The 71136-nt window shown below is 47.3% G+C and overlaps 2 protein-coding genes across 3 annotated transcripts in view; one reads left to right on the top strand and one right to left on the bottom strand.

The window, feature by feature from the left end:
* Nucleotides 1-18318: 18318 nt before the first annotated feature.
* Nucleotides 18319-53039, top strand: LOC144141075 (uncharacterized). Of its 2 annotated transcripts, none has more exons than XM_077672590.1 (6): nt 18319-18417; nt 19738-19821; nt 21900-21951; nt 27013-27125; nt 45774-47685; nt 51493-53039. In XM_077672590.1, the coding sequence occupies exons 2-6, from the start codon at nt 19806-19808 to the stop codon at nt 51908-51910; spliced, it is 2511 nt and encodes an 836-aa protein (XP_077528716.1). In that variant the 5' UTR covers nt 18319-18417; nt 19738-19805; the 3' UTR covers nt 51911-53039. The 2 variants fall into 2 exon arrangements, with proteins under 2 accessions (XP_077528716.1, XP_077528717.1); XM_077672591.1 differs by lacking the exon at nt 18319-18417 and adding an exon at nt 18440-18571.
* A 12166-nt stretch (nt 53040-65205) lies between these two features.
* LOC144141793 (uncharacterized) overlaps nt 65206-71136 on the bottom strand; it is an 8201-nt gene continuing 2270 nt past the window's right edge. The window contains exons 2-3 of the mRNA XM_077673286.1: nt 66845-67192; nt 65206-65769 (exon numbers count right to left, since the gene is read on the bottom strand). Of these exons, the coding sequence (XP_077529412.1) occupies nt 65245-65769; nt 66845-67192 (873 nt within the window). The 3' untranslated portion in view covers nt 65206-65244. The remainder of the gene's footprint in view (nt 65770-66844; nt 67193-71136) is intronic.

The raw sequence follows: 71136 nt of genomic DNA, 5'->3' as shown, positions 1-71136 counted from the left end.
CGAGCTTGGTTTAGAGAACCCCAGACGACGACTCTGGTGCAGATCTTGATACACAACACCGGCCTTTTCAGTGAATTAGGCATCCATAAAAATCCTAACAGTAAGGAGCATCATGGTATGTCACTCGTGAGCACGAAAACACCATTAGCAGCCAAGAAAGGAGTGGCCAAGAGCTACTTGCGGCAGCACAGGGTGTAATGCGCCAAACCAAAGTAGGGTAGGGGAAAAGTGAAGGCTGATATGAGGCAGTGTGAGAGTACCACATCTTACAGTCAATACCAAGCAAATGGATGCCTGCAAGAGCAATGAAGGTGTGAGAGAGTCTCGGGCCTCGTCAGAAAACGACACTATAAGGTGGTCGCCAGAGGCATTCGGAAAGCTTTGCAGCCCGCTGTGCCGACTAAATCATGCAGACGTCCCGCGGGCCTGGAGGAGGGTGGCCAGCAATGATAGGGTTGTTTAAAGGCAACACATGCAAGACAAATAGTCGCTTCATTCACATCAATTTTCCTGTGACTAGGAACACACCTTGAACAAATTATGCTTGAAGGACCACAGGCGGAGCCTGGTGAAAAAAGGCTGGGGGAGAAATAGAAGTTGTCCCAGCAAATAAACAACAGCCGGACTTAAAAAAAAAAGTACGTTTGAAATAGATACATTGTTGGGTCTCTCTATTTCTATGGTTATGTGATTACTGAGAATGGAAGCAGATAGAAAGGGAACATTTAGTGGAGAAAGAGACGACTGGCCGTACATGAGTCGTCTAAGCGGCCAGTGCACGGCTAGTCGTGTGGATGTTTGTCTGCGACAATGTTGTCGTTTCCTTTCGTACGTTGTAAAAAGATTCCACCACACATTTGCAAATAAGTTGACATTGGCGTCTTGGGAAAACGAACACAGTATAAAGTATAAAATGTGAGGTTCGGGCTTACCAGTGAAGCAGCCACCAGCCAATGGAGGAAATCTGAATCGAAGGAGGTTACGAAGCGATAAAGAAAGAACTCTTGAGTAAAATATCAGATTCATATGGGCCCGAGTGTATCAGCGCCACAGGCTGGCTCACAACCGTTCGGTCGCGCCCATCCCGATGTGTTGGTGACAACGATTTCATTGACGTTGTTGTACAGTCGACTAGCTCAAGACAGATCCTAGATGAAACAACCTTTTCCCAGTAGCTGAGGACATAATATCGCCCTCTCCAACCAAAAGTAATAACCAAGAACAAGACGTTTGGGACCCATCTCGAACAAGACGTTTGGGACCCATCTCGATTCCCTCTTCCTTCAGGACTGACTGGGGTCGCATTGTAGTGCTGGTCACTCACAAAGCGCCTCGCTGTGGAGTGCAGTGCCCGCATGTACACAAGTGGGAAAGTTTGGAGGGAAGGATTTATGTTCTTTGCATCTTTTCCTCCAGTTGGTCACGCTTCTGGAGCGCTTCACCGAAGTCTCTTTTGCGGTCTGATGTTTAGCAGTACTGGGCGACGGTTTTGCAGCCAGACGTCGTCGTTGTGCTGCCTGAGTCGTTCCAGTAGATTTTTCCTCCCCAATGCATGGGGAGGGGCACTCAGCTCAAAAATCTTGTATACGACACTGGGTGTCCTGTCCTGTGTAGCACGGTCTGCAACATTTTTTTTTCTAGTAATGTTCACAAAGCACTCAGAACGCTTTCACTAACACAGAAACTGCCCCTCACTCCCACCTCAATTATCGTGGGGTCTCCCGACCATATTCCAGGATGGGAGCACTCAGCGGATCGAATGCCTAATGATAGAAAGTGGGTGATGTACCTGGTGTTTATCTTTTTGTTATGCACTTAATTTCATTGTCCTGTCCTTTTTTTCTAACCCTCCACATTGAAAGATGAACCTACCAGAGCAAAATATTTAGGTCATCAGCTTCAAATATTTCTTCACTTAGAACTCCTTGGGATGGCCACACGAAACCATGACAAAATGAAAAAAAGATGAACATACGGCTATCCGCTTTATTTATGTGCGCAACGCAGATTCTCGTTTATATTGCTCTTAACTTACAGGAAATAAAAAAACGTAGATTGACCTGATTAAAAGTTAGGTAAATAAAATAAATGCCTACATAACTGTTCTATTTCTTGCATAATTTGTTCGACAAGCTACTCATCTGTTGTTCTTTTAGTTTAATTACACGGGGCCGCATGGGATACGCCCTTTCCATATAATGCCATCTTCGTACAATTGCCATGTGCTGGCTGCGTCATCACTGGGCACGATGAAGGAAAGTCAACGACATAAAAAATATGAGCTATCAACACCCGATATCAGATCTTTCGCGATTGCTTAAATCGCGAATTGGTTGGTTAGTGCAAGCACTGAAGGAATCTGGTGCAACCAAGGGGAAATCGCGACAACCCATTTGTCTCGCCTAATGTTGGACATTTGAGCTCCCACCCCTCCCCTTCCACTTGCGCCCCTCCTCCCAACACAGGCTTAATTTGTACAGTTAGCTCCCCCGCACCAACCTTCATTGCATGTTTCACACTTACTTTCGTTTCTTTTTAATTATCAGTCCCCGCTTCCTCAAGATTCAATCTTCCCTATATTTTTTTTTTTTCCCAGGTCATTTTCACCTTGGTTTCCTTCTGAAAATACGACAACCGGACCGGGGTACACGGTCTCCGACGCATCACTGTGAAGACTCCAGAAAATGCTAAACATTCACCATGACCCATACACAACATCTCATGTGCGTAAAAAAAGCCACATAAATAACCGCTGAGGACACATGACCAAAGTCTCGTAGGCTTGGATGCCTTCCCCTTCACTCCTCCCCACTACTGATCTCGCCCGCCGCCCCAACAGTGGTCCTGGACATGATGAAGGGGCTTTGTTAGGCCCCTGTCGTCCCATTGAAAAGCAAGCTCGCTCGCTACACCCCTCTGAGCGTCGCAGTCGTATACCGACGCACCCCCTCTCCAGGAATCGTTCCTTGTTCGCCTCCGCTCACCCTGCAGCCAATTAACTCTTCAAGCTGCACCCATCCTCGACTACCGCGACATTCCTGGATGCCGAAATTCTCCTCGCTTTCTTCCATTGTACCAGGAAACAAACTTGAATAGACTGGTGGGGACGTAAATTGAACAGGCCAAAGCTGTGGTCTCGTTACAGTTGTCTTCCAGTTTTCGATGTCAGCATTACACATTGTAGGGGCACAAGTGGCACTCCCCCCCCTTTACCGAGGGGCTGGTAGCCGGGGCCCAGGGACCCCCTGCCCCCCCTTAGCGACGCCACTGCAGCTAAGTGTTTTTTGTCACTACAAACGACAACTTACCTTTGGATATATATTCAGAGGTGTGTGATTATCAACTTTGCGTCTGTGAATTGAATACAAGTTAAACTTGGCTGTGAATTCAATAAAATATTTTTGAATACAAATAGTAAGAGCTGGCTACGAATTGAATATTTTCAAACCACACTATCTTTGTTTTGGTGTTTCTAGAGTGTACAAAACATAACTACACCAAAAAAGACAGTTTTTAGAACTAGACACATCTCTGTTCAGGTACTTGCGCTTGACATACAAAAAATTAAATGTAACAGAGAAAATGAAACATAGACATGCAAACCAGTGCAACAAGATTTTTGCATACATTGCCATAAATAAATATGGGTTCCTCAAAATACTGTGAACACAGTAAGCATATTAGGTATATTTAATATGATAGGCAGCAGTCCCCCCACTCTCCTCAATGATTGAAAGGAGGCTAGTTGGCGGTGGGACCTCACCAACAAGCTAGCAATAATGTTTTATTTCTCACTTCTGCTATTATATTTATATGAAACCTATTTTAGATTATAAATTTTGCTTTCGTAGTGTTGCACTTGACCTAACATACACCACAGTTAGCAAACACTTGCTTGGTGCAAGGCTTCTGCATTAGGCTTCTGGCACGGCTTCGGTGTCATGCAGAAAAACCAACCCGCAAGGTCTTACCATGTAGTGAAGCTTGAAAGTTTGCACATCTTCAGATAGAGCAAACATTCGTTCCTCTACTATTTGTAAATTTAAAATATTTGAAACAGAGCTGCAAATCGAATATCAAAAAGTACTCGCACAGTATTCTAAGTTGCGAATGTTCACACACCTTCAAATATACTGCCTGGTCACTTCAGTATAAGTGTATAATTTATACAAATAATTTCATGAATGAAAGTTAAAAATGCAGTAAGGTGTTTCATGCAAGTTTGACGCATTTATTTGAAATCACTGATAAGCATTGGGTGCAGTTGATTGGATGGTTAAAGGAACCATTAAGAGAAAATCCAACTTCGTTTAATTTGAAAGAACGAGGATTCAGTATCTCACTCAGCTCCATTACAGCTGCAAAAGATGTTTTTTTAACGAAAAAAAAGCAAGAAGTATTTAAATACTTTCAAATTTTGCGCCACAGTGACGTGTTATGAGCAAGAATGACGTCATACGGGCCAACAATAAAACATAATTTTCAGTGCGTTAACTGCACGTTAGCATTGAAGTGATGCGGTGAAATGGAACTAGAGGCCCCATTACAGACGTCCAGTTTTGTGTTGTCACAACAGGTCAGTTAGGCGGCCGCCAATCGCACAAACAAGGTTCCGCGACGTCATAGAAAAGTTGCGGGAAATTGGCTAAGGGTTCGCGACTGCTTCACACGTTTTCTTTAATATCTCCGGCATTTTTTCGAAGATTGCGATGATATTGGTATCATTGTTATCGGGACTAAGCAGTCTTTCTAATAAACCCAACTTGTATTTTGTCTTCATGTCTCCTTTAACCTCTCTGTCTTCCCCGTACTATCTCCTACATCTCCTCAAACTCAACAGGCATGGCTTCATTTCTCGAACTCCCTTCTTTAGACACTGCTATGCTTTCCTTTCTTGCTCCACTGGATTCGACCTCCCTCGAAGAATACACCATTGCCCTTGCAATAGAGCTCGCTACTCTTAATGTTCCTACCATCACGCCAGTATATATCTTCTCCGACTGTCAGTCAGCCCTTTGTAATTTCGCTAACCATGAGACCCACCCACACACCACTGATTTCGTCACTCCGATACTTGCATCGAATCCTCGGCCACGCTTCACACTGGTTTGGGTTCCTGGCCACGCTGGCATGTGCGGAAACGCCTTGGCAGAGGCGCTCACCCGAGTACCTTTCCCGGGTTCGCCCATGTCCTGGCCAACCTTGTACCACCCGCCGACGGTTCGTACTCAACACCGTGCTTCCCGCCATTACCAATTACACGCCCAACGCCTATCACGCACCCTGTACCCTCCCAGCAGTTCCCGTCTAACTCGTGAGGCTGCGTGCCTCATTCGACAGGCTCAAACCGCTTCACTCCCCTCCCATCACATTCTTCACTGCATCTATCGGCGCCCTGGCCATCCTTCCTGCCCCAGGTGTTCTTCCTGATAAAGGGACATTCTTACTGGGAAGCACGGTGGAATCTGTCATGGCTGTGCTTGCATCTGTTTTTTGCAAAGTTGTGTAGGTGGTAGTGGTGAGTGTGGCAGGCATCAAGGGTTTCTTATGAGTGATTAATGGCAGATGTCCCAGGGTTTTGTGCTTAAATATGCATCAAAACAGTGAACTGAATGAAGGTGGCTACGCAGGCTAGTTGAGACTTCATCGTGGAAATTTTGGTCAAATGTCAGGCATGACTCAAGGAAAGGATAGAGACAGGAATGAGCTTCATCAACGAAGCTTCATTTCCCTCTGAGAGTGATCTGAGAGTGATTACAAAGTAAACAAAACCCTCATGTGACACTGCTTTAACACCACATGTAAAAAGCAATTGCAGCTGCTACACACTTCACACTAATTATTCAGTATTCTATAGTGCATCTGTCTCCCACCTTTATCACATAGGCCTCAAAGGTTCCTCGTTCCTGTTTTGTGCCATACAACTTCAGCACTCTCGTCGTATCAAATTCTGGCATGCAGCCACCTGGCGTGCATTGAGTCTTGGAGTGGAGCACCAAATCGGTTTCTGTTCCAGTCGTCAGCAATGCAGCATGCTCCCACCACTGCCTGTTAGGGCCTTGCCTGCCCTATGTACCATCAAGATACATTGAAATAGGAACAACAAAGCACGTGACTTTCAGTACATGCTGTGCATCATGGTTACGGCCTCTGTAGCCACAGGAGGAACAAAGTTACAAGAATTCCTGTCCAACAGTGTTATGGAAATAGCATTTGAGAATGTTAATTTGGCCCACTGCCACATGTCGTGCGGGGTCCCGCTACGGTTATCAAACTTTGTCACTGTGTAGGATCAAGCAGAACACGACGAAGGCTGATAGCAGAAGCACAAACGGGCACCAAATATGGTGGTGGGCGAAATAAATATTTTCACAGACCGAACAGTGCCCTCTCGACACCCACGTGCAAGTTGGTCGAACTGGAAGTACATAATACCTTAGATAAACTGCACGAAGCTTACCATCACTCCCAAACCTCCCGCCTCAACCACCTACCAGACGAGACACCCTTGAACTCCTCGTATATCCAGCGCCCCAAGAACAGCTACAAAGTGTGCCCCTCCACATCCACCAACACATTTGTACAGCTCCCATACCGCGATATACGCATCAATACGCTCGTCAGGAAAGCAACCCTCTGGAGACCAACGAAACTAACGTGGATAATTACAAACTTTTCATTTCTGCGCACCAAGAGTCTTCTGCAATGATTTTACAAGAATATGCAGCAGGACCATGACCTCCTGAATATAATGTCCCGGAGAGATTACAAGACACGGGATTCGACGAACAAAAGCGACGCGCAGGAATCACCTTTGTAGGTCGCAATAGTCTTGTCTTGTTATTTCTTAGTCAACGACCGTGTGGTGAGCGACAAGAGTTTCGTGCGAACGATCGTTCGTGGCTGGCCGGTCGCAATAGTCTTGTCTTGATATATCTTAGTCAATGACCGTGTGGTGAGCGACAAGAGTTTCGTGCGAACGATCGTTCGCGGCTGGCCATGATAGCACCGCCGTTTGAAGTTGAAGGCATACGCGCACTCGCACGTAAGGAGACGAAACGCCCAGCGGCCTCAACACGGTGCTCTAATGAAATGCAGCGCAGAAGCTTGTCGCGAGCGCACTCATCACTCTCGCAAATCGAGGCGGCACAACTAATGCAGAACGCCCGTGTTCACCGTCGCAACGCACTACGCGCAAATAAGGCGGCCGCACACACTGAGCGTCTCAATCACACGCTGCACACCACCGTGAGTGCTCTCCAGAAGTTCTTCGAGAGCGCCCTTTATCACAATCGCAAGCCGAACACCTATGCACCGCTGCAACGGCAGACAAAAATCACGGCGAGAAAATCGCAGCGAGGTAACCGTACAACAGCTGCCATTTTTTTAAAACCATGACGTCACATCCGGCAAAAAAAAAATGTCGCTTTCTTTGTTTTTTTATGTCCAGTTGGCGCATGCGCAGTAGGGCTCGTCCACCGTTCCTGAACGTCAGGTTCCCACTGCTCCACTGTTGTAGTGAACTAGACAAGTATTCTAGTTCACTATACCACTGTTAGTTTGGTAGGGGGTTAATAATGGTGATTGTCGGCACTCCCAGACCATTGGGTGTGGGGCAGTGATGACAAGTCAGAGTGTATGTTGTTAGGTAGATGGCATGGAGTAGTGTTCCGTGGGGGTAGGTGTTAGTTTGCAGCTGTCTGAGGTAATGGCGTCCTCTTTGGTCATGTTGGAGTGGGGTAGGGGGTAAATGCGGCGCTGCAATCGGTAATGGTCGAGGGCATCCGTGTATCTTCTTTGAATGTCATCGAGATAATTTATTATAACCACATATCACGGCACAGCGACTAGTGGTAATAGCGCTGCCCTAATAGAAAATTGTCCAATCAGTTTTCATGTAAGATGGTCATTCTGCACACCGCACAAACATACATGAACGCTGTGAACTTGTTTTGCGTGTTTCGTTAGCGGTTTTCAATTATATATCCTCCGCCAACGAGATCATCGTTGGAGTTGGTGAGGTGCCTCAAAAAAGTAAAAAAAATTGGCTTAATTTTAGAAATATGCGGACTAAACTTGCAATATACAATTAAGGGTGCTGATGGGCAAAATATTTTTGAATGAAAAGCAAAGTTGCTTTTTTCGTTTTTGCTTTTATGTTCAATTTAAGCCATGATTTGATGTTTCGTAGTTACTTTGTACGCCGGTTCACAGATGTCGTTGGGACTTGTACGTCCGTTTGTGGATGTCCACTGCACGTCCGAAAATGTACAGGTCCGCGCAGAAGTAAACGGAGCAAGGGAGCGGTGGCCGAACTGCATCGCTGAGCCGCGTATGGGCACCGAGGGGAACTAAGGAGCGCCGGTCCAATGGTGTGTTCGCACTGCTCCCGACACCCTATATGATATGTTTAATCGCCGCTCTGCTGGCATGTCATGCTGGACGCGACGTTTTTCTATAGGCAGCGATATAGAGGGGCGCTGGATGCATTGCGCTCGCAGGCATCAGCAGCTACCGAATCCGCCGCTGTTGAGTTGGACGAAGCTGCGGGCGCCCGGAAACGTGCATAAAATTGTCGGCTGCTGCGGTTTGGCATAGCATGTCATTGCGATGTAATTTATTGTGAGCCGACAACAAAATTGCCCTGGACAATATAGAAAGCATATTCACAGAAATTTTTGTTATTGGAAAAAAAAATCCTGCTTCCAACATTGCTTTTCTTTAAATTTTGGGTTTCTCCGAAGTTACTGCTGCCACTCAATTGAGGTCTGTTCTGAAAAAAACGGAATATACAAAATGCCCATGTGGTGGATATTTTGTGTTAAAGAACGTCGTAAAAAAGAAATACAATCATTGTCTTTTATTGCAGCGGTACTCATAGGGCGCATATTTTGTGGTCGCATTAAAACCGACGTTATTTTTAACGATAGCTTATATTAGTTAAGAAAGTATTGCAGCTTTAAATTAAGCCCTGCATTGAAGTAAAAGATGGCTTCACCGCATGACCTCAATGGCTTGCAAAAAATTGCCCACAGCGCTCCAAAGTGACCGATGAGTATACTCGTCTTGACCGTTGACGACCATACTCGTCATCGGTCATTTTGGTACAAAATCGTCAACGGGAGCGAAGGGGTTAATGCGACAACAAATATGAGGCCCGCTGTAATAGAAGGCAGTGATGAGTATTTATTCTTTACGTCATCCTTAAACACACAAATTACCCACCGCAGGGGCATTTTATATATTCTTTTCTTCAGAACAGACCTGGACTGAGTGGCAGCAGTAGCTTGGGAGAAACCCAAAATCTAAAAAAGAAGCATTGTTGGACGAGGAGGAAGTATATTGTGTCCAGAGGAAAGGCCTAGTTATGGCCGGTGTGCTCCAGACGACGGCCAGGATGCCTTGGCGCCTAGCGGCGTCTTCGGCCCTCTGGACTGCCCAACGCTGGATGGCAGGGTCCTGCTAAGCAGCACGGTCTCCCACTGCTCTTTGGTGTTTATAATAAGTGCTCTCTCTGTATTGCTGAAGTCTTTTCTTTTTATAGCAGGGCATTCCCAGAGCATGTGTGCCAAAGTTGCAAGCTGGGGGCAGTGCTTACATTTACCGTCACGGATTTCTGGGTGGAAGTGCCTGTAGAGGCCTGGGTTGGGATACATGTATTAGTCTGAAGACGCCTCCGTGCAACTTCTTGTTTTGGTCAGCGAGGGGTTGGCTGCAGGGCACTTCCGTCTTTCGCCTCTGTACTGGTCGAGCACGTCAGTAGGTGCACAGGCGATCGATCCTTGGTGTCGTTGGCAGGGCGTAGGGCGTATTGCAGGGGCTCTCGGTAGGTGAATGTTCAAGCAGCCTCGTTGGCCCGTTCGTTGCCCTCCACCCCGCGTGTGTGGGCGTCCATATTAAAGTGGTTCGGGTGCCTACGTTCTTGTCCTGCTGGGCAAGGACTCACAGTGCCGCACTGGAGGTTCTCCCCTTTGTGAAGTTGCGGATTGCAGGTTGTGAGTCGCTGACAATTTTCCTCGCATGGGTTGTGGCTAGGGCTATCGCTATGGCTAGTTCTTCACCTTCTTCGAGGTGTCGTGTTCGGATGGAGCAGGCGGTGAGAACCTTTCCTTCCTGGCCGGTGACAACTGAGACCACAGCCCTTCGTTGTTCGTAAGAGGCAGTGTCCGTGTAGACGACTTGAGGTTCTCCTTGGAGCTGTCTCCCTACCGCTAGGGCTCGCATATCTCTTCGATTTTCGTTGTAGACTGGAAGCATGTTCTTGGGGAGGAGAGAAATGTTGGGAACGAGATTTTTTGGAAACAAAAATTTCGGTGAATATGCTTCCTATATTGTCCAGGGCAATTTTGTAGTCGGCTTACAATAAATTGCATCGCAATGACATGCTGTGCCAAACCGCAGCGGCCGACAATTTTATGCCGCCATTTACAGCGCGCAACAATGGACGTTTCCTGGCGCCCGCCATAGAGTTTCTTAGTAAGTATACTGTGACAAACTCTATGGCGCCCGCAGCTTCGTCCAGCTCAAGAGCGGCAGATGCAGTGTCCGCTGATGCCTGCGAGCGCAATGCAACCAGCGCCCCTCTATAGACCAGCGCTGCCTTTAGAAAACCGTCGCGCCCAGCATGACACGCCAGCAGAGCGGCGATTAAACATATCAGGTAGGGTTGCGGGGGCAGTGTAAATACACACTTAGACCGGCGCTCCTTGGTTCCCGTGTTCGCCCATACGCGGCGCAGCGATGCAGTTGGGCCTAGAGTTGGGCCTTCAGGGACCTTAGTTGGGCCACCGCTCCCGTGCTCCGTTTACTTCTGCGCGGACCTGTACATCCAAATATGAACGTACAGCGGCTGTCCAAACTGGGCGTTGAATGTTCAGCTCCATTTCGGACATCACACGGACATCCATGGTTGGGCATGATACAGAAGCACAAACGAAAAGGTGTTACTCTTCTGTTTTCCGACTAGCGCCGAGCTTCGAGAGATGTGGGAAAGGGTATACCGGCGCTGGAAGCGGGGTGTTTTAGCTTTGACAGTAAGAATACATAAGTATGCGTGTTTCCGAAAGCATTTCGACGGTCCGGGTACCGGCGGCTCGCTCAGCGCAACCATTGCGCGCGCCACGCATGCACAATGGTGCTTCGGCTTGCTGTCGGAGCGGAGCGGACTGTGAAAAACAGTCTGCTAAAACCACTGTTCTTACACCGTGGCTTCAAGGAACGAGCCAAGGAGACGCGGCCAGTCCACCGACTACCAAGCCTGGGCGGGAGCGGGCCGACCTCGCATCGTCTGCGGCATCCTAGGCGCACCACGAACCTGTCTTGGTGGCCCCACCGGCGGTTGTCGGGCACCTGCGGCCAACGTCGGCGCTCCGTCGACCTTCGCTTCGACGGCCCCGAAGGGCTACGTTCGTGCCGCGACCTACCTGGGACCTCCAACGGCGGCGGCAACCAGGGGCTAGCCACCGAGGAAACAAGCCAGGACGCGCGGAACACACAACTAAGGAGTTGTGGTGGGAAATGAATTTACTAGGACTTGATGGAATGAGTGGATTTTAACTAATTGTGTTGAACTTTATTGAGGATACTTTTGGGTTTTGATTCGAATTTATTTTGGTATTTTTTGTTAGGGGTTTGAGTGTTCATCGGATTCTTGAGTGCCTTGCGTTAGGGACCCTTTTTTTCGAGTTTGTATTAAATGTGTGTTTTGTTAGACCCGTCAACGGCTTTCCTGCGTCCATCTCACTGAGCTGCAGCCCAAGTAACCACGGACGTCCGTCGGACGTCCGAAATACAGCCGAACATCCAATTCCCAGCTTGGTCCACTGTACGTCCATGTTTGGATGTACAGTTTCTGACGTACAGCGGACATCCAGACACGGATGTACAAGTCCGAATCACATCCGCCAATGGACGTACAAAGTTAATACGAAGCATCAAATACCGGCTTAAGTTGAATAGAAAAGCCAAAACGAAAAAGCGACTTTGCTTTTCAAGTAAAAGATTTTGTACATCAACACCCGGCCTGACTTATATATTGAATGTTTTATCTGCATATTTCTGAAATTAAGACTAATTTTTTACTTTTTTGAAGCATCTCACCGTCTCCAACGGTTATCTGTTTGGAGAAGGACATGTAAGAATGGAGAACCGTTAACGAATCATGTTAAGCGAACTCACTGTGTTCATGTATGCCTGTCTGCCCGGTACGTGTTGGCCTTGTGCACTGCAGTATTCATTGCAGGAACTTCTCGTTATGCGATTCTGGAAATTTTTACTGACGTCCGACTGGACTTACGGAAGTGTTAAATCCGGACGTCCGTCGGCACTAAAACAGACGTCATACGTACGTCCGCTAGAGCCGGAATGGACGTACGGTGGTCGGCCGACAGACGTCCGGTGGTTGGTTGGGTGGTCAAGACAGCCTCACCACCCGTTCACGTGACAACTGATATTACTCGAAATAAAGTTTATTCTCTCTCTCCTGAGTGGAGAGCCCGGCCATGGTCCAGTGGGGTTCGGTTCGGTTCGGTGCAGGGGCATTCTGACGGTTGCCGAGGCCACGCGAGTGCACTGTAGTTGAGCCATTTATTGTGGCGTAAGCTACACTGGCCGAGGTTGAGCAGTTTCGCGTGTGTCCTGAAGGGCCGTGCTGCGCAAGCGCGAGAATTGGATTGTATTGGATTGGATTGTAAATCAAATCCAATCGGAGTACGGGTGTGTAGAGAATTGGGTCTGCACATATTCGCCGGTCTGCGCATCCCAGAGGAGTGACGTCATAGCCGCGGCAGACGCACTGGCGCCGGCGCGTGCCCAGCTGTACTCCTCCGTTGCGCAGTAGCCAAGTCTGACGCTGCGCAGGAGCCGCTTGCGTGTAGGAAGCAGACTCGGCTGGTGTGCTGATGTGACTTCCTACATTTATTCAGGTCGCGTAGGCCCGGCCAGCAGTGGAAACGGCGAAGACCAGCTACTGCCCAGGTGCGCAGTCGTGTTCCATCTCTTGGCGCGTGGCCCTGCTGACGCTGCCGAGCAAGTACCGCTGCTGCTGGTGGGATGATGCAGATGATGATAGTGGGGCCAAATGGAAATGGTGGTACCGCCACTACAGCCGTTTCACAAGGCTCCTTGAGAGCCATGCTGCGCGTGCGCGAGGAGCAGTGACTGGATTGGATTGGATTGGATTGCTGAACATTAGCTCACGCTACGTATATCCTGGCAAGCCGACCTAAGCCACTGCTAATTTTTTTGTTTGACGGTGACTCCAAGCCAGCGCGCCGACATCGCTGTGGTGCCAACAGCCGTTCTAGACAAAGCGACGCCGCGGAGCCGCGGGCCGCGCGCGTCTCCTCATGAAACATCAGACCGACTCCGGCGACGGATTCTGTTAACAGCCGCCGGCCTCCAAGCTACAGTGTACACTGTATCCAAGCTGTGTTTGTGTCGTTTTGTGAATGACCGCTGCGTCGGCCCCCCAGGAGACTCCCCAGTGGCCAGAACCCTGGCGGAAACCGGAAGCTGGCCCATCCAGCTGCTCGCCACGCAGACAGCGCTGCGGCATGCGGGGCTCCTGCACCGAGCAAATGGGGGTGACCACCTCCTGGCCAGGCTTCGCTAGAGAGGCCAATCCCGCATGGGCAGCATGGCCGCTCTATTTTAGAACTATGCTGAAGTCCCTCAGAGGGCGTGCCTTCTGCCTCCACCGCCACCTGCAGCCGTACCCCTAGACGTCACAATCACGCTGCCAGGAGTAAATTCCCGAGCGAGACTGCCAGAGGTCGGGATTTGCCAAGAAGCTGCTGCCCTCATAGACCTGGAACCGCCGGGACAACTCCTGGTATACACACATGGCTCGGTTCTTCCAAGTGAGGGCCGAGGTGCTGCTGCCTCCACTGCCCCGGCAAGAGGAGCCCACCGGCAATGCCAGCTGCTGTTCCACACCAGCTGCACAGCGGCCGAGATGGCAGGCCTACACTTGGCCGCGGACATGCTACTGGAAGATCCACCACCAGCGGCCACCATATTTTGCGACTCCCTGCCGGCGCTACTTCGCTCGAGGGAGGCATCTGTACCACGGGGGCGAGGTGGCCGCCTCGAGATGTCCCTAGTTGCCAATCTGCATGACCTGCAGGGACAAGGCTGTAATTCCCGACTGCAGTGGCTTCCTGCCCACGTTGGTATACCCGGGAACGTGGCTGCAGACGATTTAGCGAAAGCAGCCCACCACTCCCCAATGGCCCCAGTTTCCGCGTCCCTGGTGCGCTATGATGTTGCCAGGGACGTCATCAGGCGAGAGGTGGCCGCCCGCCACCCCTGCAAACGAGTGGCCACCGGTGAGGCCCCGCGGCTCCTTCCCACCAGAGGGATATCCCAAGCAGAGCGGTCCCTCCTCCTCCGGCTCTGCCCCGGCTGCTACAGCACATCAGCACGCCAAGCTCCACAGGCAGGGTCGCAAGGCCATACCCACCTGTGCCCACTGCCCTGACCACGAGACATTGGATCACGTCCTCTGCTCCTGCTCTGCGTACGCTGGTGCCCGGAACAAAGCAGTGTCTGGGTACCGGCGGCTTGGGCTACCCTCAAGCACAGCAGAGGACATCCTGCGTCATCGGGGACCCGTCATGCTGCACCGAGAGGCCTTCAGGCTGTTCTTCTCGTACCTCGACGAGTCGGGCCTCAACACCCGCCCATGAACTGTCGAAGCCAGACCCCACCCACTATCCACCCCCTGTTATCACTTTAGTGTTCGAGTTTGTGTGTGTCTGTGTGTGTGTGTGAGAGAGAGTGCGTGTGTATGTAAATATAGTCTGTATATAACCTGCGTGTGTATGTGTATTGTCGTACATAGTATTTTAATAACCTGTTTTCATATTTAATTTTCCATTGCCCTTTCACTGCCTTTTTTTCCCCTTCAATGTTCTTTTATCTCCTAGCGAGATCTGCAGTGTCCTCTGTCGAGAGGCAAAACTTCGCCTTGTAAATATTTTGTTTAATAAACACTCTCTCTCACTCCACTCGCAATAGGCGGCTGTAATTTGCTTTTCTGAGTCTCCACATTCTTCTGGAGGCCGCGGCGCTTCAACAGTGTTAATTAAGATCGGCGTGCGGTGTTGCAAAATGCGTCGTCGATATTCTCGGGTTCGACCACCCATGCCTTCCGTCGTTCGGGTGCCCACACTCATCGACGGGATACGACCATGACGCGACGGCACCCATGCTGCTGTGGACATAAGCCGCTTTCGGCGACTTTGCGGGCACCCAAGCGCCCGCCAAAGAAGGCTGCCGCGGAGGGGGTGACAAGGCGTCGCGCGGTGCGTCCCTATATATCAGCGGCAGGCTACGTGTTCCTGTCTTGGCGGTGTGCCGCTCATCGTGGGAACCTTTGCGGCGTGTCCGATACGCCGCTGCTGAACGAGCCGCCCAACGCCGGATGACCAGAGGGGGCTTCAGGCGTCCTCCTGACGCTTCAGTATCGGTGGTGCAAAGGGCTTCGACCTTAGGCAGATTTCCTGTCTGTAGCCAACATGACGTCCACGTGTGTAAAAGGGAAAGCTGCCCTATATCTGTGAGTGTGTGGGTGTCAATTTCAGCGCCATGGGTTTTTCTGATTGGTGCGTTTCTGAACACAGCGGGGGAAAAAGGGTGAAAAGCTTGGGACGCACCCAATTTTCTTATTTAATCTCTCGCCCGCAGGAGCGCACTGCTCTGTTCCCTCAATTTCAAACTATGTAACTTTCTGTACATAATGTCTGTTTCTACTCGGTTTCAATGTTTGCCCCAACTCAGGACAAACGGACGCACGCGCTAGCAAATCCGCAACACCGCGGTGCACACGACCTTATAGGGCAGTCACTATACCAAGCTTCCTTTGCAAAATGGCCAAATCGTTGGCGGAAAAGCAGCAAGCCACTCTGGCAACACTGTGCACCCGCTGCGCCGCCATTAGAAAGAAAGCGAAAAGGCTGCGAGCACAGAGTTTCTATGGAGTAGCTACCGTCCACCGTCCACGTAATACGCGTCGTGGGGCAACAGACTCGTGAAGCCGTGGGCGAAAACGTGCAACCGCAACGGCGTTGCTACGACCTGCTTCCTTTCTAATGGCGTCGTCGCGTTCACCACCAGTGTTACCACCGCTGAATTCTCAGTGTTGTCCGCCTTTTTGCAAAGGGTCTATAGTGACGATCACCTAGGTGATCGTAACACAGCCAGCGTTAGCCGTAGTGGTAACATGGCTGACGTGGAAGGCAAGAGAAAAATTCTCGATGTGTGGTTGCGGCGGGGCCCGGAGGCAAAGAAATCGGCTTTTGAACTGGAAGGCAGCTGCCGACAAGGAAAAGTTATCGGAAGTGTTGATCGAAAAGCAAAGCATCAGTGGATCACCCCGATCGAACTGGTGGGTGCAGAAAAACTACATGGATCCGGGAGGCATTTTGTCTTCATCTCTTTATACTCTTGGCGGAAGGGAAAAAAAAATTTATAATCTTCTGCCGCGTGCATTAATTGTAAACTGCCAGTCAGAACTATCATTTATTGTGTTCGCCGGTGAAAGCCGTCATTCCTTTGATTAATTTTCGTTTAAATAATGTTTCGTTGAATGATGGCTTGGTTTCGTGACCAAGCACACATGAGAGAGCCTACGTACGTGTAGTACGCAAAGTATAAATTCTGTCGCTTTGCTTCTTGACTAGCTTTTTTATTTCGTTCGACCACATAATCTAGCTGGTAGTATTTCTTTGTGAAATACTTGTTTTTCAATAACCGAAGTTTCCAACTTCGTAGGGTTTTGAACTTCGTCTAGGATGCCTCTGCGCAGAACTGTTCGTGCACATCATGTTCATGTTTTCGGGAGGAAATTGGTGTTAGTGAAAATAAATTATATGAGCGTTATGTACCCGGACGCTGCAGCCCCGTTCCTGCATATCGACTCTGCTCGCGTTCCACGGTCCCTCCGACGCAGCGATGCCATGTCTTGACGCGCATCTACGCCGCTGGCACGTTTGGGTCTTTGCCGGCTTTATGTTCCCCCTACACTCTCTCCTCTCGAGATCCACTCATCATCATCATCATCATCATCAACAACAACACTGCAGGACGAAGGCCTCCCCCGTTGACCTCCACCCGTTTCTATCCTGTGCTGCCCGTGTCCATTCCTTGTCTTCGAATTTTCTTATTTTATCTCTCCATCGAGTTAGTGGCCTTCCTCTTCTTCTATTCCCGTCTCGCGGTGCCCATTCTGTTGTCCTTGTAGTCCGTTCGTCGTACCACATATGGCCAGCCCAAGTTCATTTCTTGTTCTTAACCTGGACTATGATATCGACCATCCGAGTTTGTTCCCTAATCCAGGTATATCCACTCACTCACAAGCTATTCGCTCCAACAAAGTTTGCCTTGGACTCCGACTCGCAAGATGAGAATATTCCTGAGCATTTTTCGCTAGAGCAACTTTACTCAATCTGTGATGCAACTGCGTGTAATGGTTGTTTATTTCATAACGAGTACGTCGGTTCTTGGCAAAAATGATGCCATAATAATAAAAAAAAAGAATCATGTAGATATCGCGCCGTCGCCCGCGCAATATACGAATTAATGCTGTGCGCTCGCAATGCGACATCTTTTGTAGGCTGTAATAAGTGCAGTTTTCCATGCATTAAAAAAAAAAAGCTCAGTCGGAAAGGGCGGGGGAGTGAAGGGGGGTTGGGTGATGAGGGCACAAGTGGGAGTTCGCTCTGACCGGCTCTGCACCGGAGCAGCAACTCGCCCTTGTGAAACGAGCGCGGGCTCGCGGCCTCCCGGACATGGGAGGCTGACCCCTTCCCTTTCCCTTTTCTCTCAAGCTCAAATAATTAAATGTTTTTTACATCGCCTCCTGGTTTTTTTACCACCACCAATAGGAAAGGCGCCGGTTTCATAACGCGAGGGACCCGGGTTCGATTCCCACCACGGGAAGCCTTCTTTTTCTTTCCCCTCGGGCCTCTGGGATGTCCCAGTGGCCCACATCGTTAAAGGTGCCGGGTTCGATTCCCGGCACCTCCTAACCACATTTTTTTCTTGAGGCTTCGAGGTTTTTTGGTTTGCCGGACGGATTTTGGTCGGCCTAACCAGTTATACGGAGAAAACAGCCGCGAATTGAGTCTTTTTTGACGACGCAGCAGACGACAGCGATGTAGCAGACGTCATTACAATTATGCTATCAAAAGAAATAATGGGAAACTACAAAAAACAAAAAAAAAAAACACTTTTTAGAAAGTATATGTTCGAAATTTTGCGGATAGAACATAATATTTTGACTACGCAGATGCGGTTAGCTGCGGTTACAACAGTGTTGTTGTTTTGACAAAATGGCTAGGGCTAGGGCCGTTGAAAAAGCGCGGTTGGCGCGCACGTTGTGATTTCCTTTCATGCGCCGCGTATCCGAGGGAAAAGGTGAGTAAACCGCTGAGCCCATCGACCACACGTATTCTACTCTAGGGTATTACAACATTGCTCATTAACGGCGACACTTGTTCTTGGTAACGCCGTCCTCAAACTTTGTTCTGCGACCTGACAGCCAACGCTTTGTGCTTGCCTCGCTCACAAGGTACCGTAGCCACGTTTCCTGTTGTAGTCGCGCCGTCCGCGATGTAGGTAATTAAAAAAAAAACAGCCCAAAATGTGACCTGCTGCCTGGCACAAGCAACCAAAGAAAATGACATGACAGTTAGGTCTGGTAGCGAGAAAATATGCATTTTTTGGTGAGCGACGCGGGAATCATAACTGAACGGGTGCAGTAAACAGGTAGTGTGGGCGACAGGCGGAAAAATTAATACACCGTCGTCTGGGGCAACCACAGCGACGAGCTGTCGCTCGCATCTTGGCAGGCAAGAGCAGCCCACAGGCGAGCGGCAGCGACGGAAGCTCCCGGCCGCAGTTTGTTAATTTTTTCGCTTGTCGTTGTCGCCCTCGGTACCTGTTTACTACACCCTTTGAGCTACGTTTCCCGCGCCGCTCACCAGCATCGCTGCGTGTGGTTACCCCTTGAACGTTGCAGCTGTTATCAAGTTCGCAATACCAAAAATATAAAGAAGCATTGGTTGAGATCTCTGCTGTGTTAAACCCGAAGCTGGCCCTGCATATGTTTACATCGGTTCAGCTTCATATTTCTATTGTTAGGAAAGTCCGTAGCAAAGGAAAGTCCCGATGTAAAAAGGGTGAAAGTTGGACTAGTTGGATACTGTTCATAATAAAAACAAGAGCACACAAACTAGATTCAACATGTTTAATAAAACCACTTGCTAGTCGGCGCCTGGGTCTTTTTTATTGTTGTCGCACTGTCTAGTTTCTGCACTGTTGTCGCGGGTTCGATTCCCAGCCACGGCGGCCGCTTTTCTGATGGAGGCGAACAGCAAAAACGCCTGTGTGTACGAGATTTCGGTGCACTTTAAAGATACCCAGGTGGTCAAAATTAATCCGGAGCCCCCCACTACGGCGCGCCTCATCCCCGGCGTTGCATCGGCGCGTTAAACTCGACAATCAGAATTGTGCACTGTTGTATTTGTAATGAAGGTGCCTCTGAAATGAAACACTGGAGTTCACGTTTCAAATGTGGTCAATTTAATGTCGAGAAAGACGCACCAGCTGTAAAAATTTCAGAAGAAGATTGCAGGGAGCATTAAAAAAAAATTTAAACACTAACTTTCGTCCAGCCCTGTTGCATGCCTTGCAATCAAGTAGCAACTCATGGAACTCGACTTCTCTTCCTTTCAGGCCAAAAAGTTCCTGCTTCACTCAAAGCAATGAGTGCCTGAAAGCCGTCTACGAGTGTTGGAACTGCCATGGAGCCGTCGAAGCGTGAGCAGCATGTCATGTAGCATCCTCACCACATTACGCCTCCTTGCAGACTGAAGTGCTTTCTTCTTGTCTATCTGGTTTGCTTTCACAGAGCTTAGTTGTTTGTAAACAGCTGCGGGGCTCTTGAGGGAAACCCTCGTCCGATGTCTCAAGGCAGAACTTTTAAAGGGCCCATGAATAAAAAATAGAATGCTGGTTCATTGAAAATATTGTATCGTTTTAATGGTGGTTATACCCATTTTATCGCAAACTTTGAACAAATAACTGAGATATAAGGAAAGCATGTCAAGCGATGGTAAATCCTCGGCCTACGTTTTTAGGGCTAGCGCACAGACCATCACCCGTGGCTATTACGTCACTAAGGCACGAAATTTGAAAGCTTTTCGTTATTTTGTGCATACTTTTGTTAAAAAACCTTTCATGCTTGAAAAGAGCTAAGTGAGTTGCCAAAGGCTAATTCTTTCAAATTGAATACAGTCATTTTTTATTTTTCATGCCTCACACCAACTGTTTAGATGAAATACAATGGGGTGGCGAGACTTGCCAGGCATGTTAATATGGCTCCATTGTTACTGTAGGGCACTGGGGCAAAATATGGGAGCTCACATGGCTAGTGCTGGGTTGTATGCAGTCTATGTTACATTGTTTACACCTTTACAATTCAGAAAGAAATATTGAGGGATTAATTGTTACTCTATGGGAGTGCCTAGATTGGGGCAGGACCTGATTTTGAATGTGTCGAGCTGGGCATTATTGATGGAGTATTTTTTAAATGCTCTTTGCGCATTGATAATCTTAGTCCCGGTCTGCCGATCTAACATCTTTTCCGATGTGTTAGCTTGGCTCAAATATTTATTATTCAGCCATTAAGGCTCGTTACAGTATCAAGTCGTTACAATAAAATGCCCTACTCAAAATCTCTCTTTATTCTAAGTGTTTTACGGTGCATACTGCAGTGTATAGATAGAGAGGAAGTCTTCCCTGATTTTAATAAAGTGTAACTTATAACGAAGCCAATTTCTGATTCTGATACTTCACTATACCGAGTGTTTACTTTTACGAAATGAAAATCTGGTGGTAGTGTCCAAATGAGCGGCTTTTCAACTAGCACGTCGTCATTTACCGTGGAGATGCGTTCCATTTTAAGTGCAGAGCCCTTTAGGGGCTCGCCTTGTCATCGTAGCGTACTGTAACGGTTGATGCCAAATGACTGCTGTAATCAGGTGGTGCCGCGAGGTAACGGACCCAAGTAGAGCCCGGCGTTTTGTCGTAGGGCATCCTGCATAGGCTTGGAAAACCAAGTGGTTTATGTAGCCATAACCGTTCGAAACTCATGAAACGCTGGTGCTTGTCATACATCTCCCCATTGTTTAGCACATTTGACGCAAAATATGTGTAATTAACCGCCAGGACCCATGTTTATTTAGTTAGGAACACTCGTCGAGTTGGTTTTTATGATAGTAAGCGAAAAAAAAGTGGCAGTGCAACGCCGGCACGTGTGGGAGGAAAAGCAAGCACAAAAAGAACAGAACTCCCACTGGCTCTTTTTCAGGCAGGTGGCGTGCGAGCACTATGGAGGCGGGAAATTCGAATTGCTTCGGATAGTAGCAGTGAGCCGATAACGGTGCTACAGCCAATGATTACTTTCTCTGCACTTCCACCAGCTTTCATGAGCACGGATTTAATTTTTTACTTGGCATGGCTTATAGATGAGTTCAACAGTTATCTCTATCTATGAAAAGCCACGGTATTGTTGTTAAAAGACCGTTTAAGGTTGTTTTATCAATAGAAAACAGTTGTGCTTCAAAGACTCATTTGTCAGGGGTCATTAAAAGCTTCCTGCAAAGATCAACAAGGCAGAAAATGCTAGCCTTATGGATTCTGGTGTGAGGAGTGAAAAGTCGTCTTGCGAACCAGGCCAAATAAGAATGGGACGCGGCACGCACAGTCCTTGAGCAGGAAGGAATTTTCTCTCTAGTATTAGTATGAAACTCAATTTCAGCACCTGTTTGGGTCAGTGACAAATGAGATGGAAAGGTGCCTTCCTGCAGTGCATCTCTTTTCTCTTTGCCCAACAGCACGAAGCAGTGGTCGTAAGCGGCCCATGCGAGCTGACGAGCCTTCCGGCAGGTGGGAGCCCATTTTTTCCTTCTTCCTGCTTGTTGTGTGTAGGGTGCCTGAAACTACAGGGGGCAGAAAAGTCCAGAGACGCAGCTAGAGTGGAAAAACGTGAGGTCCCAGTTTTCGGGCTTTGCGGCTTGTATTGTCCAATCTCCCCCATTACGTATGTACTTTTGAAGCTACGTTAAGATTGTGGTCCAGTCGTGTTAACATTGTCCAATGGATCCCGATTGTGCAAGGCCGAAATTCCAGCCTGCTTTCCAAAGTATGGTGGGCTTGCATGCCTACACAGGCAATTTCGAATCTCTCACTCCTATGCTGCCATGACAGAAAGGGCAGGAAAACGATGCTGTTCATGCTGTGTTTGCGTGATGCAGTTGGCTCGAGTTTGCAGACGGGGGAAACTACTGGGTAGCAGAAAAAGATTTATGAAAACACATTGTGAGAATCGTAAAGACCCGTGACACCTGATGAGGTGACGTGAGACGGCGCCGCTAGTTCAGCAGTGCCCCAAGATATGGCACCGCGTGCCCGCACGCTAGCTGGAAATTCGTGATTGTGGGTCCACGGGGTGACACTGCGAGATCAGAGGTCTGGTCTGGAGTAGAGAGATCGGCAAAACATTGCGAAGAGCGCAGCCATGGCGGAACATGCATCCCAGGGGGTCTTTTGTCACGTGTCGTGTGTACCTCCCATTCACGATTGCGACTGGATAATGTGATTCGGGAATGCCGTCACGCTTTGGGCTGACAGGCTTTGGGAGATCCCAAAAAAACGGCTGTACTTCAGCATTACTCTCTACAATGTTCTCGTATCGATGAACTTTGCTGGGCTGCTGTGTACGCGACAGCTCACGTGGTTTATTCTCCGGGAGCTAGCTTGGTGGCCTACACCGGAGAGCCAGCTAGGTCACCCCCAAGAACTCCAAATATTCCACATGGCGTCCGCATGTGGGTCTCGGCTTCAGATGAATTGAGGTCGCTAGCTCCCCGAGAATGCCAAGCTTTTGGTGTTGATGGTGCCTGCAGACATTTGCATCACGTAAGGAAGGGGGATCTCAATCTTTATTGCGTCTCCTACATTGGCCGCGGATGTTGCTGAGGGTACTTACTTGGCAGTGTATGTGTTGCTGCGGATGCAGCCCGCTACGCTTGGGCCGGACGATTTCTCAGACGAAACGCCTTGCGCCAGTTTGTTGAGGGGCAGACCCGATACAGCCGTGACGGCAAATTTGTAAACCTTCTTACATGTACCGGATGGTACGTCCAAAGGATACCCATTCTGTATTCGCCGAGCAGCGGCAGTCGTGGCTCGCTTGCGAGACTGGAGGTACGTAGACTTTGTTCCAACATGCGGCGGGTCGTCTCCCTTGTAACGCCGTCCCCTTGCAAATGCACCGGCGGCACCAGTTGAAGTGTCCCACATGCATCGGATAATGCGGCGGGCTCTACCTAACGAGGGTGCGGTGTTCAGGAGTTCGCAAATTCGTACGATGAGCCTGCTTCTACTGCGCTTCGAGTTTGGGGCGGAGCGATTGTTGACCCCATTCAATGTAGTAACCCCCTAAGTCTGAGGTGCGCACTGCTGCGCTACGCTCATGACGAACCATTGGCCGGTCGTTTAGGCGGCTCCAAAGATTTTGGTAAACTGAGTCGCTCGGTGACCTGGCCCGGGACGAAGCGAGACATTTTTGCTGTTGCCGATCTTGCCACGTCTGTCAAACGGTAGAGGCGCGAGGTGGAAATCCGCCTGGAATGACGCCTTGCAAGGAGCGAAGGGGATGATGAAAGTCAGTCTTTCGCTGTGGGGGCGGCGCATACAATGAGATCGTTGTCCCTGCATTTCCAGAGTGCGTGCGTCTTGGATGTTGTGAAGACCCAACTCGAGATTGCATTTACGCAGTAAGAGCTTCGTGGAGCTCAGCAGGGGGCTGGCTCTTTGGTCACCAGGAATCACCAGTCTTTGTAGGAGACTGACTCCGAGGTGCCCTACACTGGTGATGTGCGCCTGTAGCTGCTTGCAGTTGCGCTGTCTCTACGGCAGCTTCTATTGCTGCGAGCGAGTTGCAGGAGCCCCACCTGCTTGATGTTGACACAGCTTTTCGAAACAACACGCCAAGCTGAAATAACTCAGATGGGTCTTTTAAAGCGACATCCTGCAATAGCCAGGTGAGCTGCCCCTAAATTGGGGTGGCTGGTAGAGCTCAGTGGCTGGACTCGTGATTTTGCGAGCAAGGGAATCTGCAGGGTGGGCACCCTTGGGCATGCAGCTTTGTCACCCGATTCAGTGGGATCACCAATGAAGTTTTTGGCCTGTAACAGGAGATAGCGGTGACCTGCTGCTCCCCACTTTGAGGTTGGGAATTGTTTGCACCTTACAGTGAGTGAGACGCCCTGCAAACGGATACCACCGGGAACCTTGCCAGTCACCCGCGGACAGCGAGGATGGCCTTTCACCCCGCCGTGCCACACTCCCTGCACACAATCTTCTTTGTCAACAGGAGTGCAGTCTTTGCAAGATGGTCACCGGCAGAGTACAAACAGCAGCCACTCTCCGAGTTGCATCGTAAAGCAACGTGTCCCTATTGTCCAACAGTGACTGCATGCTGCCACGTACAGCTTTTTTTAATAGGACAGGGCGTCCAGCCGATCAATAAGCGATCTTTCGTTTTGAACATGTGGCAGACGGACGATGCTGGGATCCACACCACTGATCTTAAACTGTGGCAAATGGCATGGAGGACGGATGACTGATGGCTGTTCTTAGCTGAGTTTTTTCTTCGGTGGCTTTTTCGAGATTGTCCATTGACACTCGGTCCACAGAAGCTACCGTAATCTTAGTACAGTTGAAAATGAGTTTAAGGGGGGACACTGCTCTTAAAACTATTTCTTTTAATTTTTGAGTAAACTCTGTGAAACTTGTCAGCCTTGCTGCTTTTTTCCCACCAATTTCAAATATGCCATTATTTTTTGAGTCAGTCAAATAATTACCAAGATAATTAAAGATAATTGTTCAGTTTTGAAAGAAGAAAACAGTGCTAGTCATAAAATCGTAAGCTTTATATTTTCCAATACTATGAACCCTGGTGAGTGCAATAAAGAATCGGTTTTTTGACGCAGCGCTTGGAACTAATTTTACAGCTCAGTAAACCTTGGCGGCACCAGGGGCAAGGAACCATTTCGGATTTCCATTTCAAACACCAAAGTTTAATGAGCTGTAAAATTAGTTCCAAGCGGTGCGTCAAAAAACCGATTCTCTTATTGCACTCACCAGGGTTCATAGTATTGGAAAATATAAAGCTTACAATTTTATGACTAGCACTGTTTTGTCTATTGTTTCTCCAAAAATGTCTAATTATCTCTAATTATCTTGGTAACTAATTGACTGACAAAAATAATGGCATATTTGAAATCGGTGGGAAAGCAGCAGCAAGACTGACAAGTTTCACAGAGTTTACTTCAAGATTAAAAGAAATTGTTTTAAGAGCCATGTCCCCCTTAAACTTGTTTCTCTCTGATTCTGGTTGGATCATTACCGAAAGTTGATTTGAGCAGGGTAATAGTTTCGGGTCCTGGACGAAGATGCGGAAGAAGAGGCGTGATGTGCAGAATGTGGTTTGAATCGGCTGCGAAAAACCCATGTTTATTGTTTAGGCGGTGCTGCACAGGCTACAGAGGAGGAGAGTGACGGTTTGGGGATGGTTGTGTTGCATGAAGAGTCACGGTGGTTATGCACGGCATCCACGAAGGACTGCCGGGGAACAGAAGGTGGATTAGTGGCATGACATCACCACAATGGCACTCGGCTAACTGTGATTGTAGCTTGTTGATCATACCTTCAGTGCATAACTTTGTGCAGAGGGACATGAACATTGCAAGTTGAAAATGTCCTTAATTGTTTCGTGTGCTGGGCTTAATGCTTTGTTCCTACTGTCGCTCAGAACATTCAGTAGCCGCTTCCCTTTGTCGCAGAGGAGGAAGGTATCTTCCCTTTCGATTGTCAATGCCTCAAATGGGTGTGTGTTCAGTGCTACAGAGCTGGAAGCATGGGGCTGTCACTTTTGGCATGATTCCGTGCAAGATTGTCCCTGTTTGCATGATGATGATTACCTTGGGGACTGCCAGCTAGTAATGGCTTTTGAATCTCTTGAACGTCTTTGTTCGAATTGTCATCGCAGTCTACAAGTGGTCCACGGAATGTTGGGCAGAGCATGATGGGTGGCTGATCTTCCGTTGTGTCGCTGATGCAAGATCGCGCCACGTACTTTAATGCAGGTTACTCGGGGGTGGTACACGATGGCCCGCGACCCACACTAAGCCTAACCAGCTAACTGAGCCCATTTAATCAAAACCTTGGGAGAAACATGTAGGATCACAAGCGCTGCTCGAGACGCTCAGACAAACAAACCAGCCACTGGTTGATCACCGAAAGGTCTGTGAAGTGGGAAAACATGCCGCAAACACAGACCACAAAAAATCGCACCTATGTATTCCTCTGCCTCAGAGTGGCCTACACCGGAGAGTGCGCTAAGTTGCCCCAGGAATTCGGAATGTTCCACAAACGTTACTAGTTCTGGTTGACGGACTGTGGGGTTAATACACTGGAGCTACACCTGGGCTGTGAGGTGTGCCATAGTGGAGGGCCCCAGATTAATTTTGACCACCTGGAGATTTTTAACAAGTGCCGAAAGCAACACGCAGGCAGTTTCAATATTTGTCTCCATCTGTAGCCAGGATCGAACCCGCATCCTTGAGCTCAGCAGCACATGTTAGCCACTGTGGTGGGTTAGGTCGTGTCTAGGCCTAACGTTTCCAGAACATCTCTCTGTAGTCATGACATCATTTTCAAAGCAGGCAAAACAAATGTTTATCAGCGTATAGTATTGTAAGAGTTTCGACGAAACTTAACGCCAGTTGGTGGTTTTCAGGTTTCTTCCGGTCTGAATGCAGAGGATACACTGTCCTCGGCTTTTATTGTGTTTGACTACGGAAAATGCATGTTGCATTACGCTACAATTGTTGCAGAAAACTGTGGCTGTGCCATGACTAACCCTTGTGATCTTATGTGCAGTGGAAATACAATCCCCTTGGCATCCGAAGCGGGACCATCTGCGCCACCGTGCCGGAAAAAACAGAATCCAGCGGCTGACCCTGCCCACCTAAAGACAGCCCCAAATTTTGCACGTGAGTCCTGTTGTGCAGTTAAAGGGGTGTTGAAGAGAACGTGCATTTGCCCGTGCTTCATTTCGTCTGCTTGAACATAAATCCCAAATATTTTCACAATTCATTGCTTCTGGAATTTAGGAGGTGCCTTTGAAATTCTCCTTTTGAGGCGCATCGCACGTGACCGTGTGCGCATTTTCAGTCGGCAGTGCAACTAGCAGTGATGTCACATTAAGAGCATTCGAGAGCTAAACGCTCTTTGTGTATGTTGTCCCATACAGTTTCAAATTCCATGTCTTAAAAATAATGCATCCTTTATTCATTGCCATAAGCAGTTTTCTACCAACTGGACTGGTGTCGCAACCACTTTAGTTGTCTGGCAACCATTGTAGCAGAACTCAAACCTACTGGCAGTTTGTACGGTTTGTAGCCAGTTTCCCTGCCTGAAGTTCACGTTGTTTTCCGAATTCTCTTCTGAATCTTACCTTTGCTGTATCAAATGGCACAAAACCGCTCAACCAAAAAGAAAAGTGCCCCTGTACGATTCGCAGTTGCGGCCGCCGGGCCAGCCCATCAATATGGCTAGCCTGTATTGAACTCAAACGCTTTACCCACTACACTATCAACGCGGAAAGCGCGCGCGGGGCACAAAACTGCGGCATAAAAGCCGCTTCGCATTTGTAACCCAGCACTCTGGTGTGTTTTCATAAATTCTACTCAGCACAGAGGTTTAACCGCCAACTTGCTGTTGAAGGCGTCTGCAGTAAGCCGAAAGGGAGCATATCCAGTCAACGAAACAACGTTAACAGCATTGTTTATTGGAGGAGACAGGAAAGCAATCGAACTCCATGATGGTGGGACTTGGTGACTCGGCACTGTATGACTGCTTGTCAGTGCCCGCTAGTTATTTTTGTGCTTGATGAGTAAATGACGGGTTGGATTAAGTTCTGACTACTTGAAGTTCCTTCGGTAAATGTGGTTATGTAGCAAAATCCTAATTTTTTAGCTTTCGGTCATTTAAGTCGTCAGGTCAGGAGTTTCATGCTCGCGCAACATACATTAAGGGAAATTCACACAATTGAAAAATTTGCCGTGCGGCTCCTAGGAGTGCGCACCACATGACCCCTAGGTCACAGTTTCTTTCCTGCTCGCCGCTACGATCGAGGTCAGAGCTTTTGCTCTCAAGCTCCAAACGATTCGATCCTTGGCGGCAGAGACGGCGGGATTTTGTTGGATCATCAGGCAGCTAGCGATGACTAAAGTTCTAGAGCGGTTCCAGGCACTCTATATTTATTGTTTTCTATTGCACTGGACGCAAAAACATGCTGTGTGGGCAGCGGCCGTGGCCGCGAAGTGGCGCAGGCAGGTGCAGGTAGCTCGAACGATAGCTTGTTACTGCTGCCCTAAATGGAAATCAAGGCCCAAACAAAGCTGCACATACGAGAAAAGAGATAATGATGTGATGGCAAATTGCATTGAAAATCATCAACTGCACCGTTTACAAGAGCGGCAATCGAATATTCCCTGCAGTGTTAAGCCTTTCATCTGCAGGCAGACCTGTAAGCAGGTCTGCCTGTAAGCAGGCTGCTCCCAGCGTGCGTCTCCCCACCCAGTGTGTCACGTGTTGTTTCCCTAGCCGCGGCAGCAGTGAGCACTCGCAGAGCCTGCATCACGTCCACGGTCGCTTTTTGGGCGGCTGACGAGATCAGTACGTAGGCGCTTTATAGTTGATGACAGGGTAAGAGTGCAGCTCCGCCCACAAGCGTTGTTTGGCTGCTAGCTGACTCTCCGCGGTTAGAAAAAATAGTTCGTTATATTGCAGCTGTTTATACCCATGATTACTAATATGAGCGGCTGACAGTATAGCCATCTGATTATGACGTCGTTTATATATGCTTCATTCCGAAGAATGAATGATTTTCACAGGAAAAAGAAAAAGTCATTCTCATTGAAAACTGGCTCAGGAGAAAAAAAAATTACTCACTAAAACGAAGGTTATTCTTGATAGAAACTATTCCCAGTGTATTTTATGCTTAAATCAAAGCTATCTGTGATTTTTTTACTGTTAGACAACAGAAATAAACATATAAACAACGTGCACACAATTTTTTGGGTCTGAATAGTTCGAATTTCGACCGCTGCACATCGCTTAGCCGTCATCTGCTTGGAGAAACATAATCAACATAATGGTAGTCGTCATATTTTGTCGGGCTCGTCGCAGTTCGACTATTTCTTCACTTCGCGTGTGCAGTCATTGTCAAGAAATGTAGTCGGTACAATATCTTCCACAGCCATCATCACCGCTAAATCAAGCGTCGTAAACGCAGGCTGGAAGAAAGGGGCGGTTCGTCGCCGCAATGGCTGGATGCAGTGCACGGACTGTGTAAGCCCAGGGTGAAAAGGAAACCAGCGGCGAAAATTCATCGGTGTCTTTCAGAAATCGGCCGTGATATCAACGGGCCATGCATTGTTCTATGCGACTGTTTCGAACGTAGTGACGCACTGCAAACACCTATCGCAGCGACGCACGCAACCGTGGAGAGAGAGAGAGAGAGATAGAGTAAATGTTTATTGAAAAAGGAGAAGAGGTCGGCCTGAGAAATTGAGCTTGGGCCTGCTACTTCCCTCTGGGGGGAGGGTACTGGGGGACAGAAAGAGAAAGGAATGAATATGGAAGGTATGGGGAATGACAATGAAAGCGACAAATGAACTATGTACAAGCAGTAAACCAATAAACGTCTCACGTACAACGGGGCACTGAATCAGATGACTACAGTTCACTTTTAAGCACATGACTATCATCCATGAAAAAAAAAAAAAAAGAAACTGCTCAGACATTATTTCGCAGTCTGTTCAATTTTGTCGCAACCTAGAGGCGAGAATCCAAAGAGGAGTCACCAAGAAATGTAAGCAGGGCTTTAACGGCTAGGCTTTGCTTCCTGTTGTCAGCCCACGTGCCCAAGATCTTTTGTTCGGACAGGGGGCGAGTGTCCAAGCGTAGTAAAGCTGTCTCAAGGTTCATTCGCTCACTCGAGTACTTTGGACAAGCACTAAGCAAATGTTCGATAGTCTCAGGACAACCGTGGAGGTCGCGATGCCGCATAAGGTGTCCTGCCTTGCGAAATCAGCTGTAGGTGCGAAGAAACAAGCGTTATTTTATTCCGCTTAAACGAGACGACAACACCGTGGTGCGAGCAGAGAACTGCGGGATGTGAAACGTTACAAGACTAAGCATTTCGATTTCACGAGACACGCGAGTGGCAAGACGCTCTACGTCAGTTGGTTAGATTGACAGTATTCGCCGCGAGCTCGACATGTAGGTGGCGACAGCGTCGCGCTGCTAGTGTGGATGCTCCGCTGAGCGGCCCGTAAGAATACACACTGTGGGCGCGCTTCGTGCCTTTTTCCCGCGGTATGTGCGCACGAAAGGTGCAAACAAGAGTGGTATGCTGTAGTTCGGTTCCTCAACGTTCAATGTATAGCATGGAAGCGGCAGTCAGTTTTCATTACTACGCCAAAAAAAGCGACGACTCATCGGGAATATCAGAATGGCCGTAATTGTGACAATGAACTTGTACACTGTGGCTCGTAGCAAGCTCGATCTTTCCAGACTACGGCTTTGAGCCTTCAATAAAGGCATAAATAGAAACAAATCAGGAAGCATCGATCTCTGAAATTCAGTTTACAACGGCAATCTCATTGGCTTTCACTGGCAGCATGACGCATTCTTGCATTTGTGGGATGCCCTGAAATGGTAACATCACCTATCTCCCACGACATTCTTTCTAAGAGCTTACGACATTTTTTGTGTGTTCGAAAGGCAACATAAAATTACTGAATTTTGATCAGCGCAGGGATATAAATGTAACCGCTCTAACGGGTCTTCTAAATGAAATTTTTACGACTCTGAAAGAAGGTTTGATGAATAACGGTTTCGGATCACTTATTTACGGCTTTCATTGCAAGTGAACTTGCGAATTGAATTGTCAACGCACGCAGTACAAGCAACATCTCATGTTTAGCTAGATTTTCGCGAAGTGACAAGCAGGTTTACAGTGTGCAAACCAAGCTTCTGGGACCAAGTTTCTGTTACGGCGGCTCTGTTGACCATTTGCGTTCCTTTTAAAATCTAACAGGTGCCTGCAACAGCGAGATGTGTTTGCATTTTTGTGTATAAGGTCGCTTACGAACCCTAAAGATGGCAATAAATGAAGTGCTGTTGCAGATGTAGTAAAACATTTCCTTCTTATTTCTCGTTGCGAATCAGCGCAACGGGTTCCCGGTAACTACTTTGTTTTGTACACTGAATATCGCCTTTGTCTTGGCATTTAATTCTTGAGGATAGGTTAAAAAATGAAATTCTGTGCATTTAGTTTTTTTTTCGGGAAGAGGGGGGGGGGGGGGGGGCGGTCCTGCCAACGTTGCAAGAGCAGCGAGAAGAGAGCGCATGTAACGCGAAAAGCCAAACTATATGGTTATCAGTATTACAATCGAAACTACACTAGGCGTCGTGTTCTGTAGCGGTGAAAAAGCAGTACGTATTTTTAAAACTGATTAAGGGGGCTCACTGGTCTTTAACCAAAAAAGTTTATTTTTGCAGTTATGATGATGAAACTTTAGGGACACATGTAGTTTCTCATTCTGATTGTAGATATCAAATTTGTTTTTGAGTAAAATGATTATATTGAAATTTATTTGGATTTCTATATTCAATTTTTTGACAGCTTTTGTAAAAAAACTGCTGGAGGGATGGAGCTAAACATGGAACCAGTGGACTCTGCACTAATCAAAGAGTGCAATAAGACTAACATTATCGTTCTATCTGGTCTGTAGCAGAAGTTACGATCATTTGAAGTTTGGGCTTGAAAGGTGGCAACCAGAAAAACCGGTTTTGCCTTCCAGGCCCAAACTTCAAATGGTCGTAACTTCTGCTACAGACCAGATAGAACAATAATGTTTGTCTTATTGCACTCTTTGATTTGTGCACAGTTCACTGGTTCCATGTTTAGCTCCATCCCTCCAGCAGTTTTTTTACAAAGGCTGTCAAAAAATTGAATATAAAATCCAAATAAATTTGAATATAATCATTTTAATCAAAAACAAATTTGATATCTACAATCAGAATGAGAAACTACATGTGGTCCCCAATTTTCATCATCATAACTGCAAAAATAAATTTTTTGATCAAAGACCCATGTGCCCCCTTAACCCCCTTTGGCCCGGGATTGTCCAGGAATTGTGGCTCGCCTTTTTCAAAATTGTATTGAAAGCAAGCATTGTGGGAAAAATTAAAAAAAAAACAGCGAGTCATGGCACACACCCCTCACACATGTGGGCAACAACGTGCATTATATTACGCGTTTTCTCCTCTTTCTTTAAACTTAGGTCCACCTTAAGAGGTTAAGACGTGACCATATTAGGCATTTGGTTATGCTGAGTGAGACACGTTTCTGGACAAGGTGATTCATGTCGGATTTGAAAATGATATATATGAACATGACACACGAAATGCCACATGACAGGCGCAAACTCACAACTGCTTAATTTTACCGAAGAATCCCCCTAAATACTCTTGCGCAGCCATAGAAACGTATTTTAAATAGCAACTCGATACAGTTGAATAAATGTTTATTCCTCCTCCTCAGTATAAACGACTGTCCAAAAATGGTATTTATTTTAGAAAAGGTACGAGAAGGACACGATCACACAGGCGCTTGCGGGTGTAAAATACGTGTCTGGTAATGTATGGGCGATAGCGCACGGGTCGTGTGCAGTGTAAATGTTTTTGTTTGTTTCTTCTTTCTATAAGGACACAGCGCAATTTTACAAGGGTGTGGAATTTGCCCGCGTATGCACAGGCCTTGTCGCTTCTTACCCGTTTCGCGTACGAAACTTTTATCCTTTAAATAATCACCACGCCACCTTCAAAAAGCACCCTTCGAAGTTCCCGAAACGGCAGACGACTGCACTCAACAATAAGAAAAGTGCAATGTGTGGAAGCAATGTTTATAACACGTTTCACACTCAAGCGGTGACCAGGGCGAAGATGTTTCGTGGAATTAAACCAGCGCATTAACCCGCAACGGCCGCTGATTATCGTGTTTCTAGAGGAAATGCGCAAGCAGAGATAACTATGTCATTGCTTACTGCCAAACGAGCACACATATTGGTTGTTTTGTCGTGTGCAGCACGCGTCTTGCGCCGTACGCAACGTGAAAAAGCAGACGACGCGAGAGCGCCATCCACACTAGGAGCGGTTCGTCCCGCCGCCGCCAGGGGCCGACTGTGTTCGCGCTCGGGGCGAATACAGTGTTATGCTTTCAATCCAGGCGACCATTTCCGAGGTGTTTCGCGGCGATGTAATAAGAGAGCTGCTGGTGTTTCTTTAGTGTCATATCACCACCGCGCAGTTTACAGTGGAATGATAACACAGAGAACCCCAACTGACCGTGAAAATTGATAGAAAACCACCCTTAAGCTCTAGCAGCCGCCTAAAAAAATTACTGTTGCAAGCTTTTATGGAAAAAAACGAATAGTGACCTACAAATGCATCCGTCCGAAGTTCGTTTCCAAGTTGTGCTACATTCAACTTTCATTGGCTTTACACTGATGTGCAGCAGCCTACCGTGAAGATATTTTTATTGTTGATGAGGCTTTTGAAATAGCATACATAAAGAAAATATTCGGTTCAACATGTAGTTGCTTTGCAGCCATGTCATGTCAGGCTTTTGTGGAAGCATTTTAATTTCTGATAATCTTCCCGAAGCCAATAATCTTCCCCTATGTACACCAAACAGTGACGTCGAACACTGACTGCCCTATACGAAACCTGAACGAACAGCTATACAAGTGCACTCAATTCTTACTGCACCTATTTAGACAACCACACTCAACAGGTCCAATAATATGAGTATGAATGAGAGATCTAAGTGGCTTATTTAAAAATGTGCCTACATCTCCATGCAAGCATTTCCATTTTATCCACTTCTGCAACCAATCAGAGCACCAAACTGGAACAGGGAGAAGAAATATTTAATTCTCACTGCCCCTTGTCAAGGTGTCATGGGCTACTGCACAAGCATTTTCTATTTTTACCACACTTTCCAGCCAGCAGCAGCAAAGTAACACCCTGAAAGCCTGACGTTGTATCCATTTTGATTTGCTGCACCAGTGTTTTCAGTGCCTAATGCTTTAAAGCCAAAAGCAACAGTGTGTACGTGAAAAGCAGTGACTTCATAGCGTGAAGGTGTGGCATGAATTCATTCTAACGTACTACATAAGCATCTTCAACTCTCACCACAACTTCATGGCCAGAAACTACAATGTGTGTGCGAGAGGAGCAGCGGTTTCATAGCCTGAAAGTGTGGCATGAATTTATTCTAACGTACTATGTAAGCGTCTTCAACCCTCACCACAACTTCATGGCTAGAAGCTACAATGTGTGCATAAAAAGCAGAGACATCACAGCTTGTAGGCCTGGCATAAACACATTCCAACGTATTTTATTAGAGCTTTCACTTCTTACCATAAACCTTTCTAATCAGAAGGAACAGTTCAACCTTGCAAAGGAGTTACATATCATCTTGCAGAAGTGACGTAAAACCATTGCGACCTGCTGAGTAAGTTTTTCCCATTTTTAATGCATCTGAGCCAGTTGGAAGCAACAGTGCGCACAGAAAGCAGCGACATGACACTCTGGAGGCCTGAAGTTGAACCATTTTGATATGCCGCATCACTGCTTTCTATTATTCTTGTATTCTTGCAGTTGTATAACCAGAATCAACAGTGCATGCTTGAAAAGTATGAACATAGCATTCTGAAGGGGTGACATACCTCATTTCTACCTGATACACAGGTGTTAGCAATTATTACTGCAGCTCTTCAACCTGAACCACCTTCAGTAACTGTTTGAAGGCTCTCCACAGTTGCTGGAACAATAAAAACATCTAAAAGTGGGAAGCGGTGTTGAATCTAAATTAAAGTATGCTCCATGATAAGACGCTCAAACATGTCTTCCACTCTGTATAATAACAGTCTATCATGACAGAGACACTGGAAATCTGAATGTCTGCCAATACACTGTAACCCCTTTGTTGAAACTTAAACTGCACAAGCACCAAAATGCAATGATTTAACTACAGCCATCACTGTGAAACACAGCTGCAATAGACAAATTTTTATAACTCATAAAGCCCATCACACAAACTGCATAAAAATAAAGGGAAGATAAACTATTGGTTCATTCCTACTAAACGCATTCAGCTATTTCAAAACAACTTTAACAGCTCACGACACTTATGAGAAATTCCACACTGCACACGAAATACGCAGCCTCAGTACATGCATAGTCAGTTTCTCTGATGCCACTTAGTGTAGCGATGGGGACATACGCACCATAAGCTTAGCAGGCATAATAAAAAGCTGCGCGCGTGTGTATTTTTGGCAATGTATAAAAAACTACGTGGTCATGTTGCGGGGCCACACATTTCCGGCTTCCTTCAACGACGTGGTTCAAAATCCACCAATCATGCAGTTTCGATGTTTATTTAGCCCTCTTATACGTTTCAAAAATGCTACTGATTATTACGACCAACCAATGAGTCAAGAAACGAAACGCAACCACATTTGATTACCTCAACAATACTCGCACTCGTTCATACTTTTGTATGTTCAATAACCATTGGCACAAACAGAACGCCATAGGCACCCGTCTCTCGCAGGAAGGCAGGTTCATACTGATTTTCTTAAAGCTACCCAACCCAGTCTCGGATAATTGTACACGAACGTTTACTTCTTTGCGAGTCTCTGCAATAATGGTTTAATCATACCTGTTTACGCCAGGGGGGAAAAACGCCACACCGCTGCTCCGTTCGTACCCCGGCAGGCTAAAGCAATGCGCGAATCGGCGAGGAAAGATACCTTACATTGTAAGATTTGGCAATCGTCTTAATAACGTGTTCGGCTTTACGAGCGGCCGTATCCGGCCAAAAAACACGCCGCACACGTTTGCACGATCCGCGTCGGGCCGGACGGACACCACGTAGGCCTGCGCTCAACATCGGGCGCAGCCTACGCTCACAGCAACAAACGAAAACGCTTGCAACTTGTCACCGCTACTGCCGCAGATGAAAGCAAATTGCATTATTTCTTCACAAAGGTTGCATTACACCGACACAATTTCCACAATCACACCAGCAACAGATGCAGCTTCGACGCTTTGCCGTTCTCAAATCGAGTTCGCTGACGACGTTCCGAGTACGTAAAACAGCCCACCAGTGCCGCCACGGTGTCCTCACGTACGTACAAACCACAACGCGGCAAGACACACATGGGACAGGTGACGATAAGTGGCTTCTTGATGCACTACAGCACATTCGTAACACAAATCGCCTACAGAGCTGTTGGTTCTCGGCAACCTCGTTGTCGCTCGATAGCGCAGCAGCGGTGGGGAAGCGAGCGCGGCCATATTGGAAGTAGTTCTCCTTTCAAACGTGCGTCGCAGGCGTCACACAAACGGTGAGACGCCATTGGTTGCGGATGAACACAAAATCCCTTTGATCTTGAAAAGCCGCTGCAGAGTTAAGCTGTCACCAACTATAGCAGAAACTGCCACCAACGTGGAATCGACAGTGCTACGGCAGTAGAGATTGCCGGCTGCAAACAGCCTCCGTGTGACTCAAGGAGCGGAGGTTCGCCTCCGCTGACGGTACAATATCCCTCGGATTTCTCCGCTGAAATGTTCCCTCGTGTTCACTGAATACTGCTTTTTACAGGCTACGTGAGACAGATGTTGGCAAGCTTGCGCAAGTATACCGGCTAGCAGAACGACAGTTTAGACCCGTGTGAAACAGTGTAAACAGTTTACAAATGCCCAGCTTACTATAGGGACCGGGCAGCTGGACGGGTGGCGCCACCACTCGGAGCTCCATTTATTAGTGGGATGAGCCGGTGCATTGGACTATGCAGACTTCCGATGTTTTTGCCGCGTTTGCTTTGGTACTTTGAATGTTTCGGTTTTGTTGTGAGCGGATATATGCAATGAAACAAAGTCTAGACAGATGTGTTGGGTTCTTAGATGCAATAAAGGCTACGTAAACTTGTCAGATGCTTCTAAACCTAGGAATGGGCTACAATGACACGAGCGCTTTTTTCAGCGATCCACGCTTGGCTCCACCCGATCTGGGTACGAATAAAAATACTATTATTACGATTGATTTCTTAAATGCGCAAAAGGCTTTGTAAACTTATTGGATGCTTCTAAGGTTGGGAATGGGCTACATTGACATAAGCGCTTTTTGCAGTGTTCTGCGCCTGGCTCCGCATGACCTGAGTAGGAATAAAACAGTTAATATTAGTATTCGTTTCTTCCACTTAAAATTATCTTCACTGATTTCAGTGATTACAGTTTCCATGCCAGTCTTAACGGTGGGACACTTCGATACATGGGCTTTGAAGAGAAAGGCATTTGCGTACGAGCAGGGTTCTTCCCAGAAAATAAAGAGAGGTGGACAGACTGAGATTGTGGATTTAAGAGTTTTGAATCCTCATCACAAAAATTGAACACCTTTGGTTAAATATTAAATATTGTGGCTTCGCAGCACTGTGAAAAAGTAGGAAAGCGGCATTGACTCAAAGATTTGCACGCAGCTGGCAATCTGATACTTCAAAGCCACTTGCTCAGACTCTTTTTCACGTATCCAGATGGAGGGAGGTGCTGCCCGCTGCCACTGCCGCTGCTTTCACTGCTTTTACACAGTGGCCGTTCCTAGATCCTCAGGCCCACATTTCAGACGGGTAGGTCAGTGGGAGTGTTTGGCGGCCTATCAAAGGCAGTGGGCAGTGAAGCAGGGGAGTGGGCGGAATTCTCACCGCCACCCACCATGGAGAAAACCCTGTGTACGAGATTGATTACTGTGTGGGCGCGGAAATGTCGCGGCAGTTCACACTTTCTTTCTGTAACCGTGAGCTTTGTGCCGTCGGTTTTCGTGAGTTACAGCAGGGACATAGCTAGAGGGGGGTTTTGGGGTCAAACCCCCTCCGAAGAAAAATGCTGGCTACGGCCCTGAGTGACAGCATGGGAGCGTGAGAGCTGAAGTGGAACTCCTGCGTTTGTAGTGGTCATTTTATTGAGAGCCAAAGTTATTCAACTACCCAACAGCCAAAGCTACAAACCATCCCCCCTCCCCTTCCCATTTTACCACCTCTGTGGAATAACGGCTGGCACCGATAGTTAAAACATGTGGCAGTGTTAACGTCAGTCCATGTTTTTTAATGCTTGAAGGAGCCATGAAGACGAAACACAAGTTTGGTTCATTCTTAAGACGGCCTCGTTAGAATCATGCTGACCCCGGTTTTAATGTAAACTTCGCTCAAATAAGCTATATAATTATGAAAAAAGGGAATGGCCATGCGACTTACTCGCTCATTTCCCGCAAAAGAACCTATGATGTCATATCAATGTCAAAGACACTGCTATCAAAAGACCAAACTGTTTGGTGGTCATGGAGGAAAAAAAAGTTAGGAGACGGCATGACGTCACGCAGCTAGCCTTCGCAAGCCCAGGTCCGTTGAAGCCGCTACCTCCGCCGTTTCCCTTTCTCAAGCCGCCGCAGTCGGCCCTCCAAGGTCGGGTGGGCCGGCGGCGGCGGCGGTCTCCGACTCTGGGGCATCTCTTGTGTTTCGTTGGCGGTAGCTGTTCCCCGTCCTTCCTGCATTTGTCTGCTCGGCGATCTCATGCCCGTGTGCGGGCAGGAGTGCCGCGTACGTGCGGAAGACAAAAGCCGTGGGAAAAAAAACCAACATATAGCAGGCTTCGCGACAACGGGCCGCAGAGCAGTTTCGAGCAGACGAAATTGAACGCGGCGGCCCATACAGAGGCGGTGCGGTGGGGTCACGTGGTGCAGTGACGCCTGGGCCGACTTCGATTTTACTTTTTATGTATAGGCTTCACGTTTCTCCGGCGGCGCCGTCTCCTAACTTTTTCTTCCTCCATGTTGCTGGTCAAATTCCAAGCTCAACTAGGCAGGAGGAGGAGGAGGAGGAGGAGAAACACTTTATTTGCAAACTGGGTCTAGGGGAGAGGGGTGGCGGCAGCATGATTTTTCAAGTGTAGGTGGCAGCTTGAAATGGAAATGAATTTGAAACTTGAAATGAACTTCCTGCTAAACAGAGGGATGCTGGTTGCCTTTTGTGCCCCCCCTGTTTATCTGTATTCAGAAAAGAACAAATAAACTTCAAATAAACTCAATTCAATTAAACTTTGGGGTTAGCTTAGCTTAGTGGAGGATGGTCTAATATTAATAGGGCCTTCTGACGTACTCTAGTTAAAGGGATACTGAAGCACTTTTTACAAAAAAAGAGCTTTTGCTCCCATTTTATCATTTTTCATACGGCGAACTCGAAAATCAAGTCAAAACTTGGCATAAACTATTAAAAAGCACTTAATTTTGGCAAAAATGAACAACGGGCGCCTAGGGGCATGTGGCGAACCTCACCGCCGTTCGTGATTGGTCAAGTCTTCGTGACGTCGTCGTGAGGACCCTCGGAGGAGGCGGAGCATGAAACGCGTTCCCAGCGAGTCGTCGCGGTAGAAAACGCCGTATTTGCATTTGTTTAATTGATCCCACGATGGCCAGTCCGAGTAGTGAGTTTATCGCACACCCGTACTGTTCGAGCCTCTCGCCCGTGCACGAGCGGCGACGGCGACAAGTGCCGGCGACGAACAACACTTCCGAGGAATACGTGTCCCAACCGGCAACGTTCACCCGCCTGGGAAACAGCTGAGTCGCCAAGCCATCGGCCAACTGCCGAGTTGCCCGACCGCGCTGTCATACTACGCCGACGGCGAAACAAACACGTCGGCCGATGGAAAGTCGCCGTAGTGTGACTGGTTCGCCGACCGAAGAAGCCAACAAAATCGGTCACCCGACCGGTCGCCCGACGCGTCGTCGGGAATCGACCGAGAAGCGAAAACTGCTCCCCGACAACATCCGTGCCGCAATGAATGCGGCTCTATTTTGATTTTGATAGTTTCTGGAGTGTAATAAACTCAGTAAGGTCCACGAAGCCCATGCAACTCAACACTAGCGCTAATGCAATCCGTATTTTGACTTTCGACGCTTCGGCTGTGCTCTTCGGCGCCGCCGCTACCCCGGAGCTGCAAGCTGTAAATGGTGTGCGATCGGCTCGCCTGTAGAAAATATAAGGTCAGTTTCGTGCAGAAGAAGAGTTACGTAGGGTAATTTGGGTAATAAGGCATCAATATCGGCCAAGGTTTTTCATGTGAAACGTAAAACCAAAGTACGGCAAGCTCTATCCCCGCAGTGGGAAATCGCAGTCGCAGCCGCGCACACATTTTTGCGAGCGTTTTCGCGAAGCAGCGGAGTTGATGGCGATAAGCTATTGTGGGGGCTTCGGGGAACCTTGCTGTGCAAGCGCTATTTAAGAAATTTCAGTTTACCAGCCAGGAATTCTGTAAACCAGCTAGTAAACACCGACGTATGACACGGAAGGATGGGCCTCCATCTATTACCTAGGCTATTTTGCACCGTGTCGCCATTTGTGCGGTGGCGCAGTGCTCTCGCGCGTCGCGCCCGTGCGCTCAACTTCGCGGGTTCAATTCCCGCCGAAGTCTTTTTTTTTTTTTTTTTTAGGGGGTATGGTTTGTGTATGCAATTTGTGAATCATTTTCTGCGCTGATTTTGAGAAGCAACCACCTTTTCAATGGAAAATTTCCTTCGAAACATGCAAGTGGCGTCTTGAGCCACAACAATTAATTTCCCTTTTCTCGCACCGTGTTTCTCGAAAATGCGGTACCATGGTGCAAAGTAAGGCCTTCTTTATTAGAGGAGGTTAAATTTCTGCTGACGTACGCACTAATTTCTATGCAAATTTTAAGTGCTACAGAGGTCTTTTCACCGGGGCTTCATCCATAACATCCATATTATTACTGCGGCGGCACCAGCGCACAGCTCTTTTTTCTTTGTCCGTGATCCAACAAGAAGTTCAGGAGTACATACAGTACAAGCAGCGCACACGCCAGTACGCACCAACGGCTTCAGTCGTGCAGCGGCGACACGATACTCCAATTTTGATTACAGAAAGCCGCTCCTCACATGTTTTTTGCGACGTCACCACTGCTGTTCCAGATTTTAGAGCCGATATTCCGCCGCTGGGGCTTTTGTAACTGCAGTGGCGTCGTCACTTCGTTCAGCATGAGCTATACTGAAACGCTTTGGTCAGTAGTGGTCCCTTCTGAGGCACTAATATCACGATAAGCATGTTTTCATAACAGGTGTTCATGCGCGCACTGCGTTACAATGACCGACGAAGAAGATTGCTGTTGTTGCCAGGAGATACGGGAGGTTCGAGAGAGGCTAAGGCACCCCAGGTGCGCCACAACCACCAGAAAACTAAAAAAATGTGTGCCTCAACAGGGCTGTGCTGGAGGTTGCACTTCGACAGAATGGCATCCCGATACTGCCTAGAAGCAGCCTGTCTGGGAATGTCTGGAACACAACAAACTCGCCTTTGTGGGCTTGAAGTGTTCCCTCTTTACAGTAGCAACCCACTGAGCAGCGAGTTTCGGCTACCGCGGGAAGCTGTGAAAGACCACTTTATCGCGGCCATAGGTGCTGTTGCAACCGAATGCCGAGCAGAACCTCGGCATGGTTACTCCGCTTCCTCGGCACGATTGTGAAGCAGTACAACGCAGCACTGAAAAAGTTTCCGTTACTAGTTGCTAAATAAAAACAAAACACAGCACGGGGCCCAGGAAAGCTAACGCTGGCGGACGGCACGCTGAGAAAGGCAGCAGCAGGGGCCGAACACTTGCCGCGGCGGCCGATCGCTCCTCACGACGACGTCACCACGACCCCTTTCACTCTCGTGCCGTCCTCCTCCCCTGCGCTCCGCGCGTCGCGGGGGCGTGGCGATGGCGCTTGTTTATTCGCCTATTACGCCGCTGTTTCAACCAAAAAACAAGAAAAAGACCTCGTAGGTTAGGTGTTTAAGGTCAACGCTTCCGAATTTCTGTGTATTCAGCAAATTGAAAACTGCCTCAGTTTCCCTTTAAGTACGTTGTCTGCGGTGTAAGCTCGTAGACTCTTGCATCCCTCTGACGGATGGAGCAAAAGCTATATTCAGCTTTTCACGCACTGAGACCGCAGCTCGATAGAAAAAATGCAAGCAAACACCTTGTTTTATGGAATGTCGCCGTGGGGTCGCATAAACACTGCCGTTTGCTGGACACAAAGCAAGGCGTGTTAACTGATCCCTTTCGACTCCCCATGTGAGATCTTGGCCTTCGAATGGTAATAATGCAACGCACTCGCTGGGGCTGAAGGTAGATGACTTCGCATTTTGTAAACCTCCAGATATAGTACAAGAACTGCGTTCCTGGTTTAGAGTAGGTTCTAGTGCATGGTAGAACACGTGAGAGTAGTAGAGAGATTAGGTACTTGGCAGGGGACTTGCACAGTGGCCTGTACGGAGATTAGAGAGGCACCATAATGCTGTGAAATGGTGTTACATCTCCTCCAAATGGCAATTCTGGCTGCTCCAAACCTGCTCCAAAAATGCCTTTCTGGCTGCCCCAAGCCTGCTACAAAAGGCATTTTTGCTTGCTCCCAGGACTGCTCCCAAACCCATGGACCCTGTTCCACCCCTGATTGAATGTCATTCATTATTGTTGTGTAACACTGAACAAGCGGTAATTACAGCTAATGTCATTCACTGTCCATGTCATTAGATTTGCTGTGTGGGTATTACACACAAACTAATGCCGTGTAGAGGCACCAAAGTATAGTTGCACAGATGTTTTGATGCTGGATTTTGTTGGCAGACAATTCTTACAAATAAAAAATTACCGTAATTACCCGATTCTAACGCGCCTCCGATTCTAACGCGCACCTCATTTTCCCGGCAAAAAACCGAAAAAATTGCACCGCCGATTGTAATGCGCACGGAACTTTGCGAGCAAGAAAAACGAATGCGAGAGAAACGGGCGATTTATTTCTCGAAGTAATCTCGCTCATCTCACTCCTCATCGCTCTCCACTGACCACAACACCTCGTCCTCGGTGCCGTCAAGCGTGTTCGCGATGCCACACTTCATAACGGACGTTCAACCATGGTCGATGGGATCGTGGCCCACGCCTCGCACGCCCATCCTGCGAGCTTCTCCAGAGGCGCACGCTTCAGCCGACCGCACGTTTTGAATGCGTGAGAGCCGCGGCTGCCATTGCTGTTATCAAGCGCGCAAGTAGAACGATTTGACAGTTTGTGTGAACGCCGATAGAAAAGCCTAGGCGCCTATGGTTCCTACGTCCGAAAAATCGTTGCTAAAAGCTTTGGCGCTATCATGAGATGGCGATGGGCGGGACGAAATTTTCGTTGTTTCGGCAGTTTCGGTTTCGTATCCGATTCTAACGCGCATGCGATTTTTCGACCTATTTTTCCGGAAAAAAAGTGTGCGTTAGAATCGGGTAATTACGGTAACCCTGTGTATTTCAATTAAAACAATGCTGCAATGCTCATTTCTGTGCTTGTGGCTTGCTTCATGTTTTTTTACTTAACAGCTTTGACTTGTCTGGACATGCCTGCACTTTCAGTATTTTGCAGAGGCCTTGCCTGTATATACATCACAATCAAGAGTTCTTTCTAGCTTTTAGCCAGTCACCTAAATTGAGTGACAGGCTGACAGACCAAAATTTTTATGTATACGCCTCGAGCGCGGCCTGTAGGGGCGTCACTGAAATCCTCCTAGCGTCCCGTTCCGAAAGCAGCCGCGGCAGTCCGCGTCCCGCTCCCCACTGTCGCCGCTGCTTTTGCGGCACGTTCACAACCGAGATTTACCGTTTGCGGGAGTTTGAAATCCATGTTTATGTGGAGCAGTCACTCTGTTCACAAATGTGGTCTGTTTAAGAGAGTGTAAATGTTTCTGACGCGATCTTAGTGTGGTATATTCGGTCTGTGTAAGCGCTAGGTGTGTGTCAGAGGCCAGCGTCGCGGAACCGGCGTATGATGGAGCCGATCGTAGTTACACTGCCCTGAATTTACTAGGAGTGTCTCCGTAACCACCGGTTCCTGAGATGTTCATGCTACGGGTATACACTACGATGTAAATCAGTTTTGTGCGCTTACATATTCAGCGGAGCACTCATACCTGACAGCATGCCAGTTACGTTTGCCAATATTATACCTTTGATATTGATCACCACCATTGACAAGCCAGTCTGTGTTAATTCTGGGAATATTCTACAAAAGTACGGTGGACAATGCATAATTATACTCGGGTAATCAGCACACGACAGAGTCGTCTTGTTGTGAGGTGAGCGCCCGCAAACATTCATCTGCTACATATATCCTCTGTGAGCAGTGCGGAGACGGGCTTAGAATATAATCCGTGTCCGCGACTAAATGCTTCTTCAAAATATCGTATATGGCACAGGGAGCCTGTAGAATAAAGCAGAAACGGAAATCAGATTGCCTTATCACATGCCACGCTCTTCCAACGACCCCTTTCATCGCTTGTTGAACTATCTACCCTGTATACTTCCAGAAATGCGTCCGCCGTACGATTAGCTGTTTGTTGAAGTCGAAAAACAAAAGGACAGTGAACGCGAGATTTGTGTGTGTGATTACTAAAACGTTCATTGCTTGATTCGGCTCCGCATTTGTACACAGCGTCCCCCTCCCCTCCTTCCGCCTATGCTTCATGAAATAGCAGTACATTTCGCGTATAGTTGGTCTGGTGAACCCTACCTGGCTTAAGTTTTGACGTACGTCTTGAGCATGTCAGAAGCTGCACTGTTTTTTTTTTCATTTCTGTTAGAGCTATTATGTTTCTTCCGCACTTGCACAGCATTTATTTTTCCGTGGTTTCATTAACTTGCCTTGGTTCTTGCTATAAGGCGTGTGTGGGCAAATATTTAACGACGCACAGGCTTGGAATATACTTAACATTTTCGCACGGTTTATATTCTTATAAAAGTTATGTTATTGCCCGGGATTGGGTAATCATATCCTCGAAATATTTTTCTGCTACGTATGTATCCGAAACGAAGCTGCATTCGTTGTCCATGTTGCAAAATGAAGTTAACCTCTCACTGCGCCAGTATCAGGTCTAAACGAGGCGACAGTAAAATTCATTTGTGCTTGACGTATTGGAGGTGACAGTGGTGATATGCTGCTACCGTCGCCGACGCCCGGAAGAGCGGCGACGAAGTGCGCAGAACCGCGTTCATGGGTAGCTCTTGCAGGCGATCGCGTACTCTACGAAGACGCAGCTGCTTTTTAAGTGAACTAAACGTACTCTTTGCTTATAGACGTCACCATAACAAGTTTTTTGGGGCGCGGAAAGGCGAAAAGAAGCAAAACAAAACCAAAACACTGCACGAGCCCCTATCAGCCACGCAGCGCAAATCTCGTCAACGCTGTGGAAAGGCAGCGGCAGGCGGTGGCAGGCGGCGCAGCGATCGCGAAGCTCGAGGTGTATAGGTAGCCCAAGAAAGATTAATGTCATTAAAAGCTGAATCGTACAGTCTTGTCCCATCTGCCTTATGTCCTTGCTGGTTGTATCGCTCAGTGAATGCTTTAATAATTATGTGCGTTTGACCATTCCAAGAGGTTCATGAGCAGTCGAAACCGAAAGCTATCTCTTTCTCTGCAGGTCAGAAGACAAAAGGTGCAGGTCACATGCGAAGCAAGTCGTCGAATGGCCAAGCAAAGCAAAAAGCAGCAGCTAGCATTCCCCTGGCTGATTTGGAGCACGCAAAAGGTGGTTTTACTGGCGCTGCTATCAACTATCGCTTGCCGTGCACAGCATCTGAGAACACGACGTGCCAGATTGTGGAGCAGCTACCAATATGGAACGAGTTTCTCTGCAAGGCACATTTGGAATTGTGGGAGATGCCTGGAACATGCAGCCACCTATGTCTGTCCGAGTGTTCTAAGACTGCGAGATTCTACGCCTGGGGAACGGAGCACGAAGACGCAGTTATGCTTGTCTGTTGGCTGCTCAAGACACATCACTGTGTGGTAGCTGTTCACATTCCTGAAACCTTGTTGGATCAAGTGAACTCATCTCTGTTGTCCAGTGCACTTCAGGACAACTCGACTGTCAAATCTCTGAGCTTTGGGGTGCCTCACTTCCAATTTCCCAAGAACGTTTGCAAGGTCATTCCTACTTTGGCACAATTAGAAACGCTTGAGTTTGTTGGGCAAATCTGGTGGCCTGAGGCTGCTGGCCTCAAAGCCGCACTGGCGCTGCTACTTGAAACGACGGAATCGCTGACTTGCCTCCGAATTCTGCAGCTACACTGGAAAGATGGCAGGGATGCGCGGAAATTCCTTGCCGCACTTGAAGCCAAGTCCACCTTGGAGGAGCTTTCAGTCCACACTTCCCTTATTGAGAAGGTGTCCCGTGCATTGAAAGAGAAGTTCAAAGACTTCGTGAAGAATAACACAACCTTGACAACATTCACGGCTCACAGTTCCCACGAACCAGATAAGAACACCATGTATTGGTTTCTTTCTTGTATAGGGGGGAATAAGACGTTGTCAAAGGTCAACTTCATTAGATTCCAAATGGAGCCTCTTGGGGTCCACATCTTGCCTGTTGTCCTGAAAGAAAACAGATCTCTCCGCAGCTTTAACTTGATTGAAGCCCAAATTGACTACGGCATGCACCAGTACCGTAACCAGTATAATTCCTGGTTTGATGTTTTCACCCAGACTGAAACCCTAGAAGAGCTCACTCTTCCCATGTTTATCTGGGAGAAGGAGCAGTGGATGCTGTTCTTCAAGGCACTGGCAAAGAACAGGAACCTAAAGGATGTCACCATCGAAGTGGATGTCCTCAGCTACGTGGATGTCTTTGACGTCTATACTTCTCTGAAAGAGAGTGGTGCTGCCAGCAAGGTTCTTTTCAAATACCCTCCTGGTCTGTACGAGCCGCTGTACTCTCCAATTACGTTCCCAAGCAAAGGACTTTCCGAGCTGTGCATAGGACCAAACCAGGAGTCAAGGCAAGAACGCCTGTCAAGGATTGTGTTCCAGCTACCCTCGTACGCTAATATAACGTCAATAGACTTGGACATCCACCAGTCCCGATGGAACAATACACTGTTTTCAGCCTTCAGCCAGTATGTTGAATCAACAACAACACTCAGAAAGTTGCGTGTGACTGCGGTGGACCAGTATGCTGCGCGTGAACCAGATGCCATGACCAAGAAGTTTTGGATGGTCCTTGTCAGCTCGCTGGGCCAAAACGTAAGTGTGAGAGAACTTTCTGCGGAGATGTGTGTCGATGAGGAAGTCGCGAAAGGCCTGGCGGACGTGATCAAGGCCAGCCGGAACATCCGCAGAGTCCACTTAAGCTCCCGTGAGCATTGTGTAGTCGTTGCTTTCTTTCAACGCTTGTCTCTTGCCATCAGAGACAACTACAGACTCACCCGTGTGACAGTGGAAGACGTTCGGATGATCTTAGAAGAAGCCTGGTTTACCGTCAGGTGTGTGGCTGCACGCAACTCCAGCCTGGTGACACGTGCTGCCCAGTACGTGTCCGGTGCGGCATGCGACAGGTTTGTGTCTTCACTCTGTATAACTTGTATAACTTGTACTGATAGCAAAAGGGCGTTAAGGTTTAAGTGTAAACAGTCAGCTTGCTTGGTAGGAGAATTGGACTTTCCATTTGTGTGTGTACATGTTGCAGAGGTGACAGTCCGAATATTAGCAATCCAGTAATTTCTCGTTAACTCGAAGTCGTAAAAAACCGCTGAAACTTTTGAGATCAGCGGAGTTTCAAGTTATACGAAATGCGGAAAATTTCTGCAGGGTCACTGAAATAAGAGCTAATGACGGTAACAAAAGATGTACTGCACAAAGGAGCTTTCATAAAGCCAAAAATGTTCGCAGGAAACACAAATTTTAATTATTGCAAAAGAAACTATTGCATGATGCTCGTCTGTTTTGCGTTTGCATCTGGTCACAGAAAAGCGTTTTTGAGCTGCTCAATGCATCACATCCATTCTTGGTCACCACTGCTATATTCTTTGTTGTGAACCAGGTGCAGCATCTACATTGTTTCTGTTGTAGGAACTTCCCAAAACTCTTTGTCCTCAAAATCAGCTGCATCGTCCATAGCTCTCTCAAAGATGTATACCGTACGTGTCGGACAGAATTCTCGTCATGGGAACATCGGCCTCGTACAGCATAAATTTGCCGTTCAAGCCCATGTTCGCTGTTTAGTGGGAGCTACGCGTAAGAACGGAGGCCTTATCAGCTATTTGTAGCAGACATTGCCTTGTGTCCTCTGCCAACATTTCGAGATACCTGTGGTCCCTGAAAAAAACGTTTCGAGATAAAAGGGGGGGGGGGGGGGGGGGCAAATACATGGTGCCTACAGGGGATAAATGCACGGCGAAAAAAAGTTTCGACTTAACCGATATTTCAAAATATCTTGAGTTCGAGTTATTGAGGGATTACTGTACTGTCGCGACTTCATGTGCGAGTAGGGCAGAGGAGAGGCTCAGCTGTTGCCAAGGCACAAGCGAGGTTACCCTATCAAAAATTGCAGTAGAGGAAAACTTAATGTTTATAAAAGTGCATCCAGGTAATTGGAGAGAAGAGCTGTGCAGATTTCTCGAGTAGGTTCTTATAAAGTGCGATGCATTACTCAATCAAAATAAAGGGTTACTAGTTTTCACAGTGACACCGCTGAAGTAGAATGTGGTTACAAAAGACACTCAAAAAATCTGAGAAACATGTCTCTTGCAAGCAACGCTGCTTGTACCAAAAATTTTAAAAACCCTGATTGGTCAGAGTAGGCCACTTTGTTATACATTAGCATCAAAGCGTGCTTAAAGGCTAACTGCACTCAAATTTCACCTCAGGTACATGTATTTTGATAGAACAGTGCATACCCTAAACGTACTGGGGCAAGATTGGTAGCCCCGTGAAGTGTGCTGTTAATTAGTCATAAGGGCCTAAAATACCTTTGTTGCAAACGAAGCTGCACTTGCTGGCTGATCGCACAAACATACAGGAACCAAAGTGACATTGTGGCCAGAATTTAAAGTCGTTTGATCGACTGTAGGTTGTATAAGTCTCTCTTTGAACTTCTGGAGGTTAAGTAAATGCACTTTACAAGCCTTCCTGTTGCTCACAACGCTGTTAAAGTGCTCCGAGGTGTTCATCAGCCTCGACTGCCAATACTTTCTGGACTACAACACCTTTCTCCGGTTCATCCCCTTAAACACCATTCACTTGCGTGATCACATGATCTGTGATCATGTGAACTCCTTGGGGCACATAAGGCTCTCATCTGCAGATATAAAAAATCCTCAAAAGGTTCTGGAACCTCTGCGGTCTCCTGTTTGCAGCCCCAAGCTTCATCTTCAAGGCAGTTTTATATAAGGTCTTCCATATAAGGCCCCTTGTTTATCATCGCTTCAAAATAGTGAATAATTCTAGGGAGCCAAAGAGGTTGCGTTTAGCAGCAGTGTTTCTTGTAAACATGTCTCTTGTATGTGGCATTGCTGGCATGGAAAACAGGAAAGGCACCCCAACCATTTTCAAATGTCTCATAACCAAGTGTATTTTGCAAGAGTGTCACTTGTAATGAGGTTTTACTGTAGTGCGGAACACCCACTATAGTGTTACCTGGTGTGCATGTGAACGGGAAGATAACATTTTTGGAAGTGCGATGTGTCTATGAGCAGAACTTAGTTTCAAAAGGCCATTTGAATTTGAAGATGCTTGATATGCTTAAAGGTGCTGTGGTATCACGAAGTCATTTATTCGTCGAGTGCTTTGCTTTGAGTGCCCTGGAGGAATAAGATGCGAGATATTCTTCAATTCATTGAACAGTGACCGGCAGCTATGACCAGCACGTTTGGTGCCCCATGGAGAACTTTTCCTTTAGGTTTCACGTCCAAGGCTGGTGCCAATGTTGCGTGATGTGCAGTTTTGCTTCAATAGCTTTTACTTGTTGAGTGTACGGGAAATGACCATGGTGGAACAAGTTGTTGCGGGGGAAAATTTGACATCCACGTGTAGTGCAGCCCCACGGCTACAAAGAAATGCTGTACAGCTTTTTCAGAAAATTCGCAGTTGAATCCTGGGCCAGGAGGAATTTTTATTCAGGTGCGAAGGTTCTGAAAAGCTGTGGCTTTCTTCGGCTGTATTTCAGGCAGAAATCAAATTCGTCACTGTAGTGGCCTTTAAATCAAGCCACTTTAGCTATAGAAAAATGTTATGAACTGCTATTTGCTTTGAAAATTTAGCAAATGAAGTTTTGTCTTTTTAAAAAGGGGCACTAGATACCATACCTGCCAGGTTTCCCGAATTGTCCGGGAGACTCCCGAATTTTGATGGTTTTGTACGATTGTACGGCCGAAACGAAAATCTCCCGAATACACACCCGTGTCAGGCCAAACGTTTCTCCCAGTTTGGACACATTGCGCCGGAGCTACCCGATGACAGTCTAATACAATCCTACAGCGATTGACGTCGTGATAAGTGAGGAGGTTAAAATGCGTAGTTGGCCATACGTGCAAGTTAAGCTGCTTAATAACACAGACACGCGAAATGTGAGGGCAGTTCAGTAAGATAAAAATTGCACCCAGTTCCGAGCACCCATCCTACCGGCGAGCGGCCATAACACGTTCCACTCTGCGCAATGGACGTTTTTTCATCATCATCATGTCTAACAACCCTCAGCCACGTTCTTTTGGCAAGGAGTCACAGTACGAATATTGTTACGCTCTACAGTATTACCAGGACTTCCTGAAAAAGGTGGCGTCAGCCCCGCCAAAGATTTAGCATCTGACCAGTGGTGCATACCTCATTACTTGTTTGGACGAAGCAGTGTAAATAATTGCACTCTGCTGCTACTAATTTTTCGATCCCTTAGCCTCTCCCCTTCCCCTGTCAGAGCTCCCTAATGCCATCTCGGAGAACCTGGCAGGTATGAATATCAAGCCTTTGTACAATCCCTAGTACAGTTAGTACCTAGGAAGTGGTAAGCCTCAAAACCGTTACCATTGACTTCAATGCACAGAATGCTGTAGCAAGCAATTGTTATGAGGGAAAGGTCAATCGATAGCTAATAAATCAACTTGGCGGGGAACCTTTTTTCACATTTCGTAAGAGTGTCACAGGCATTCTGCTTGTGACGTGTCACTCGTAGCGTGTGTTGAATTGCTTTTACTGGTATTTAGTGTGAATAGGTCTTCTAGCGGGTGTGTAGGCAAAGTTAGTGCTGCCTGTGGTATTTGAAAAGTGTGAAACTGGCAGTTGTACATATATGGGTTTTTTGATTGAGTGAAGTGCTTTGCTTGCAAAGTCAGTGCTTGATGTTTGTTTTCATTACTCCAATCTTCTGGCAGGTACCGTGCACAAGCACTGGAAAGGGTCTCCCTGTCTCCCTCGCTAATGGAAGAGGTTGTAGAAGTAACATCCATCGGCAACTTGGAGACCGTCTCCAGGGTTCGAGAAGGGCTGAAGTGCTTTGAAGAGTTGCATGATTTTATGCGACTCTGCGGAGTCGTGGAGGAAAAGGTCACATGCCACCCACACAAAGATGGGCGCACTCAGTTGGACCAACTCAATGCGGACTGTTGGAGGCACATCAGGCACTACCTCCTGGTTGAGGACATCAAGATGTCCACTCAGTCTGCCGACATTGTGGATTCTGCAGTAGTCTCCAATGCAGCCAATGACTGGTTAGATAAACTTTTTGATGAGAAGTTTATTTGCCTTCAAGAAATATGTAAGAGGGGAGGGACAGAACAGCCTGTGGAATAAGCCGTTGCCACCTTCTTCACCCCATCGAGGACTTCGTCTTGAACCGTGGGTGTGCTGTGCCTGGCAGACCCCCGCTGCCCTACGTTGGTTACTTGAAAAGACATTGGCAATTGCTTCGGTGTTTTCAACCTCATCTGTTGCAGATTTGAGGCATTGTTGGACCATAGTGTGGGCGTCTTTGAGTCAGAGCATTTGCAAGCTATAGGCAGAATTAACACCTTGTGTGGCAACATGTCAGTCTGTTCAGTGGCCAAAGTTCTTGCAATGTAATAAAGGCGGGCACAATATTTTTCGTCAGTTTTGATGAAACCTGTTTTCTGTAAGACGATTGGTATTGCTTTGTGAGTATAATCTAAATGAAGCAGCAGAAGAGTCTGTGGCTACCTGTATACTTCCATTTTACATAGAACCTGAAGCCTCATATATTTTGTGTACATTTCACCTGCATCTGTGCATATGGCATACTGGACATGCAATTTCAGGTTAATGAGTGCCTTTTTACCAAAATGTCTGCTATTCAGGGTTTGGTATTACGGACATATGTTAACTTGTTGCACACATACGAGTGGTGAAAAAATTGTTTTTGATGCATTTTTATGCGTGCACTTTGTTTTATAATGTTTAGTGCATTTGGTTAAAGTTCTCTGCGATGTTACATTGTTAAACGTGTTCAGTGTGTATTTTGTTTTTCTTTAAAAACTTGTTATTTTGTTTGAATATCTAGCTTCGAGAAAATTGCTTTTTTTGCCCTTTAAAAGGTCTGATAGGTAATACTGTGGTGTTGCACGGTAAAAATTTAAGCAACATCGCATTTCTGCGCACTGTATTGTCATTGTGTTTTAGTCAAGCTACGTATGCATTTACACGCGTGAAGCTGAAAAAAAATTGGGTTATAGTAACGCGAGCCCTGCCGGATCCTTTGAGTTGTAATATCTGTGCCTGATGAACGTGTACAGCTCATTGTTTTATTGTATCGCAGTGTTTTGGTAGTTTTTGTTGTGCAAGAATGTGTTCTCGTGGTCCAGAGTTTGTGTACGGCTGCTGTGAGTGCTTGGATTCGCTTGTTAGAATGGTTGATACAGCATGGGGAAAAGAATGTTCTTAAAATAAAATAGATATTATCACTTGCTGGGAATGTGGCTTGTTTTCGCTTTGGCGTGAAGATTGGTTGTGTGTGACGTCATCTTTCTGATTTGGTGATATTCGAACCTAGCTACTATTTAGGACCAATCATTGCTTTGTGCCTTTTATTTGAGGTAGTAAGAGAAATACGAAAAGGCGTAATTGTGCGCGTGCAGATGTTTTGGGTGCTGTGTTGGTTAAAATCGGAGAAGCTGTCGCAGCTGTAAGTGATCTAAAAGGGAGTCATCTGGTTGGATTAAGCAGTCATAGCTTTCTGACAAAAAGAGCAATTACCAGGTGGTGTTGGCTGGCTTGAAATTTGGGAAACAAAGTAGAATGTTTCTAGGAGAGGCTTAGAAACTTGGATAACCACTGTGGTGAGAGAGGGCACAGGAGGTACTTGCATCTTAATAGCCTTGTGGAGAAGGATAGAAGTGACAACAAAACATGAAACTGGAGGGGGAAACGGATTGTTGAAGGCCACCAAAGGAAGTGAAAGGAACAAACGGCTAGGTTGGCAAAAGTGATGAAAAAAACTATTCAAGGGGGCAAATAAGAAAGAAAACTTCAGTGATGGTGTTTTGGCAGTAATGTTTTTACGGTGGAATCGAATTCACCCATCTCTAATTTTTTCATCTTCCACAATTGGTCCCACGGTATGCATCATCCGTCACTATGGAAATTTAAATAGCCTGCTCCAAAGACTAAAGCAGTTGAGCACACAAGCTGTGCGCGTGCAATTTCGGAATCTGGAGTGGCAAGGCTGAATGCCAGTGAAAGCACTCTAGTTCTTGTCTAGCCCAGCAGGTAATGTAAAAATGTTTGAGGACAGCAGCCACGGTGTGTCTTTGTTCTGTGCCACATGTAATTACCGGGTGGTGTTGGTTTGACCTTGCTGGAAGTCTGGAAAACACGGAAAAATTTGTTTTTAGGGGCATTTGGATAACAAATATGTGGAGAGAAATCTGCCTGCATCTTAGAATCCTGCGCATATCTTCTGTGTTAGCCTGTTACTGCTATTTTTCTCCCACCACCAATGATTTCATGGAGCACATCAACCCTTTGTCCCTGGATGCTCTTCTCCCTCACCTCCCTGCACCATTCAGTTTCTCGAGCAGCCTAGCAATAAAGTACTTTGACCTTGATTTATGGGAACTTATCTAGCACAAGCTGTTCTCAATGATTGGTTGGCTCGCAACAAAAATCGAGGCAACTCCTCTAAGAAGGCTTGTGACAAGGTAGCGATCCTGCTTCATCCCACTGTACTGCTTCATCCCAACTCTGCTTCATCCCACTGTACTCATTGAATGCTCTTTGTGGCCCATGCTGGCTGCTTGAGATCAAGGGCATACATTAGTAAGCATAACAGTGGGAATATTGCACACATTGCGTACAGCATATACACAGTTTTTAACTGTGGATTTCCCATATGCATCTTGGTGTGCCCTCATGGTAAGTTTGCTTGCCAGTTTTTCATTAAAGCGCTAAGTTTTCGTCCGTATGTCATAGCCGGTAGAACACACTGGTTGAATTCTTTTCTTCTTAGGGATGGAGGTAGTTTACTTTTCATTATTTTGTGAGTGCTTGCCCAGTTCGCCCCAGCCCATTACTATTCTGCATCGGATTTCTTTTTCATGATTGGGGTCCGCACTGACCTTCTGTTCTACCATTCCGTTACCTGTGCTGAAGACAGCACTTCCAGCATGCTCCTGATGAATCGGGTGATCTGGCGGGTGCTCGTTAAAGGACTGGTTTCGAAACAGGTCTGGAGAAAAAGTGTCACTCTTTCGTTGGTTCTCCCTGTCTTCGATGGTCGGAGCTCAGCTTGTATGGAACCTTTGTGGGGTCCGCCAAATTCTAATTGGCACCGTCTGATGTCCATCCCAAGTAATCAGGCCTCTAGAAGGAGTTGGACATCAAAGGATCAGAACAAAAATCTCGCTGTCCCTATTCCCATCCAAACTCTCATAAGACATTCCTATTCACCAATTCCCGTACCCTTTCATCCAAACCCCGCCTGCTACTTTCCCAGGGGAGATCAGGGGAGTCTCCCCGCGCCTGCTCTTTTGGCTGTGGTGTGGCTATAAGTAGCTCTTTCCCTCTTTCATTTATTTCCACTGCGGTGGTCAAAAACATCTTTTGCCCCTTGGCCAATTTTATTTTATTTTCGGGTTAAGCCTGCGATACTTAGTGGTGCGGGCAGAGGCAGTTAATTTGTTATTTTACTTCGTCTGAACCTAATTCTGTCAGTCAAGCTTCCTGACTACCCCCTCCAGACATGCTGTGAACAATTTTGTTGAGGTGGTATACCCCTGTCGCACTCCTTTTTGAATGAGTACTTTTCGCTTTGCTTGTGAAGGATGGACCTGCGCATACATTCCTCATGGTTCTTCAATGCTTCCAACACTGCGACGCTGTCTAGTGAATCAAACGGTTTTTCAGTCTATAAATGTGGTTAGAGACGTTTATTTATACTCTGCAGATTTTTCTATTGCTTGATTGATGACATGGATTTAATTCATTGTATACTTTTCTAAACCCAGTATGTGCCCTGGGTTCAAATGTTGGCGGCCGCTTAACTATTATCTCGGTAAACATCTCGTAAAGAGCTCGCAAACAACCGACAGTGGGCTGATGAGTCTAATTCCTGAAATCTTGGTTATCTCCCTTTTTGTGAATCAGGTATATGTTGGTGTTTTTCCAAGTCATTAAGCATTCCGAGAATGATGTAGCAAGCCTTTCCAGCACAATATATCCACCCTTTTTTTAAAAGGTACATGGTTATGCATTCCTCACCTGCAACTTTTCATCTGCTCCCAGATAAATGTTTCTTCTTCCTCTTTTCATTACTTTGAGCGCCTTTCCTACTTCCTTTTTAGTTACTGGCGGGACATTGCAAGTTGTAGGTTCAGCAGTTTCCCCTGGTCCAACGTCGCTGGCGTATAGCCTTGTGTAGAATCGTTCTGCTACTCCTATAGGGACAAGGCAGTTGGATGGGTGGCGCCACCACTCGGCGCTCCCCTCGTTAGTGGAATGAGCCAGTGCATTGGATTATGCTGCCTTTCGTTGTTTTTGCTGTTTGATTTGTTTCTTTGAATGAGCGGATATATGGTGAAACGAAGTCCAGAGATGTGTGTTGCGTTCTTAGATGCACTAATGGCTGTGTAAACTTGTAGGACGCTTCTAGGGTTAGGTATCGGCTACATTAACATGAGTGCTTTTTGCAGCGCTCTACGCTTGGCTCCACCCTATCGGAGTGCGAATATGACTACAGTTGATCCCGGATATATCGAACTACCCGCCGCGGTGGCTCAGAGGCTAAGGCGTTGTGCTGCTGAGCACGAGGTCGCGGGTTCGATTCCTGTCCGCGGCGGCCACTTTTCTGATGGAGGCGAAAAGCAAAAAAGCCACTGTGTACTAGATTTCGGCGCACGTTAAAGATCCGCAGGTGGTCAAAATTAATCCAGAGCCCTCCACTACGGCGCGCCTCAACGCCTTGCATTGCGTCGACACGTTGAACCCTACAATCAATCAATCAACATATCTAACTCTAAGCAGATCGCAAAATAGTTTGATATATCAATAATTCGATATGCAAAATATATTCTTTTGCGTACGATTTCCAGGGGGATGTTTTGACTTCGATAAATGCAATAATTCGATATATCTGGGTTCGATATAGGCAGGGTCGACTGTAATAGTACTATTAATCATTTCTTCTTGAATGCACTAATGGGTGCGTAAACTTGTTGGACGCTTCGAAGGTTTGGTATTGGGGAGCGCGACCACGGGCGGCGCTGCGAAGCGAGCCTCCGTGACGTCAGCTTAGAGATTCTCGCATTTGCCGTCTGCTTCACTCGGGCTCGCTCTCTCTGCTGTTTCTGTGCGCGCGGTTGACTTTTCGTGCTTGTCCGCACCAGATCTCGCGTATGCGCACTTTTTTTGTAACAAAAGAATTAAAACCACATAAACTAGCTCAACGTGTGATTTTAAGAATAGTTTTTGATACCGCTCCGGAAGAAACATTGCTGGCATTGCCCCATTACTGCGAAGCAGGTCCTGTGCGGAGCGCGAAGAGTCGGAGCTAGGCGTCAGCTTCTGTATTCAGCAATCTTTCGAGCAAAAGTAACAGCCAGAGTCTAACAACGACACCGACAACAGCGAAAATGCAAGGCCAAAACAAACTCGAGACCTTGGGGGCTGCCGGCTTTGGCAGAAGGTATTACGATACCAGCTGATCGTATGTAAGGTAAAACAGATTTGGCAACCTTACCTAACACTCGAAACTCTTGTATCATGTCACTACGTTGTCACGGCATGAAAGTGTGCCGCCATGCAGTATGGGGCACAAATAATGTAGGTTGAATGCCAAATAACCTACTGTGTGTATAGGCGTGTGCTAGTTTTATACTAGGCTTTCAACCAGTATGGAGGGTTATTGAGCAAAACGAGTTACCTATATGGTAAACATACAGTTATACCCCTGCTACACTGTGGTCTAAATGTCATTTGAACCAAATGTCATTTGACTCAAATGACATTTGAGCCAAATGAGCACCGAGAGAGACATTTAAGATTTCAAATGCCATTTCCAGCACTCTCGGACGCAGCGTCTTCGATCTGCAATAAAAAATATAATACTTACGTACGTAAAACAAACAAAATATTGTTTTTTGTGGAACGTTGTTCACTGTTTATTTACTTAAAATACGAAATCAACGTATTTAATTTTCATACTCTCAAAACCAGTGGGTCAGTTGCAAAAAAAAAAAAAACGAAAACAGCCACCGCGTTAGAGTCAAAACTGCTGTCTCTTCTAATTTGATATCATTTTACTGCCTCAGACTGCTCCTAAGTTTGATTGTTGTATTAGTGTACGAAAACGGAACGGAGCAACAACAGCGCCACTGCAGCACAGCAAACAGTTGTGAAAGCTTTTAAATGCCATCGAAATTGTAGTGTAGCACGGCGGATTCCGAATGGCATTCGAAGCAACCCATTGAGTCAAATGACATTTGGTTCAAATGACATTTGGACCCTAGTGTAGCAGGGGTATAAGACTGTGTTCAGATTGGAGGGATATTTAGGTACATTTTCCACAGCCATATCCCAATATTCAGATAGGCGTTATAGTAAAACTGCACTCGAGGAGGAATACGAGGAGGAGACAACTTTAATAGTAAAGTCGAGATGGTTAGTGGGCAAGCTCCTCAGTCCAAGACGAGAGAGTAAGATTCATTCTTCAATTCTCCGAACGTCATCGCGAGTAGGCCAGGATTTGTTCTTTGCAACTGAAGGGGTTAGGAAACAATATAGCTGTTTGGACATATCCATCGGTTTCGAATTGTGTTATGCTGAAAACCGGCATGTATACTACTTATTGCGTTCGTTAGCAAGTATATCAAGCCTTCACCACCGTAATCATGTCATAACTGCTAGGGTTGAGATTCAGTTCGTTACGATAACGATGGTTACGATAGAAATTCGGCGCACAAAAGCCGCCTTCGAGTACTGTGAACAACGTCTGCACCGTTTGGCGGTGTCGTATATAGCCCAAACCTCATTGTATTTGCATGTGAATAAACAACGCACACTGTTGGTATGTACTTTTTTACACAGCCATAAGGAAAGCCCATTTCTGAAGCCCATTCTATATGCCTTACAGCCCTAAAAAAATATCCAAACGAACTTTCTGAGCCTCGCAAATATCCCCAAACCTCCCAGGATGTTTGGGGTGGTGCAGAAAAATAAATGCGTTGGGCACAGAAAGAAACATTCATCTAATAAAAGTCAACAACAACGAAATAAATAGAAGACCCGTTTTATTTCCAGCTGTGCGACCCGATGCTTGGTGCGTAGCATTACACTATACTTTAGGGAAGCCTACCCCTGTTAATACTTATCGAGGAGCTCTGAGCACTCAAATTCGCAAATACGCTAGATATGACGAGGTACGCGCGATTGTCTGAGCGATGCTCTAAGAAAGTCGTTCTTTCTCCTCGCGTGTTGTAAACCCGTGCAGGATAAAGCTTGAAATTATTCAGAGCTGGCTGGAAATACACTTTTTAAAGCACTAAAGCATCAAAACAGGCGATTTCTAGCCCAGGCACTGCTGCCAGTCACAAGCGGACGACCGCGGCGCGAGTGTAGCAGCGGTGCGAATGTAGCAGACGACAGCCGAGCGAGTCCCTAAGCCGACGTCAGAGCCAGGGTAGCCAGGGGGCGCCACTCAAACATCTCACCACCATAGAGTTTCTTAGTAAGTATACTAGAGAGGAAACTGCGCCTCGTAAGCCATGTCGTCGTGGGGGTTCATGGGAAAACATCCTTTTTGGCTTGCGCTTGGCATGACAACTGGATTCTTACGCGGTTTTTGGGATTTGCTTTCTTCACTATGCATTCACGCGTTTACGAGCTACAAGGAAGCCGAAATCCTCCCATTTCTGTGGTAGCCGTGTTCACTGAAACAGCAGGCAATGCGTGATCGCACCTGACGTTGCTCATGCCGCAGTCGAAGGACGTATGACTGAGCGGGTAATATGCCACCGCGAAATTTGTAGCCGACGAAAAGAAGAAAAAAAAAACGTACTTCGACGAAGACAAGATACGGCAGATACGGGCGCTTGTATGCGTCCTATCTTGACATCGTCCACGACTGTTTAACGCCACGTTTTCATTTTTCTTGTTATACTAGCTGGCGGTAGCGGTGCACCGGTTCCCCACGAAGGCAACATTTTCATAGGCACGCTCAAAAAACTTTCCAAACTCTTCAAACAACTTGTTTTTTTGAAATAATGGTAAAATTATAAAATCACATTCTCTAATGACTTACCCCCCAAATAATAACATTGTTCGAAACTACAACCTTGGCCTGCGGAATAGCAGGCGCACAACCGTTCCGGCAAAAATAAGCTTTACTTCTTTTTTTCTTAGTTTTAAAACAACCTGTTTTTATTTTACACTCACATAATTGAACACTATTCTTCGCGTTTTTGTGGCACTTTGTTTAAATTTGCGGTCACTAAAACGTCTCAATCCAAGCCAATGATGAAACTAAGGCGAGCGCGATGTATAATGGCGGCCCATGACGACACAGACGACCTTGATGTGAGCCGCATAGACGCTAGCGCCAGATTCCTCTCTAGTGTATACTGTAAGAAACTCTATGCTCACCACCAGCGCTTTTTGCAGCGCTCTCTGCCTGGCTCCACCCGACCTGAGTAGAGATAATGCTATTAGTATTAGCAGAGTCCTTCAATGCTTTACTGGTCACGAAACTTCGGCTCTCGGTTCATATAGGGACCGCGCGCCCCGCTACAGGCGCCACCTCCGCACGAAGGTCATCCAGCCGCCGCGCGTGCGGCGTATTGGCCAGCTCTTGGCGTGCAAACGCTCGCTGCTTTTGGTGTCTGCGCGCTGATTAACTGCGTTTTTTTTCGTAGTAGTTAGCGATGAATAGTCCGGTTATTGTATTAATCACCTGCCTTCAATGGGGTTTTATTTTTCGAAGTAAGTTACCGTAAACTTCGGCCGCGAACGGCAACGGCTTCTGTGTGCTCTGGCACAAGCGCTTCGCCGTCGTGTTTACGGATTTTAAATCTATATTGCTTCTTTTCTTAAAACAAAGTTGTAAATACTACACATACGGCAGCTGTGTAGTCACGGACTGCTGCGGGCCTATCGATAATACAATAAAAAAACTGAACGAAACCAAGTAGGCGTCCTTCAGACTACGCTTAATGAATCCGTTGATTGCTCTGGAATGCACAGAACGCTAAAAGAGATAGCCCAATAGTATTGTCGTTTCGATGAGTGTGTACATACTTGAAAACATCTAAAAACGCTGCAGAAACGCGAAGGATCAAAACACGAAGAGATACGGGGTGTTTCAGCGAACACTTTCAAAAATTCTTAAAAATAGGCTCTTCGAGAAAAAAAGAAACCCTCTTCCGAAGGAGATTGCTAGCTGCGGCGGACGCCAGATAGTATCAAGGGTGTGCACATTAGTTAGTGGGTAATTAAACTCTACTAATGAACTTCTTAATTAGGGGAGTTTGGTGGTTGTCAATGGTGATTTTGTGGCCCCAGAGAAGGCGATTTCATATCAGTTTTTAAAACAACGAAAAAGTCGCTGTTTAAAGCCCTGTAGCGTGAGGAAACCTGCCGTTGTTTTCCGCTTAAAAACGAAACTCGGCGCTGAAGGAGCGCTAAAAGTCTTGAGCGAACGCAACGTCGGCTGGTGACGTGTTTCAATTAATGTGCGGGCAAATCGAAATGTAAGTGCAATTTACCCTAGCTAGGAAGCCTCAGCAAGCAGCCACAGCCGCGAAATCCCTCCTCGCCCAGCAAACAAACCTTTCCTTTGTCTGATGCGCTTTCTAACACACAGCGATTATAAACGAACAGCAAATAAACCTAACGAAAAAAAATAGGAACGGATGGTGACGTTTCACATCTTGCACGTCTGGTAGCCGCGTCAGATGTGGTTGAGACAATAAAAAAGAAAAGCAAAACTGTCGCCAACGCCCACTAGGACTCCCGGTACGGGCGACCGTGTTGTGGGCAATGGCTAGCCTCTTTCTTGCGCCTACCAACGAAACAAAGGATAACGCTAGCCGTGGTATAAGGTGGGCGTTGATCATTGAAAAAATACAAGAGGCGATAGAGTTGACATCAGCTGATTCCCTAGCGTGGGGAATCACCAGAGCCTTTTTGAATTGGGCGACACAGTCACTGCAACACGTCATCAGCGGATGTTGCGTTTGCACTAGACTTCTGGCGCACCATGTGCGCTGCGTTTCGGTTTCATGGGGGAAAAAACGTGATTTTTGCGGGCTGCAGGGCTCTACAGAGTGCATTTTTCTTTGCTTTAAATACTGGTCCGTTATCGTCGTCTCCGTGGCTACAAACTCGCCATTGGCAATAACCACCAAACTTCGGTAATTAAAAAGTTCATTACAGAGTTTCAGTTATTAACTATGTAATTCGCATGTTTCTCATAACTGCTGACGTCCGCCAAACCTGATAGCTTGTTCCTTAAGAGAATTCCTATTTTTCTTGAAAAGCCTACCTTAAGCAATTTTTGAAAGTGTTCACTGAAACACCCTGTATATGTTGCACCGTGTGTCCTTCCGCTTCCACGCTTTGCAATCCTTGCAAAAACAGAAAGCGAAAAAAGAACAATGAAAATGATTTTGTCACACGAAACAAAAAATTACGAAGGGAAACAAAACAGCGTGGTCCAGCGTACAAAAATTTATTTTTTTCGCGCTGCGATGTGCAGCACACGGAGGAAACAGAATATTGCCACGTAGCAAAGAACGACGCAAAGCTTTTCTGAACGCAACGAACTAGCGATCTCCGGCACTGCAAAAGACTAGAATGAAACACAAACGTCGAAGAAGCAGTCCGCAGTGTGACGTGAACAGATGAACGTCGATAAAGTGAGTTGCGCGGAGTTTGCTATGCATGCATTACTCTTGGAACGTTATTAATTTCAGATCCATGGAAATGGGATCGAGTACATTGTCGGAGAAACAAAAAATCAAGTTAGCGACAAGGTATCAAACAATATTGCCCGACGGGACGTAAGACAAAAAGAGCAAACGGGCGCTCTGGTTGAAACGGCAGATAAGAAACCGGAATCGGCCACGCGCGGTTACAAAACAAACAAAACGAACTCTAAGGGATAATTCGCGGAAATATGAAAAGTAAAACCACAAGGACGTCCCAAAGCTTTTTTACACGCGAGCCTGAGCGCAAGGTAATAGAAGTTCGCAAACAGGCAAGGAAGCACAGCTACAACCTGACTGATATGACACAAATCCGGCTTTAAGTTAGCCTTGTACAATTCTAGGTCCACGATGCTCTCAAAAGGGTACATTGCTTTTTCCATTCTCACACACAGTGCATTTCCACACACTGTCGCACACTTATAATCGAAGCTGAGATCTCCCGTTGCTTGCCTTGGAATGGCGCCCCTCCATTTGTCACACAGCTGCCCGTCGCTCGGTCAAAAGAACAAGCAAACATTTTCTGTGGTATCGTTGTACAAGGAAGGACGTCCCGGGACGCAACTCATGTTCGACATCGTCGTTGCACAACTTAAGTCGCATCACAAGAGCGCGATATGCACGTTACGTTTTTTTCCCGCAGAAAACAAACACAACTCGTCGCGGCTCCGCCGTTCGAGCCAGCGCAACGCCGCCCGAGGAGTGACCTCAGTGAGAGGGTGGCGCCACCGCGCGGCGGCCAAACGCAGCATATGAAGCTCTCCCATTGAGTTACGGAGCAGTTTCGTGACCAGTAAAGCATTGAAGGACTCTGGTATTAGTATTCATTTCTGCCAGTTTAAATTATCTTCACTGGTTTCAATGGCTACGGTTTTCTTACCAGCCTCAACGGTGGGATAGCTCGATACGTGTGCTTTGAAGAGAAAGCCACTTATGTACGAGTTCGATTACCGTGTTGCTGTAGAAACGTCGCGGCACTTTACAATTTCTGTAACGGTGAGTTTTGATCCTTCAGTTTTCGTGAGTGGCCGCAAGGGAGCCTAAGAGCCGAAGCAAAACTACCGCGTTTGTAGTGGTCATATTATCAAGAGCCAAAGTAATTCAACAGCCCAAGATAAAATTACACCATCTTCCCGCGTGTAAACCCTGAGGGGATGCAAAGCCGTGGAGTATATGTTAATTGGTTGTTAGAGTAAAGACACGTGTAGTGGCGTATTAAATGTCTTCTTTATTTATCGAGTAGTGGGGAACGTTTTGCGGCTTCTCGTTCTCGAAGCGAGGAATCCGCTGTTCGACGCTAGCGTTTCGAAGCGTTGTCACGTTGCCGAACGCCATCTGAATCATGCTACTCGCAGCTGGCGTTTCAAAGCGGCTTCTCGTTGTCGAAGCGAGGAATCCGCTGCTCGACGCTGTCGTTTACGTTCGGCGTCGCGAGCTCTCCTCTGTGCAGCCTTGTCTTCGCAGGCACGAGACGAGCCCAGCGGCGAGGAGGAGAGCGGCGTTATCACAGCTGGTTAGGGCAGGAGCCTAATTACAAGACCTGCTGCCCTTTCGTAATGCTATAGTATTCTATGTTGCCAGCCATGCTTTTATTGACTAGAAATCCCACTCCCAGTTCTCTTCTGTCCTCTAGACCACGGTAACATGGGACGTGTCCATTTTTCAGCACCGTAAAGGCTTCGCCTGCCCTCCTAACTTCGCTAAGCCCTATTACATCCCATTTAATGCCCTCTAATTCCTCGAACAACACCTCGAGGCTTGCTTCGCTAGATAAGGTTCGCGCGTTAAACGTTGCCAGGTTCTGATTCCGTTGGCGGCCTGTCCGGATCCAGGGATTCTTAGCACCCTCTGCTGCGCCACAGGTCTGACCGCTGCCGTGGTCAGTTGCTTCGCAGCCGCTGGGGACTGAGGGCCGTGGGTGAATTGGCGTATTCACGGAATACGCCAAGTTATATTCACCATTTACTTGGGGCCACTGCATGATTGAATTCACAAACTACCAGTACGGCCTCACTTCGTAAAGAAAATGAAAAGAAATATATTATTGGTAGCATAGTATACTTTCCAGGAAAAAGAATTGCCATGGTGGTGCCGATGAAGAACCGAAGACATCCGCAATAGGAACAAGTGCGGCCCTTCCCGAGGTTGGCCAATGAGGTAGGCCCGACGTTTGTGGCAATAGGTTGGCCTGCCGGAGGCCAATGTGAATCCCCGTGGTTTGCCCAACCTATTTTGCCAATCCCGGGCCAACGTCGGCCAGTTTGGCCAACCACTGATAGCTCATGGTTGGGCCAAGCAAATTTGGTTGGTTCTAGAAGCTTTTAGAAGATTGCTGTGAAAAGCTGAGGCCTCCCGAACTGCCTAATCTCTGCCGTAAAGCTTGTTTCCTTGACCGTCTGTCCCACCCTTTAGACATAACGTGGCAGTCAATCAGACTGTTTCACGGCTTCTTCGTCACGAAATTAAAAACCTCTCAAGTACACCACGACGCTACGCTAACAAGAACATAGATACGTGGCGAAGAAGCCGATTCTGTCTAGCAAGTACAGATAAATATGTAGATTTACGTTAAATAGATATATAAGCTATCTGACCATAGATCTACATCAAATGGATATACAAGCTTACCAATACAACTCACTGGGTGTTATAGCGGCTGTTTATATCAGTAAATGTTTTATACAATTTGTATCAATCAATTCACCAGTAAGCCCAGAAATTGCATCTCTGGTTTGACCAGAGCGGCTCCAGCACTGTGCACCCGAATGTCCTGGCGAAGCGTGCGGAGTTCTTGGCGGCTGTGACTACCACATCGGATGCCCTGTGGCGGCCGCAGTTTGCTGCCGCCCACAGTAAGTAAAATATTTTTCCGTTGTCCAGCTTCGGGTGAAGGCGGGTGCCGTGGTCTGCTCTGGTAGCGAGAGCGGTCCGGTATACATCAAAGAGCGGAGTTAGTAGCGCCGATTCGAACGCCACTTCGCGGGCGAGGTCGACACTGAGGTTATGGGCCCCCATAAAGCAGCTGACTACGGAAGTCAAATGCCGGCTGTCGGACTCGAACCAGGTGTAAACTCCGGGCGGATGAGGCAACAGTGGCCTCATCGTGGAAGCCATCAAGAGGGTAGTGACGATGGGGTCGTCCTGGGCGCCAGCGGTTGTCAGTGATGTCAGTGCCAGCAGGCCGTAAGGGATGGCTAATCTGTTCTGAGCTTTGTCGTAGTAGGCCTGGAAAATAGTTTGATAAAACAGCAAAAAGGGTGGGTCTGGCGAAACGTAGTTTAATAGAATATTTTATGTGCAATCTTTAGCATCACTGATCAGCAAGGCTATGCAATTCTGTAACGTATGGCAGGCAAAAACAAGAATGCTTATTGTGATACCTGCATCCTTGTGTACATATACCTACGTGACATGGGCTCGCATGCATGTATGTACGTGTGTGCTTAGGGCTCATGTACGTACGTGTGTGCGATATGTATGTACGTGTGTGCTTAAGACTCCACAACACAAAACCCATGTCAGGACAGCTATGCCAAATAAATGAATTAACAATTGTCCTCCTGACACGCTAGGGGACTTGTAGCGATATCCTGATGGAGTTACATCACAGCGCATATTCCCATTCTGTGAGTCTCTAAAGTGGGTTTCGTCCCGGCCCTTTGTAAATACGCTGCTCTTGTCTCCGTATCGTATAAACGCCGCCGACGCACTATATTCGCTGTTGTCGCAAGACATGGTACTGAATACACTGACAACTGTCGCCGGAACTATTTTTGTACCCGCGAAACTGCGCTCAAGAAGCCAGTACTACAGGGACCACCGAAAAGGTGCCACTGAGCTCATGGAAGAAACGTGCACAAAATGCGGAGAAATAGCCACGCTATTTCACGGAATCTGGGCGTGCCCTCGCATCTGGCCCCAGGGAAACACTAGTGCCCAGATGAATCATATCGAGACATGGTAAGGCCGCACTTACCAGCTCATTTCTCGAAGATCAGCTACGTCTGATTCAAAGAGCCAAGATGGGAGCCATTGCATCTGCGTCGGGCCCCGCCCATTAACTCCTCTCAACTTTTCACCCCTATCCCCATCCTCCCTTCTCACAATAAATGTTCTGCTACTACTAGTACTCGGCAGCGATGGCCAGCGCACACCTGTTCCTCTCTCTCGCAGTGTTTTGGCGTCAACGCCCCGTGAAAAGCTCAGGGCACCAACTGTTAAAACAGCTATTGTTAGAGTAATGAAAGGTCCATCAATCAAAAGCAGTATGGATGGGTATACTCTGAACCGCATACTGCACCTTCCACGAGAACATGGACTCGGTGCCTCCTCCGTGCGCTGCCCCGACTACTGGTGTGAGGGCATCCAGTTGTGCGCGGTACTTGTCCCTCAACTGCATCCGTGCTTCGGGTCGGTCGCCCTGCTTGGCGCGGGACATCCATGCCGACACGCGACCGCCCAGCGCCAGCTGCGCCGCGTCTACCAAGCGTGCTGCCATGGCCCTGATGTTCCCCGCTCTCTCGGACAGGACCTGCTCCGAGACGTGCATGGTGCCGTCCTCGAAGAAGTCTTCCAGGACACGTAGGCATGCCAGCTCGCGGCCATTGGCGCCGAAGCTGCCGTGTGCGATGCTGACAATGCGGTCTGCCTGCACAGAAAATCGGGGTATGCGCTGCAGTGAAGGCAGCTGAACGACTTCCCTCAAAGAAAAAAAAATGAGTATTTGGGATTTCTTTGGTAAAAATAGACACTAGCGGGAGAGATCAGAGATTAGTTGTGGGTAAACGAGATCAAATGTTATTCGGAGCCACGGGCCACTCATACAACGAAAAGAAAAGTCTTCAACGCCGAACACAGAACCGGTGGTTCACAGATGAAAAGAAAAACGAAGTTTCGATAATTTAATTCTCACAGCTCGCTTTCTTGAATTTTTTTCAAGCTCTTTTAGCTAAAAACAGACTGGCAGCGTGCAGGAAGAGTAAAACGCAGGTGGCGAGTCTGCACGGTGTGTAGCTGACGTCACCCGTTTGGTAGTGTCACTTTGGTGGTGTCACTTAGGCCAGTGTTTGTGAGCGCGCGAAATTAACGCAAGGAAAGGCGAGGGGAAAAGTGTACGTCTGGCGGTCGAATTTCCGTCGTGATATCATAAGCCTTCTGCCATGACGCCTCGGCGGTGGAAAGCCAAATCGAAATAACACAAAGTAACAATTTTAAAGCGATTTTTCATCGACATCTCCCATTCCTTCTGCAACGACGCCCCAAGCATTCTTCACCACATGTGTAAACATAATCCAGTCCTAGATATCGATTGCGGCCATCAAGGGCGAAAACTGCAAATGTTTGTGTAGCCTCGAAACCTCCGAAGAAATTCAATAGTCCTAACAAAAAACCATGTGTTTTGCCAGCTGTCGAGGTAATACTATGTACAGATAACCGCACACCAAGCTTACACAATGATGGGTGCTACAAATTTCCTCTTGCGACCTACTGCAAAGCAAACATTTGACATCTACTTGAAATGCCGCCATAGGAATACAACAAAAAGCTACACAACTTTCTTAGAAGCATCGCAGCTTGAGAAAAATTCATCCTTGTCGGAAGCTGAAACCCGAGACATTTGTCAATCTCGGGCAGTTGCTACAGACAGTTTACAGTCAGCAGTGAGCCGCGCCATCTGTAAAATGCCTGTGCTACACGGCTGTTTCAAAGGCCTTCCGAAGGCCGGTAAACCAATAGTAGTGTCCAATTGTAAATACACAGGGCGCAGTTGTGGGCGAGAGTCAAATTGTAAATTGAAAGCCACGACAGCAAATGCGATGGAAACAAATAGCACGCTGTTGTTCGTATACAATTATTTTAATTTCAAGAAAATTCCTGGCAGGAATTTCAAAAGCAAGCCACGATGCTGGGCATTGGAGAAAGATTTAACTGACCGATGGCAATGCGAGACAAGATGGAGGCAGCCAGTCTTCTGGTATTTACCATTTAGCGACCACATGTTGTTCTCCCATGGTTCCAGAAAACTAGGCAAGCAAGCGAATTGGTGTGGCGTATTTATTAAAAATGTCTCTTCAATTAGGTTAAAAGCGTAGTTGATTGCTACCTTTTTACACGCTTCTTTTGTTGCATGGAGCAGCCTATCACCTGATTTCGATATTTAGGCCGACTTTCAGGCGCGGGCATGTTTAGCTTCCATAGGAATGACCAATTCCTATTTCTTGTTGCAACCTAGTACAGTTAAACAGCTTCCTGTGTAGTATGATAGCATGTACAATACGTCAGAGTTGAGAGAGCAAGGTATTTCTCCTTCAGCATTTTAAGGCGGCCACTGTATTCTTACAGGACTCTGGCAAAATCAGTTTTCACAGGTGCAGAAACATGAAATAAAGCGTGTACGCAGTGAAGGGGCCGCGTGCGCGAATCTGACGTCGCAAACAAAACGTTAGTTCCATTATTAACGGCCTGTGTGCGATATGACCTTGTAAATACCCAACCGTGTTTCGTCACAAGGGAATATGGGGGTTATGACAATAGTCGAGTTCATGCTCATGGCAGAATAACTTCATTGTGTCAGCTAATACCGGCTGAGATAACTTCTGCGAAATAAGCTCCCTTTTATTGATTGCTACTACAACAGTAACTGAAGCGGATCTGAATGATCCAACGGAAGGGAGAGGCCCGGTCATAGCTTAAATGAACGCTGAAATCAACTAGCAAGTTGGGCTCAGGCGAGAGTTCAACTGCCCCGAAGCCCTCTCAGCGTTTATTCGGCGCCAAAAGATGCTTTTTTGCCGAAAAATTACCAATTAAAAAACGCATTTCATTCCTCGCCCCATGTCATGACGTTTTTCGTGACGTCAGCGGTGGCCAGAAGTGAGTTAGGCAGCGGTGTGGTCTAGCAGGAAAACTAAAACCTACCGAGGGATCATCGCCGCCGCGGGAGCCGCTGGTCCCGCACTCGGCGCATACGAGAAAACAACTTGCCCACCCTAGCTGCAACTCTGTGCGCTTCAATCTTGGTGCCGCACGGGACGTGAGATATAGTGGTTAAGCAATGTGAATGTTCCGCGCGGCCTTTTGCTTTGTCTACAAAGCGTCTAGACAACTGCGCAACCGCAGCAAGAACGACGGCAGAAGCGTTCTTTCGATTTGCAGTCTCGTTATGGATAGTCGGGTTTTGGTCGCTTCGATGCACTCGGCTTTAATAATCGGCTTGACAGCATGTTACAAAAAGAGAAAGCCGTTCTTCAGCATTTATTGGCGCCGTGAAGAGAGTGACGCAAAGCCGGGGACGGTGCCGAAACCCGGGAAGCAAGCCAGCGTTGCGGCGAGCCTTCTCCTGACGGGCTGGGTACGCCTTTCTTAAGCTACCAAGAAACCGCTCAAAGGCTGCGGAGAAGCTTCGATGTGGATGATTTAGTTTCTGGAACTGTGCGAATGATTATTTGGCGGGCGCGGAGGATGTTGCGGGTTTGTAATTTACCGCCAACATGGTGATGATGATAGAGGCGCCGAGAAGGAAGTGACACGTTTGCACGCACGAGGACTCCGAGGGGCACGCGCATGAGTTCAGAACGCTGCCCTTGGACTACCGTGCACGACTTTGCGTCGCCCTCTTCACGGCGCCAATAAACGCTGAAGAACGGCTTTCCCTTTTCGTGACACAGCGTGGTGCCATCTGTTAGTTTAACTTGTAACTGTATGCGAGGCTGAATTTTTGCGGCCCGCTACGTCGGCACCGTGACGTGAGTTTTAGAAGACCGTGCGGGCAGTTTTCCGTCACGATATGGTAACGCTTATGGCGCCACCTGTTGAATGTTTCGCGAAGCGAGTTGCCTATTACGTGGCCTCCGCGATTTGCTGCCGGCGGCGCGCCGTTGCTCCGGCCGTCCCATTCGGTGCGGAAGCAAGGGGAGCGGTGTAATTTTGCTAACTCCGACACACGCCGCGAGGCGGCGCCGTTAGCCTAAGGTTGAAGCGAGGCTCGTCTGGCCGGTTTGAGTTGTAAGTCAGCCTTCGTTGTCGCGTCTTCGGGATAGAAAACTTGAATATATGGTCTATGTATTTTGACTCCATCCTACAAGTACAAAGTTGTTTAACGTGCGTTGTTTAACACCTACGATTGCCTTTGCACGCAGCTTTAGTGGTCGTTTGCTTGAAAGGCGAATGCCGAGAAGGGTTCTGTCATCTCGGGCAGCGTGAATGCCAGCGTGCTGAATTATTTTCTCGCTATTACATCATTTTTGCGCGATATCGCTGCGCGAAAATATGCTTTTTTTGCCTTTTAAGTTGTTTCGAACGCTCTGGGTATCCGTTGTGTGTGTGTGTGCGCGCGCGCGCGCGTGTGTGTGTGTGTGTGTGTGTGTGTGTGTGTGTGTGCGTGCGTGCGTGCGTGCGTGCGTGTGTGTGTGTGTGTGCGCGCGCGTGCGTGCGTGCGTGCGTGCGTGCGCGAAAACAGCGTAATACCGATAAGCTCTCGTGTATAGTTTATAGGCAGGCGACTACGATTTTCAAATAATCTGTTAGGCTTCCACGGGTACGAATCAATCATATTTTTGTGTTTTATTTAATATGCTTAGGGGTTTCAAGTAC

The sequence above is a fragment of the Haemaphysalis longicornis genome, unplaced genomic scaffold, assembly GCF_048455015.1.
Source record: "Haemaphysalis longicornis isolate Haplotype H1 unplaced genomic scaffold, Haemaphysalis longicornis Haplotype H1 scaffold_6, whole genome shotgun sequence".
NCBI lineage: Eukaryota > Metazoa > Arthropoda > Arachnida > Ixodida > Ixodidae > Haemaphysalis > Haemaphysalis longicornis.
The sequence above is the reverse complement of the archived record's forward strand: the minus strand, read 5'-3'. Positions and strand labels throughout refer to the sequence as shown.

Excerpts from the sequence above, each read along its gene's own strand:
- LOC144141075 (XM_077672590.1), top strand. Across the intron at positions 21,952-27,012 it reads GCTGACGAGCCTTCCGGCAG|TGGAAATACAATCCCCTTGG; the intron begins GTGGGAGCCCAT and ends TCTTATGTGCAG. Across the intron at positions 27,126-45,773 it reads GACAGCCCCAAATTTTGCAC|GTCAGAAGACAAAAGGTGCA; the intron begins GTGAGTCCTGTT and ends CTTTCTCTGCAG.